Source organism: Pristiophorus japonicus, chromosome 9, assembly GCF_044704955.1.
Source record: "Pristiophorus japonicus isolate sPriJap1 chromosome 9, sPriJap1.hap1, whole genome shotgun sequence".
Taxonomy (NCBI): Eukaryota; Metazoa; Chordata; class Chondrichthyes; family Pristiophoridae; genus Pristiophorus; species Pristiophorus japonicus.
In genome coordinates this window covers 113,538,033-113,610,121 of record NC_091985.1, presented here as the reverse complement: position 1 = coordinate 113,610,121, position 72,089 = coordinate 113,538,033, and the positions used below count along the sequence as shown (strand labels likewise).

The 72,089-nt window shown below is 46.9% G+C and overlaps 5 non-coding genes across 5 annotated transcripts; all 5 read left to right on the top strand.

Moving 5' to 3' along the window:
• The first annotated feature begins 15,639 nt into the window (after positions 1-15,639).
• On the top strand, positions 15,640-15,830 carry LOC139274501 (U2 spliceosomal RNA). The gene has a single exon (XR_011595553.1). It is a non-coding gene; the product is annotated as a U2 spliceosomal RNA (small nuclear RNA).
• A 468-nt stretch (positions 15,831-16,298) lies between these two features.
• LOC139274212 (U2 spliceosomal RNA) lies at positions 16,299-16,487 on the top strand. The gene has a single exon (XR_011595423.1). It is a non-coding gene; the product is annotated as a U2 spliceosomal RNA (small nuclear RNA).
• A 33,042-nt stretch (positions 16,488-49,529) lies between these two features.
• LOC139274400 (U2 spliceosomal RNA) lies at positions 49,530-49,727 on the top strand. Its single transcript, XR_011595465.1, has one exon. It is a non-coding gene; the product is annotated as a U2 spliceosomal RNA (small nuclear RNA).
• Positions 49,728-58,080: 8,353 nt separating this feature from the next.
• On the top strand, positions 58,081-58,246 carry LOC139274410 (U1 spliceosomal RNA). Its single transcript, XR_011595469.1, has one exon. It is a non-coding gene; the product is annotated as a U1 spliceosomal RNA (small nuclear RNA).
• A 2,535-nt stretch (positions 58,247-60,781) lies between these two features.
• Positions 60,782-60,978, top strand: LOC139274240 (U2 spliceosomal RNA). The gene has a single exon (XR_011595434.1). It is a non-coding gene; the product is annotated as a U2 spliceosomal RNA (small nuclear RNA).
• Positions 60,979-72,089: the final 11,111 nt, after the last annotated feature.

Sequence of the window (72,089 nt, the reverse complement as noted above, 5' to 3'; positions counted from 1 at the left end):
TCCAGCGGGGAGCTTGTTGACAGTGAGGTAGAGCATGGCAGCGAGGAAGATTGAGAAGAGGGTTGGAGCAATGACACAGCCCTGTTTGACCCTGGTCCGGACGTGGAATGGGTCTGTAGTGGATCCGCTGGTAAGGATCACGGCCTGCATGTCGTCGTGGAGGAGGCGAAGGATTTTGACAAACTTTTGGGGGCATGCAAAACGGAGGAGGACGCTCCATAAGTCGCACAGTCGACAGTGTCAAAGGCCTTTGTAAGATCGAAGAAGGCCATGTATAAGGGCTGGCGTTGCTCCCTGCATTTTTCCTGCAGTTGTGTTGCAAAGATCATGTCTGTTGTTCCCCATAGGGGACGAAATCCACACTGTGACTCCGGGAGGAGCTCCTCGGCCACAGTGAGAAGACGGTTGAGGAGAACTCTAGCGACAACCTTCCCAGTGGTTGATACCAGGGAGATTCCCCTGTAGTTGCCGCAGTCGGATTTGTTCCCCTTTTTAAAAATGGACACCATCGCTGCATCTCTGAGATCTCCCGGCATGCTCTCCTCCCTCCAGATGAGAGAGATGAGGCCATGTATCCGCGCCAATAAGCCTCTCCGCCATATTTTAGCGCCTCAGCAGGAATTCCATCCGCACCTGTAGCCTTGTTGTTCTTGAGCTCTTTTGTGGCTTTGCCAACCTCGTGCAGTGTTGGGGTTTCACTGAAGTGGTGGCGGGATGGAGTTGAGAACACTCGAGTCAAAGGCACCCATGCTGATGAAATAGATGGCAGGTGAAGTAAAGATGACAGAAGCGATCTGTCAATGGTGGCAGAGGTAATGAGCTCAGACTGGATGGAGACTCGTGTAAAGACTTTCAGCATTTCTGAATCTCCCTACTGGAAATGCAGTTTAGAGAAGGGAACATTTCTCAATTGGCTGGGAGCTTTGACGTGACATTTGAAGCTGTCAACTCATCAACTGATTCAATGGCCAGTGACCTCCCGCCTCAACTTCACAGACGAGCACTAAGCACAGCGGTGATACTGGTGGGCGACCTGTCCAATTCAAAAAGCGGGAGGAAAAGCATTGTGAAGTGGCTGTAAACAAGCCACTAATGATTTGAATTTGGTCCCCCGCCACTGCCGGTCAGGTCTGCTCAGCGCTGGCAGACCCGACATCGGGAAATGCAGGTGTGCGCGTTTGACAGCGGATTCCCGGCCCGCTGTCAATCATTTTAAAGTTCACAACTAACCCACCACCCATCCTGTCAACTAAACAATGGCAAAATTGCAGCCCATGATTCTATATAGGACAAGTTCCCACATTCAAAAACGGAAAGGAAACCACAAAGGCAGCTGCTGACCTTGCTGAGCAGAAGGCGGCAACATGGCGCACCGGCGGCAGGAGAAGTGACCTGTGGCGAGTAGCAACCTACGAAGGAAAGGAGAGCACGGTCAAGCAGCTGTAAACCCTTTTTCTTCTTTTCTCTTTTACAACTTCCCACCCCAGAGAGGCGAAGCTGCATGTTCCCAGAGGCACTGCAATACCAGGTCGATGTGTGGAGTAGACAGAACAAGCCACTGTTCCATCTCCCAGATCCAAAAAACAGTTTCATTTTTGTTCCCCAGATAAGAACATAAGAAAGAGCAGCAGGAGTAGGCCATTCGACCCTTCGAACCAGCTCCGACATTCAATTAAAATCATGGCTGATCTTTTACCTCAACTCCACTGAATGGTCCTTCCTCCCAGTTAGTGCCGCAAATTACTCTCCTTCCTCACAAGTTTACTGCCCTCCCTTAACCTCTCCTTCCATATAAACACACCTACCCATAATCATGGCCACTCCGTTGACCATGCCATCTCACAAGGTCTCGCTACCACTATCGTTTTGATTACCAATATGGCTATCCTTGTTTCCCTCTCCACTCACTTTCCCGTTCCCCCTCTCATCCGTACTTCCTTCTGTGTCCGTCGCCTGGATAAAGCTCGGACATGTCTATGTGCAGCACCAAAGTTCTGATTGGTTCTCTTGGAGGACAAGACACACCCAGCAGTTTCCCTGGAATGTGTAATTAGATCCTCCCTGTCAATGTAATCAGTGACTTTGCAAAGTTTAATTCGAGCTATTCTGACTGCCTGCTCCAGACAGAACAGAGCTCACTACCTTCAGGGATCTGCGGACATGCACTCCAAGGTCCCTTTGTTCCTCAACATTTCTCAGTGTCCTGCCATTTAATGTGTATTCCCTTGACGTGTTAGCCCTCCCCAAATGCATTACCACACACTGCTCTAGATTGAGTTCCATTTGCCACTGTTCTGCCCACCTGACCAGTTCATTGATATCTTCCTGCAGTCTACAGCTTTCTTCTTCATTATCAACCACACAGTCGATTTTAGTATCGTCTGCAAATTTCTTAATCATACCGCCTACATTCAAGTCTAAATCATTGATGTATACTGTTATGTATGCAACATCTTGTAACCAACATTCTACCGCCACCAGAGGGCGCATCCTTTGGAATCCCAAGGGATCACAGCATCCCTTGGGAGCACTGTGCATAAGCAGGTCTTCCATGCTGTGCGGGCACTCTGGAGTCAGTATAAAGAGGCTGAGGTCATACTTACACATGTCTACAGTACTCAGTCACGTTGCTTTATTTGAGACGTAACAACTGCCGCTGAGTAATAGATAACGAAGCATCACGCGAAAATGCAGAGAACTGTTGGTATCCTAGAGAAATTTTCAGAAGGTGACGATTGGGAAGCCTTCGTGGAGCGACTAGACCAATACTTCGTGGCCAACGAGCTGGAAGGGAATGTGAACGCTGCCAAACGAAGGGCGATCCTCCTCACCGCCTGCGGGGCAACAACCTATGGCCTCATGAAGAATCTTCTTGCTCCGGTGAAACCAACAACCAAATCGTATGAACAACTGTGTACGCTGGTCCGGGAGCAGCTAAATCCGAAGGAGAGCGTTCTGATGGCAAGGTATCGATTTTATACATGTCAACGGTCTGAAGGCCAGGAAGTGGCGAGCTACGTCGCCGAACTAAGGCGCCTTTGCAGGACATTGCGAATTCGATGGATTTCTGGAGCAAATGCTAAGAGACTTTTTTGTGCTCGGCATTGGCCATGAGGTTATCCTTCGCAAACTATTTACTGTTGAAACACCGAACCTGAGCAAAGCCATAATGATAGCCCAGGCATTCATGTCCACCAGCAATAAAACCAAACAAATTTCGCAGCATAAAGATGCATCGGCAAGTACTGTACACAAAGTAACGTCGTCTTCAGGCAGGAATGCATATGGCAGAACGTACGTGCCTCCAGCTGCACGACCTCAGATGACCCAGAGTCTGCCATCAAGCAATTAATACCTTGTTGGCGCTGCGGAGGTGATCATCGAGCCCATCAATGCCGCTTCAAACACTATGCGTGCAAAGATTGTGGAACAATGGGACACCTCCAGCGAATGTGCAGACGAGCTGCAAACCACCACGTTGCAGATGAAGACCGATCCATGGCGGATCAAACTGAACTAGAGACTCGAACCAAGGAGGCAGAAGTACGGGGTACACACCTTCACCATGAAATGTCCACCGATCATGTTAAAAGTTGAACTGAACGGAATTCCAGTATCCATGGAATTGGACATGGGTGCAAGTCAGTCTATCATGAGCAAAAAGGCCTTCGAGAGGCTGTGGTGCAACAAGGCACAAAGACCCAAGCTGAGCCCTATTCATACCAAGCTGAGAACTTACACGAAAGAGCTGATCCCTGTAATTGGCAGTGTAGCAGTAAAGGTATCCTATGATGGAGCGGTGCATGAACTCCCACTATGGATTATACGAGGAGGTGGCCCCACACTGATGGCCGCCAAGACGGAGGCCATCAAAAACGCGCCGAGACCACAGAACGTGATGGAGCTGTGGTCGTTCCTGGGACTCCTCAATTATTTTGGTAATTTCCTACCCGGGTTAAGCACCTTGCTAGAACCCCGACACATGTTGCTACACAAGGGAGATGACTGGGTATGGGGGAAATCACAAGAGACTGCTTTTGAGAAAGCCAGAAATCTGTTCTGTTCCAACAAACTGCTTGTTCTGTATGACCCATGTAAAAGTTTAGTGCTAGCTTGCGATGCGTCTTCTTACGGGGTCGGGTGTGTACAACAAGCAAACGAACCGGGAACATTGCAACCGGTCGCTTATGCATCCAGGAGTTTGTCCAAGGCCAAAGGGGCCTACAGCATGATTGAAAAAGAAGCTCTGGCATGCGTTTACGGGGTGAAAAAAATGCACCAGTATGTGTTTGGGCTCAAGTTCGAGTTAGAAACTGACCATAAGCTGCTCATATCGCTATTCTCAGAGAGCAAAGGTATCAATACCAATGCCTCTGCTCGCATCCAAAGATGGGCGCTCACGCTGTCTGCATATATAATATGAAATTCACCACAGGCCAGGCACAGAGAACTGCGCTGATGCTCTCAGTCGGCCACCATTGCCCACCACCGGGGTGGAAATGGCACAGCATACAGACTTGCTTTGGTGATGGTGCATTTGAAAACGAAAACTCACCCGTTACGGCGTGCCAGATCAGGACCTGGACCAGCCAGGACCCTTTACTGTCCCTTGTAAAAAACTGTGTCCTCCATGGGAGCTGGTCCAGCGTCCCAGCGGAGATGCATGAAGAGATCAAGCCGTTCCAGCGGCGCAAAGACGAAATGTTCATACAGGCGGACTGTCTTTTGTGGGGTAATCGTGTGGTTTTGCCGAAGAAAGGCAGGGAAACGTTCATACGCGACCTACACAGTACCCACCCAGGCACAGTAATGATGAAAGCTATAGCCATGTGTGGTGGCCCGGCATCGACTCAGATTTTGAGTCTTGCGTGTGCCATTGCAACACTTGCTCTCAACTGAGCAATGCACCCAGGGAGGCACCGCTAAGTTTGTGGTCATGGCCCTCCAAACCGTGGTCTCGGATCCACGTTGACTTCGCTGGTCCGATTCTAGGCAAAATGTTTTTGGTTGTTGTGGATGCTTATTCAAAATGGAATGAGTGTATAATAATGTCTGTAAGCACGTCCATTGCCACCATCGAAAGCCTACGAGCCATGTTTGCCACGCACGGCCTGCCTGATGTCCTTGTCAGCGACAATGGGCCGTGCTTCACCAGCACTGAATTCAAGGAATTCATGACCCGCAATGGGATCAAGCATGTCACATCTGCCCCGTTCAAGCCCGCATCTAATGGCCAGGCAAAACAGGCAGTCTCAACCATCAAGCAAAGCTTGAAACGCGTGTCGGAAGGCTCCCTGCAGACCCCACTCACTCACCGGAGTTAACCCTGCCGAGCTGCTCATGAAAAGGGCACTAAAAACAAGGCTCTCTCCAGTCCATCCTGATCTCCATGATCATGTCGAGGGCAGGTGGCATCAACAAAGCATGTACCATGTTCGCGCAAATTTGTCACGCGACATTGAAGTCAATGACTCTGTATTTGTACTCAACTATGGACATGGTCTCAAATGGCTTGCTGGCACTGTCATAGCCAAAAAGGGGAGTAGGGTGTTTGAGGTCAAACTTACAAATGAACCAACTTGCAGAAAGCATTTGGACCAAACCAAACTGTGATTCACAGACAGCCACGAGCAACCTGAAGAGGACACCGCCAACTTCGACCCTCCAATACACACACAAGTGGCAACCGACATCACGGTTGACCACGAAGCTGAACTCATCATCCCCAGCAGCCCAGCAAGGCCAGCTGCCGCAGCAACCAGCTCATCTGCACCTGTGTTTGTACCAAAATGATCGACTAGGGAGCGGAAAGCCCCAGATCGTCTTACCATGTAAATAAGTGTAGTATTGACTTTGGCCGGGGGTGGGGGGGTGGGGGGGAGCGATGTTATGTATGGAACACCTTGGAACTAGAATTCTCCCACCACCAGAGGGTGCATCTGTTGGAGTCCCAAGAGATCCCAGCATCCCTTGGGAGCACTGTATAAGCAGGCCTTCCATGCTGTGCGGGCACTCTGGAGTCAGAATAAAGAGACTAAGGTCACACTTACACAAGTCTACAGTACTCAGTCATGTTGCTTCATTTGAGACAGAACATAGACCACAAAAAGCAAGTGACCCAGTACTGAGCCTCATGGAACCCCACTGGAAACAGCCTTCCAGTCACAAAAAACACCTATCAACCCATTACCCGTTGCTTCCTGCCTCTGAGCCAATTTTGAATCCAACTTGCCACTTTGCCCTGGATCCCATGGGCTTTTACTTTTGTGATCAGTCTGCCATGTGGAACCTTATCAAAAGCCTTGCGAAAATCCATATACACTACATCGAACACAGTACCCTCGTCGACCCTCCTTGTTACCTCCTCAAAAAATTCAATCAAGTTAGTCAGACACGATCTGCCCTTAACAAATCCATGCTGACTGTCCTTGATTAATCTGTGTCTTACTAAATGAAGATTTAAACTGTTCCTCAGAATTTTTTCCAATAACATTCCCACCACTGAGGTTAGGCTGACTGGCCTGTAATTACTCAGTCTATCCCTTTCTCCCTTTTTAAATAAAGGTACAACGTTAGCAGTCCTCCAGCACCACAGCTGTAGACAGAGAGGATTGGAAAATGCTTCTTTTGCTTCTCTTAACAGCCTGGGATGAAATTCATCTGGGCCTGAGGATCTATCCACTTTCAAAGCTGCTAAGCCCCTTAATACTTCCTCTCTCACTATGTTTATTTCATCTACTATTTCACACTCCTCCTCCCTGATTGCAATGCCTGCATTACCCCTCTCTTTTGTGAAAACAGACGCAAAGTATTCATTAAGAACCATACCCATTACATACTGCTCAAGGAACCCATCCCTTATGCACTCTATGAACTCTTCCTCAACGCTACCCTGACCAATTTGATTTGTCCAATCAATATGGAGGTTAAAATCACCCATGATTATTGTTGTTCCCTTTTTACAAGTCCCCACTATTTCCTGGTTTATACTCCAACCAACAGAGTTGTTACAGAACCAACCAGGGGGCAGGCTATCTTGGATGTGGTCAGGTGTAATGAGGCAGGATTAATAAACAATCTCCTAGTAAAGGATCTCCTTGGAATGAGTGATCATAGCATGGTTGAATTTCAAATTCAGATGGAGGGTGAGAAAGTTGGATCTCAAACCAGCGGACTATGAAGATATGAGGGCAGAGTTGGCTAAAGTGGACTGGGAAAATAGATTAAAATGTAGGATGGTTGATGAACAGTGGTGTACATTTAAGAAGTTATTTCACAACTCTCAAGAAAAATATATTCCAGTGAGGAGAAAAGGGTGTAAAAGAAAAGGTAGCCATCCGTGGCTAACTAAAGAAATAAAGGACGTTATCCAATTAAAAACAAGGACATACAAAGTGGCCAAAACTAATGGGAGGACAGAAGATTGGAAAGCTTTGAAAAGCCAGCAAAGAATGACTAAAAAAATGATTAAGAAAGGGAAGATAGACTATGAAAGTAAACTAGCACGAAATATAAAAACAGATAGCAAGAGTTTCTATCGGTACATAAAAAGGAAAAGAGTGGCTAAATAAATGTCGGTCCCTTAGAGGGCGAGACCGGGGAATTAGTAATGGGGAACATGGAGATAGCAGAAACTCTGAACAAATATTTTGTATCAGTATTTACGGAGATGACACAAACAATATCCCAACAGTTGATAGTCAAGGGGCTATCGTGGGGTGGGGGGCGAGGAACACAATCACAATCACGAAGGAGGTGGTACTCAGTAAGATAATGGGACTAAAGGCGGATAAATCCACTGGACCTGATGGCTTGCATCCTAGGGGTCTTAAGAGAAGTTGTGGCAGAGATAATGGATGCATTGTTTGTAATTTACCAACATTCCCTGGATTCTGCGGAGGTCCCAGCAGATTGGAAAACTGCAAATGTAACAACCCTATTTAAAAAAGGAGGCAGACAAAAAGCAGGAAACTATAGACCAGTTAGCCTAACATCTGTGGTTGGGAAAATGCTGGAGTCCATTATTAAAGAAGCAGGACATTTGGAACAGCATAATTCGGTCAGGCAGAGTCAGCATGGATTTATGAAGGGGAAGTCATGTTTGAAAAATTTGCTGGAATTCTTTGAAGATATAACAAACAGAGTGGATAAAGGGGAACCAGTGGATGTGGTGTATTTGGACTTCCAAAAGGTATTTGACAAGGTGCCACATAAAAGGTTACTGCACAAGATAAAAGTTCACGGGGTTGTGAGTAATAATTAGCATGGATAGAGGATTGGCTAACTAACAGAAAACAGAGAGTCGGGATAAATGGTTCATTCTCGGGTTGGCAATCAGTAACTAGTAGGGTATCGCAGGGCTCAGTGCTGGGACCCCAACTATTTACAATCTATATTAACGACTTGGAAGAAGGGACCGAGTGTAACGAAGCCAAGTTTGCTGACGATACAAAGATGAGAGGAAAAGCAATGTGTGAGGAGGACACAGAAACTCTGCAAAAGGACATAGACAGGCTCAGTGAGTAGGCAAAAATTTGGCAGATGGAGTATAATCTTGGAAAGTATGAGGTTATGCACTTTGGCAGAAAAAAAATCAAAGAGCAAGTTATTATTTAAACAGAGAAAAATTGCAAAGTGCTGCAGTACAGCGGGACCTGGGGGTACTTGTGCATGAAAGTCTTGCTACAGTTATACAGGGTATTGGTGAGGCCACACCTGGAATACTGCGTACAGTTTTGGTTTTCATATTTACGAAAGCATATACTTGCATTGGAGGCAGTTCAGAGAAGATTCACTAGGTTGATTCTGGAGATGAGGGGGTTGACTTATGAGGAAAGCAGGTTGGGCCTCTACTCATTGGAATTCAGAAGAATCAGGGATGATCTGATCGAAACGTGTAGGATTATGAGGGGGCTCGACAGGGTGGATGCAGAGAGGATCTTTCCACTGATAGGGGAGACTAGAACTAGAGGACATAATCTTAGAATAAAGGGCTGCCCATTTAAAACTGAGATGAGGAGAAATTTCTTCTCTCAGAGGGTTGTAAATCTGTGGAATTCACTGCCTCAGAGAACTGTGGAAGCCGGGACATTGAATAAATTTAAGACAGAGACAGAGATAGACAGCTTCTTAACCGATAAGGGGTTATGGGGAGCGGGCAGGGAAGTGGTCCTGAGTCCATGATTGGATCAGCCATGGTCGTATTAAATGGCGGCGCAGGCTCGAGGAGCCCTATGGCCTACTCATGCTCCTATTTCTTATGTTCTTATCAGAAATGTTATTCCTGGTCTATCGTTCTCCTTTTCCATAACTAACCTAAATCTAACTGAATGATGATTACTAGCACCAAAACGCTCTCCCACTGAAAACCCTTCCTTCTGCCCAGCTTCATTCCCTAAAACTAAGTCCAGAACCACCCCCTCCCTTGTTTGGGCTTGTTACATAGTGGCTAAAAAAGTTCGGATTTCGTCCCCTACGGGGCACAACGGACAAGATGTTTGCAGCGCGACAGCTGCACGAAAGATGAAGGGAACAGCGGCAGCCCTTATACATGGCCTTCTTCGATCTTACAAAGGCCTTTGGCACTGTCAACCGCGAGGGTCTATGGAGCGTCCTCCTCCACTTCGGATGTCCCCAAAAGTACATCACCATCCTCTGCCTGCTCCGTGACGACATGCAGGCCGTAATCCTTACCAACGGATCCATCACAGACCCAATCCACACCCGGACCGGGGTCAAGCAGGGCTGCGTCATTGCCCCAACCCTCTTTTCATTCTTCCTCGCTGCCGTGCTCCACCTCACAGTCGACAAGCTCCCGGCTGGAGTGGAACTAAACTATAGAACATGTTCAATCTTCGCCGTCTCCAGGCCAGTTCCAAGATCACCCCAACCTCTGTCGTCGAGCTACAGTATGCAGACGACGCCTGCGTCTGCGCACACACAGAGGCTGAACTCCAGGACGCAGTTGACGTATTTACTGAGGTGTACGAAAAGCATGGGCCTTACGCTAAACATCAGTAAGACAAAGGACCTCCACCAGCCTGTCCTCGCCGCACAACACTGCCCCCCCAGTCATGAAGATCCACGGCGCGATCCTGGACAACGTGGACCACGTCCCTTATCTCGGGAGCCTCCTATCAACAAGAGCAGGCATTGACGACAAGATCCAACACCGCCTCCAGTGCGCCAATGCAGCCTTTGGCTGTCTGAGGAAAACTGTCACCAAGCTCATGGTCTATAGGCCTGTAGTAGTACCTGCCCTCCTGTATGGCTCAGAAACATGGACCATGTACAGTAGACACCTCAAGTCGCTGGAGAAATACCACCAACGATGTCTTCGCAAGATCCTACAAATCCCCTGGGAGAACAGATGCACCAACGTTAGCGTCCTCGGCCAGGCCAACATCCCCAGCACTGAAGCACTGACCACACTTGATCAGCTCCGCTAGGCAAGCTACAATGTTCGCATGCCAGACACGAGACTCCCAAAGCAAGTGCTCTACTCGGAACTCCTTCACGGCAAACGAGCCAAAGTTGGGCAGCGGAAACGTTATAAGAACATCCTGAAAGCCTCCCTGATAAAGTGCAACATCCCCACTGACACCTGGGAGTCCCTGGCCAAAGACCGCCCTAAGTAGAGGAAGTGCATCCGGGAGGGCGTTGAGCTCCTCAAGTCTCGTCGCCAAGAGCATGCAGAAATCAAGCGCAGGCAGCGGAAAGAGCGTGCGGCAAACCAGTCCCATCCACCCCTTCCCTCAACGCCTATCTGTCCCACCTGTGACAGAAACTGTATTGGACTGTACAGCCACCTAAGAACTCATGTTAAGAGTGGAAGCAAGTCTTCCTCGATTCCAAGGAACTGCCTATGATGATGAAAAAAGTTCTCCCGAATGCATTTTAGGAATTCCGCACCCTCTATACCTTTCACACTAATTTTATCCCAGTTAATATTAGGGGAGTTGAAATCCCCTACGATTACTGCCCTATCTCCCTCTGACTGTTTGGAGAACTGTTCTTCAATTCATTGCATATGGCCTTATTTGACGATCCTTTCAGCATATCATCCCCCCCTCACCGCTGTAATTGTTTCCTTAATCAATACTGCGACCCTGCCGTCCCCCGCCCCTCATTTATTACCCCCTGTCCCTCCCCTCTCTATCCCATCTAAAACCTGTGTAACCAGGAACGTTGAGCTGCTATACCTGTCCTTCTTTCAGCCATGTCTCAGTAATAGCTATAATGTCATACTCCCAAGTGTCTATCTGTGCTCTCAGCTCATCTGCCTTATTCACTATACTCCTTGCATTAAAGTATATACCATTTAGCACTGCCAAACTCCCTTGTTGTCTATTTTCTAGCCCTTGTTTCCTCTGTCTTCAAAATTAACATTCTGCTTTCCGATTTCAGCTTTGCTTCTCTTCCCATTCCGTGGCCTCAAATTTGGCCCAGCCCGTTTTTCGGCGCACTTACCGGAGTTGTGCCGCTTTACTCCGTTCCAAGGTGCGCCGAAAAATGTTGTTGCCACTTTGGCCGCTGTCCGGCCTCTTCCCTGTAGTCGCGCAGCGTGGCCAGTCGAGTCAGGGGTGGAGCCAGCGTTCTGCGCAGAAAACTGTGCCGGGAGATCTGCACATGCGCAGTGGAGTCCGCTGGTGATGTCCGTGCATGCGCAGTAGCTCCTCGCTCCCAGCCTCTCCGTTTTCTTGCTGCAGCCTTTCCGTTAATTTTCTTGCTGCAGCCGCTCTGTGGGCCTCGATGCCGGCCAGTTGAATCGTACCACGCCCCCCCCAGCCGTCTGCTTGCTGCAGCCTCTCTGTTAATTTGCTTGCTGCAGCCGCTCTGTAGGCCCCGATGCCGGCCAGTTGAATCGCTCCTCGCCCTAGCCCAGGCCGAGGGGCCTCCCAGTACGATTTCTAAGCGATCGATTGCACCGGGAGGCCACTCGGCCAGGGCGAGGGGCAGGCCGGAGAACTGATAGAAATCATTGGCAGGCAAGAGCACTATCAGTTCTCCGGCCCGCCCCCAGCCCAGGCCGAGCGGCCTCCCGCACCGGCCGGCCCGCTGCCTTCCCGGGCAGAGATTGAAGGTGAAGGTAGGACTTATTTCAATTTTTTATTTCTTATTGAATTCTTAGAACTTTTTGTTTGCAAGGTTTGGTGGTTTGTATGGTTTGATGGTTTAGGTGCAGGTCCTCTCTGCTTCCCTTCCCGCCCCTATCCCAGGCCGAATGGCTTCCGATGTACCAGAAGAACATAAGAACATAACATAAGAACATAAGAATTAGGAACAGGAGTAGGCCATCTAGCCCCTCGAGCCTGCTCCGCCATTCAAAAGGATCATGGCTGATCTGGCCGTGGACTCAGCTCCACTTACCCGTCCGCACCCCATAACCCTTAATTCCCTTATTGGTGAAAAATCTATCCATCTGTGATTTGAATACATTCAATGAGCTAGCCTCAATTGCTTCCTTGGGCAGAGAATTCCACAGATTCACAACCCTCTGGCAGAAGAAATTCCTTCTCAACTCGGTTTTCAATTGGCTCCCCCGTATTTTGAGGCTGTGCCCCCTAGTTCTAGTCTCCCCGACCAGTGGAAACAACCTCTCTGCCTCTATCTTATCTATCCCTTTCACTTTTTTTAATGTTTCTATAAGATCACCCCTCATCCTTCTGAACTCCAACGAATAAAGACCCAGTCTACTCAATCTATCATCATAAGGTAACTCCCTCATCTCCGGAATCAGCCGAGTGAATCGTCTCTGTACCCCCTCCAAGGCTAGTATATCCTTCCTTAAGTAAAGTGACCAAAACTGCATGCAGTACTCCAGGTGCGGCCTCACCAATACCCTATACAATTGCAGCAGGACCTCCCTGCTTTTGTACTCCATCCCTCTCGCAATGAAGGCCAACATTCCATTCGCCTTCCTGATTACCTGCTGCACCTGCAAACTAACTTTTGGGATTCATGCACAAGGACCCCCAGGTCCCTCTGCACCGCAGCATGTTGTAATTTCTCCCCATTCAAATAATATTCCATTTTCCTGTTTTTTTTCCCCCAAGGTGGATGACCTCACATTTTCCGACATTGTATTCCATCTGCCAAACCTTAGCCCATTCGCTTAACCTATCTAAATCTCTTTGCAGCTCTCTGTGTCCTCTACACAACCCGCTTTCCCACTAATCTTTGTGTCATCTGCATATTTTGTTACACTACACTCTGTCCCCTCTTCCAGGTCATCTATGTATATTGTAAACAGTTGTGGTCCCAGCACCGATCCCTGTGGCACAGCACTAACCACCGATTTCCAACCCGAAAAGGACCCATTTATCCCGACTCTCTGCTTTCTGTTAGCCAGACAATTCTCGATCCATGCTAATACATTTCCTCTGACTCCGCGTACCTTTATCTTCTGCAGTAACCTTTTGTGTGACACCTTATCGAATGCCTTTTGGAAATCTAAATACACCACATCCATCGGTACACCTCTATCCACCATGCTCCTTATATCCTCAAAGAATTCCAGTAAATTAGTTAAACATGATTTCCCCTTCATGAATCCATGCTGCGTCTGCTTGATTGCACTATTCCTATCTAGATGTCCCGCTATTTTTTCCTTAATGATAGCTTCAAGCATTTTCCCCACTACAGATGTTAAACTAACCAGCCTACAGTTACCTGCCTTTTGTCTGCCCCCTTTTTTAAACAGAGACATTACATTAGCTGCTTTCCAATCTGCTGGTACCTCCCCAGAGTCCAGAGAATTTTGGTAGATTATAACGAATGCATCTGCTGTAACTTCCGCCATCTCTTTTAATACCCTGGGATGCAGTTCATCAGGACATGGGGACTTGTCTACCTTGAGTCCCATTAGCCTGTCCAGCACTACCTCCCTAGTGATAGTGATTGTCTCAAGGTCCTCCTTTCCCGTCACCAGCAATTTTTGGCATGGTTTTTGTGTCTTCCACTGTGAAGACCGAAGCAAAATAATTGTTTAAGGTCTCAGTCATTTCCACATTTCCCATTATTAAATCCCCCTTCTCATCTTCTAAGGGACCAACATTTACTTTAGTCACTCTCTTCCATTTCATATATCGGGAAAAGCTTTTAATATCTGTTTTTATGTTTTGCGCAAGTTTACTTTCGTAATCTATCTTTCCTTTCTTTATTGCTTTCTTAGTCATTCTTTGCTGTCGTTTAAAATTTTCCCAATCTTCTAGTTTCCCACTAACCTTGGCCTCCTTATACGCATTGGTTTTTAATTTTATTTCCTTGGTTATTCACGGCTGGTTATCCCTTCTCTTACCGCCCTTCTTTTTCACTGGAATATATTTTTGTTGAGCACTATGAAAGAGCTCCTTAAAAGTCCTCCACTGTTCCTCAATTGTGCCACCGTTTAGTCTGTGTTCCCAGTCTACTTTAGCTAACTCTGCCCTCATCCCACTGTAGTCCCCTTTGTTGAAGCATAGTACGCTCGTTTGAGACACTACTTCCTCAGCCTCAATCTGTATTACAAATTCAACCATACTGTGATCACTCATTCCGAGAGGATCTTTTACTAGGAGATTGTTTATTATTCCTGTCTCATTACACAGGACCAGATCTAAGATAGCTTGCTCCCTTGTAGGTTCTGTAACATACTGTTCTAAGAAACAATCCCGTATGCATTCTATGAATTCCTCTTCCAGGCTACCCCGTGCGATTTGATTTGACCAATCGATATGTAGGTTAAAATCCCCCATGATTACTGCCGTTCCTTTTTCACATGCCTCTATTATTCCCTCGATTATTGTTCGCCCCACCGTGAAGTTATTATTTGGGGGGGCCTATAAACTACGCCCACCAGTGACTTTTTCCCCTTACTATCTCTAATCTCCACCCACAATGATTCAACATTTTGTTCATTAGAGCCAATATCATCTCTCACAACTGCCCTGATATCATCCTTTATTAACAGAGCTACCCCACCTCCTTTCCCTTCTTGTCTATCCTTCCGAATTGTCAGATACCCCTGTATGTTTAATTCCCAGACCTGCGCCGATTTCTTTAACTCTCCCCAAGGATTTTCTGAAGTGGCCACATACGCTGGAGTAACTATTAGCTGGCCAAAGTTGCCTAAATGGGCAGAACTGGCGTAGGTGGCTGGTAGCGCCCTCTTTTGGAAAAAAAACGAACCTAAAAGAATCGTAACTAACTGAGTTACACTGGTGCAAATTGATTGGGGAAATGGGGATTTTGAAATTACGCCAGAAAAACCAAGTTACTCCCAAAAAAAAAACAGAGCAACTCCTGGCCAAAACTGAGCCCCGTGTGTACAGTTATGAAGCCAGATCACCTCACCAGTCGGTTGTTGCATTGTCACTCAAGCAGCTGCTGGAAAACGTTTTGGTTGCATCGCAGCCTCTGACAGTGACGTACGTGTGGATAGGCACAACCCTCTCCATCTGATTGCTGGAATACTGTCACTTTACATATCTATGAAGCAGTTTCACTGAAAAAGGGAAAAAGGCAACTTCTGTAAACTAATCTGTTCCAATTAGAAAATAACAGTGAAAGAGTCAACAGTTATATGTCTTTGGGCACAGTCAGTCTGACTCAATAAAGGGAGGGCAAACGGGAGCTGAGAACAGTTTGGGCCGCCGCGGCATCGCTTCTCGGCCTTTTGGCTAAGATCAAGTGTAGTATCTGTTCTTATCAGTTTAATATCTGATACGTCCCCTATCTGGGGACCATATATTAAATTGATTTTTGGAACAGGGAGATGGAATAGGGGCTTGCTCCGTCCACTCCACGCATCGACCCGGTATTGCAGTGTCTCTGGGAACGGTGCACCTCCCTTTTGGGAGAATTTCAAAATTAAAAGCAGATTCATTCAAAACATCTCCTTTTTTCTTTCTTTTTATGCAGTCGCCGCAAAGGCACGGTGGGGAAGGGCCACAGTTTAAAGCCCTTCTGCCACGCAAAACCCGGGGGCAGGAATCAGTACATAATTTACTTTTTGTGTACATAGAGCACCAAATCTGTAAACACCAATGTCGTGCCATGTACAATGCAAGGTCTGTTGCGAAATGCATGTTTGAAAAGAAAAATGTAAATATACCTTCACCCATTCCGTGTACTGTATCGTAACACATGAAACGTCATTTGTGTCAATGTACCACAATGTATCCTGTTTATTGTACCGAATTGCACTTCAACTGGAAAACAAGGAATGTAATGAACAGAACTGCCGTCAGCACCCAAATATAGTGTATGGGATTGCTGACCGCAGCTAAATGTACTGAAGTGCCTAATGTACTGTACAGATTTTTTTATGAATAAAGTATATTTTGAAAAAAAAATCTGTTCTTATCAGTTTAATATCTGATACGTCCCCTATCTGGGGACCATATATTAAATTGATTTTTGGAACAGGGAGATGGAATAGGGGCTTGCTCCGTCCACTCCACACATCGACCCGGTATTGCAGTGTCTCTGGGAACGGTGCACCTCCCTTTTGGGAGAATTTCAAAATTAAAAGCAGATTCATTCAAAACATCTCCTTTTTTCTTTCTTTTTATGCCACACTCATTTTACTTGCCATTATTGCTTGCTTGCACAGCTCCTCCACTTTATCATTTCTACATCACACACAATTCAACAAAAAAAACAAACACCATTTCCACACACAACTCACTCACCCGACTACACCCAAACACAGCCTGCTGCACATTCGCTCTCAAATTTCAAAGATTTTGCACACATCTCACGCTTGTATCTTGTCACACAGCACACGGCGTGTATACTGTCACACGACACATGACATTTATATAGTCACACATCACATGATGTGTACATTGTCACACATCACACACGTGTATATTATAAAATCACATGGCGCACACTGTCACGACTCAGACATGTGTATACTGTAACACATCACATGGCATGTATATTGCAACACATCACATGGCGTGTATATTGTAACACATCACACGCGTGTATGTTGCAACGCAGCAGATGTGTATATTGTTACACAGCACACAGCGTACACATTGTCACATATCACACACCGTGCACATTTTCACACATCACACGGCGCGCTCATTGTCACACATCACATGTGTGTATATTGTAACACATCACACGCATGTACATTATCACATTTCACACGTCGCGCACATTGTCACACACCATACGCGTGTATATTGTCACACCTCACATGATGTGTATATTGTCACACATCACGTGTGTATATTGTAACATCACACACATTGGCTCACAGACAACATGTATTTGTCACACATCACACATGTATATCATCACACGGCGTGTATATTGTAACACAGCACACGTGTATACTGTAACACATCACACGTGTGTATATTGTAACACATCATACGGCGTGTATATTGTAACACAGCACGTGTGTATATTGTAACACATCACACACGTGTATATTGTAATACAGCACACGTGTGTATATTGTAACACAGCACATAGCGCAAACATTGTCACACATCACACGGCACGCACATTTTCACATATCATACGGTGCGCCCATTGTCACACATCATACGCATGTATATTGTCGCACGTCACGCGTGTATATTGTAACACATCACACGCATGTATATTGTAACACGTCACAAGCATGTATACTGTCACACATGTATATTGTCACACAGCACACGTGTATATTGTAACATCACACGCCGTGTATATTGTAACACAGCACACGTGTATAATATAACATATCACACAGCGTGTATATTGTAACACATCACACGTGAGTGTATATTGTCACACATCACACGTGTATATCGTAACAAATCACACGACGTGTATACTGTAACACAGCACACATGTATAGACTGTAACACATCACACGGCATGTGTATATTGTAACACATCACACGACCTGTGTACATTGTAACACATCACATGCGTAGGTATAGTGTAACACATCACATGTATGTATATTGTAACACATCACACGCGTGTAAATTGTAACACATCACACGTGAATATCGTAACACATAACACGCCGTGCATATTGTAACACAGCACGTGTGTGTATACTGTAACACATCACACAGCATGTATATTATAACAAAACACGTGTATATTGTAACACATCACACATGTATATTGTAACACAGCACACGTGTGTATACTGTAACACATCACACGGTGTGTATATTGTAACACAGCACGTGTGTATATTGTAACACCACACGTGTGTGTATATTGCAACACATCACAGACATGTATATTGTAGCACACCACACATCTGTGTATTTTGTAACACATCACACGTGTATATTGTAACACATCACACGCGTGTACATTCCCACACACCGCGCACATTATCAGACATCACACCGCACACATTGTCACACGTCACACGGTGCGCACATTGTCACACATCAGACCGTGCGTACGGTCACACATCACATAGTGCGCACAATGTCACCCATCACTCAATGCGCACACTGTCACACATCACATCGTGCACATTGTTACACATCACACACCGCGCATGTTGTCGCACATCACATCGCGCACATTGTCACACATCGCACGATGCAGCGCATTTGGAAAGTATTGACATAATAGGTACAAGTCAGAATGGATTTGTGAAAGGGAAAGCATGCTTTACAAATCTTCTGGAATTTTTTGAGGATGTTTCCAGTAGAGTGGACAAGGGAGAACCAGTTGATGTGGTGTATTTGGACTTTCAGAAGGCTTTCGACAAGGTCCCATACAAGAGATTAATGTGCAAAGTTAAAGCACATGGGATTGGGGGTAGTGTGCTGACGTGGATTGAGAACTGTTTGGTAGACAGGAAGCAAAGAGTAGAAGTAAATGTGTATTTTTCAGAATGGCAGGCAGTGACTAGTGGGGTACCGCAAGGTTCTGTGCTGGGGCCCCAACTGTTTACATTGTACATTAATGATTTAGACGAGGGGATTAAGTGTAGTATCTCCAAATTTGCGGATGACACTAAATTGGGTGGCAGTGTGAGCTGCGAGGAGGATGCTATGAGGCTGCAGAGTGACTTGGATAGGTTAGGTGAGTGGGCAAATGCATGGCAGATGAAGTATAATGTGGATAAACGTGAGGTTATCCACTTTGGTGGTAAAAACAGAGAGACAGACTATTATCTGAATGGTGACAGATTAGGAAAAGGGGAGGTGCAGCGAGACCTGGGTGTCATGGTGCATCAGTCATTGAAGGTTGGCATGCAGGTACAGCAGGCGGTTAAGAAAGCAAATGGCATGTTGGCCTTCATAGCAAGGGGATTTGAGTACAGGGGCAGGGAGGTGTTACTACAGTTGCACAAGGCCCTGGTGAGGCCACACCTGGAGTATTGTGTACAGTTTTGGTCTCCTAACTTGAGGAAGGACATTCTTGCTATTGAGGGAGTGCAGCGAAGGTTCACCAGACTGATTCCCGGGATGGCGGGACTGACATATCAAGAAAGACTGGCTCAACTGGGCTTGTATTCACTGGAGTTCAGAAGAATGAGAGGGGATCTCATAGAAACGTTTAAAATGTTGACGGGTTTAGACAGGTTAGATGCAGGAAGAATGTTCCCAATGTTGGGGAAGTCCAGAACCAGGGGTCACAGTCTAAGGATAAGGGGTAAGCCATTTAGGACCGAGATGAGGAGAAACTGCTTCGCCCAGAGAGTGGTGAACCTGTGGAATTCTCTACCACAGAAAGTTGTTGAGGCCAATTCACTAAATATATTCAAAAAGGAGTTGGATGTAGTCCTTACTACTAGGAGGATCAAGGGATATGGCGAGAAAGCAGGAATTGGGTACTGAAGTTGCGTGTTCAGCATGAACTCATTGAATGGCGGTGCAGGCTCGAAGGGCCGAATGGCCCACTCCTGCAACCGTTTTCTATGTTTCTATGTTTGCCAAGGAACAGGACTTGGCCAAAGCTACGGTAAACAAGGAGGTTGTCGGGATACTGGAGTAAATCTGGCCATGGTGAGGCCATCCCTGGCAGCAATGTGGTCGTGTGCTGATGCCCTCTGTCCTGTGCAGCATCAGGTGATTACGGAGAAGGTTGCTGGTGTTGTTGTTGGTGCTGCCGGTGTGCCTGGTGACGCGAGTGTCGGGGCTGATCGTGGTCAGATTCTGAGGAGCAAGGTGAGAGAGTCTAAAATCATCATCATCATCATAGACAGTCCCTCGGAGTCGAGGAAGACTTGCTTCCACTCCTAAAATGAGTTCTTTGGTGGCTGAACAGTCCAACATGAGAGCCACAGACCCTGTCACAGGTGGGACAAATATTCATCAGAGGAAGGGGGGGTTGGTTCTGATTTACCACACGTTCCGGTCCGCTGCTTGTGCCTGACCTCTTCACGCTTGTAGCGTTGAGATTCAAAGAGCTCAATGCCCTCCCGGATGCATTTTCTCCATCTAGGGCGGTCTTCGGTCAGGGTCTCCCAGGTGCCAGTGGTGATGTTGCACTTCGCCAGGGAGGCCTTGAGGGTGTCCTTGTAACGTCTGCGCTGCCCACCTTTGGCTCGTTTGCCATGAAGGAGCTCTGCGTAGAGCAATTGCTTGGGGAGTCTCTCATCTGGCATGCGAACTAAGTGGCCTGCCCAGCTAAGCTAAACGAGTGTGGTTAATGCTTCAATGTTGGGGTTGTTAGCCTGGGCGAGGACACTGATGTTGGTGCGCCTGTTCTCCCAGGGGATTTGCAGCATAAAGTGCACCCATGCTGATGGAATAGATGGCAGGTGAAGTAGAGATGACAGATGCGATCTGTCAATAGTGGCAGAGGTAATGAGGTCAGACTGGATGGAAACTCGTGTAAAGACTTTCAGCATTTCTGAATCTCCCTACTGGAAATGCAGTTTAGAGAAGGGAACATTTCTCAATTGGCTGGGAGCTTTGACGTGACATTTGAAGCTGTCAACTCATCAACTGATTCAATGGCCAGTGACCTCCCGCCTCAGCTTCACAGACGAGCACTAAGCACAGCGGTGATACCGGTGGGCGACCTGTCCAATTCAAAAAGCGGGAGGAAAAGCATTGTGAAGTGGCTGTAAACAAGCCACTAATGATTTGAATTGGGTCCCCCGCCACTGCCGGTCAGGTCTGCTCAGCGCTGGCAGACCCGACATCGGGAAATGCAGGTGTGCGCGTTTTGACAACGGGTTCCCGGCTCGCTGTCAATCATTTTAAAGTTCACAACTAACCCACCACCCATCCTGTCAACTAAACAACGGCAAAATTGCAGCCCATGATTCTATATAGGACAAGTTCCCACGTTCAAATACGGAAAGGAAACCACAAAGGCAGCTGCTGACCTTGCTGAGCAGAAGGCGGCAACATGGCGCACCGGCGGCAGGAGAAGTGACCTGTGGCGAGTAGCAACCTACGAAGGAAAGGAGAGCATGGTCAAGCAGCTGCAAACCCTTTTTCTTCTTTTCTCTTCAACAACTTCCCACCCCAGAGAGGCGAAGTTGCATGTTCCCAGAGGCACTGCAATACCAGGTCGATGTGTCGACAGAGCAAGCCACTGTTCCATCTCCCAGATCCAAAAAACTATTTCATTTTTGTTCCCCAGATAAGAAGATAAGAAATAGCAGCAGGAGTAGGCCAATCGACCCCTCGAGCCAGCTCCGACATTCAATAAGATCATGGCTGATCTTTTTCCTCAGCTCCACTTTCCTGCACTATCCCCATATCCCTCGATTCCCTTAATATCCAAAAATCCATTGATCTCTACCTTGAATATACTCAATGACTGAGCCTCCACAGTCCTCTGGGGTAGACAATTCCGAAGATACACCACCCTCTGAGTGAAGATATTTCTCCTCACGCAATCGTAAATGGTCGACTTCTTATTCGGAGACTGTGAGCCCTGGGTCTAGTCTCCCGAGGCAGGAATAACATCCTCCCTGCATCTACCCTGTCAAGCCCTGTAAGAATTTTGTAAGTTTCAGCCAGATCACCTCTCAGTCTTCTAAACTCTAGAGAAATAGGCCTAGTCTACTCAATCTCTCCTCATAGGGCAATTTTCACCACCGCCACCACCCCCATCCCCCATCCGAGGAATCAGTCTGGCAAACATCCGTTGCCCTCCCTGGAATGTGCTACCACAGGAAGTGGTTGAGGCAAATAGCTTAGATGCTTTCAAAAGAAAAGTAGACGAGTAGGGACTAGAAAGATGTTCTGAAAGGCTGAGATGAAGCAGAATGGGAGGAGACTCGTGTGGAGTAGAAATACCAGCACAGACTAGTTGGGCCGAATGGCCTGTTTCTGTGCTATGTAATTCTATGTAATCAAAACAAAGGGGAGAGCTTGGAAAATAAACACAGAGCGGAAGTATCAGTGGAATCATCTTAAAAAATATTAGGGTGAGATGAAGTAAGCTGGGAGGAGGCTCTTGTGAAGCATAAATGCCCTCAAAGACTTGTTGGGCTGAATGGCCTGTTTCCATGCTGTAAAATTTTCTGTAGATGATTTTTACATACGGCAATAAAAAGCATTGAAAAAATGGAAAGATTTTAACAAAACAGGAAGTACATGTGAAAAGCTACGGCACTGAGAGCTACACCCAAGGAAGAATGGCGGGGTCTTTTATCAAAAGCTGTGCAAGAAATGTATTTTAGAGTTTTAAATAGCACTGCTCAATGGTCCTTCCTGCCAGTTAGTGCCACAAGTTACTCTCTCTCCTCACGAATTTACTGCCCTCCTTTAACTTCTCCTTCCATATAAAACACACCTACCCATAATCATTGCCACTCCGTTGACCATGCCATCTCACGAGGTCTCTCTACCACTATTGTTTTAATTACCGATACGGCTATCCTTGTTTCTCTCTCCTCTCCACTCACATTCCCATTCCCGTTCCCGTTCCCCCTCTCATCCGCACTTCCTTCTGCGTCCGCTACCTGAAAAAAGCTTGGACATGTTTATTTGCAACACCAAAGATCTGATTGGTCCCCTTGGATGACAAGACCTGATTGCTGATTGGTCCTCTTGGAGGACAAGACACACCCAGCTGTTTCTCTGGAATGTGTAATTAGATCCTCCCTACCAATGTAATCAGTGACTTTGCAAAGTTTAATTCGAGCTATTCTGAGTGCCTCCTCCAGACAGAACAGAGCTCACTTGGAACAGACAGGGCTCACCCTCGCGGGTTCAGACTTTCTCCCACCACCCAAATAAGGTCCTGACTAACCCCCACCCCCTACCCTGCCCAAGTTCTTGACCTCCCACCGGGTTCATGATCTGACCCCAACAATTTTTGCACTTTACCGTCGCCCATAAACGGTGTGTTGTGTCATGGACTGTTAACAGGATTATTGGGTATGAAGTCAATAGTGACAGTTTCATGACTTCTGGATTTCGTCCAGTCCAATAATGTCACTTGCCACACACACACCATCTAGATCACGTTCTCGCTCTCATTTCCGCCCCCGCCCGCATTTTAAACCTGGATCACTTTTTTGCCCACTTTTTGCCAAATGTTTACCCACTCACTTAGCAAGTCTATGTCCTTTTGCAGAGTTTCTGTGTCCTCCTCACACATTGCTTTTCCTCCCATCTTTGTATCGTCAGCAAACTTGGCTACGTTACACTCGGTCCCTTCTTCTAAGTGGTTAATATAGATAGTTGGGGTCCCAGCACTGATCCTTGCGGAACCCCACTATTACTGATTGCCAAACCGAGAATGAACCATTTATCCCCACTCTCCATTTTCTGTTAGTTAGCCAATCCTCTATCCATGCTAATATATTACCCCCAACCCTGTGAACTTTTATCTTGTGCAGTAACCTTTCATATGGCACCTTGTCAAATGCCTTCTGCAAATCCAAACACAACACATCCACTGGTTCCCCTTTATCCACCCTGTTCGTTACATCCTCAAAGAATTCCAGGAAATTTGTCAAACATGACTTCCCCTTCATATATCCATGCTGACTCTGTCTGACTGAATTATGCTTTTCCAAATGTCCAACTAGTACTTCTTTAATAATGGACTCAAACATTTTCCCAACCACAGATATTAGGCTAACTGGTCTCTCGTTTCCTGCTTTCTGTCTGCCTCCTTTTTTAAATAGGGGCGTTACATTTGCAGTTTTCCAGTCTGCTGGGACCTCCCCAGAATCCAGGGAATTTTGGTAAATTACAACCAGTGCATCCACTATCCCTGCCGCTACTTTTCTTAAGACTCGAGGATGCAAGCCATCAGGTCCAGGGGATTTATCTGCCTTTAGTCCCATTATCTTACTGAGTACCACCCCCTTAGTGATTGTGCTAAGTCCCTCCCCCCACCACACCCCAATTGCCCCTTGACTATCCACTGTTGGGCTCTTGCTTACTCTTTTTGGTTGTTTGGGTTTTCCTCCGTCTACTATTTGTTATACCTCGGCTGCTGTGGCTTTGTGTGTCGTCCTGGACACTGGTGCCTTGCTCCAATTTTATTCCGGTTATTGGTTTGACGTTCTCCTTTTAGGGTTGGAGTCTTTGTGGTTTGGGGTCGTTGGTTAGGGTTAGGGAGTTATGATTTTAGTTTTGGAGATTGTGGTTAGGGTTGGTGTTGGGGTTAGGATGTTGTGGGTTGTTTATTTAGTTTTATTTTAGCTTTTAGGGGTCCGGTTGGGGTTAGGGTTGTGGGTTAGAGTTCGAATTAGGTTTGGGGTGGCATTGGGTTCGGAAGAGTTACTGTTTTTTTTGGGGGGGGGGGCGGCTGGGTGGTTTTGTTTAAAAATGGTTATGTGGGTTGTTGGTTCCCTGTTGTGTATTCAATTAATTTCTCATGGAGTTCGGGAACATAGCCACTGTAAGTCAATTGTATTTTTTGTATTTACCGTATTAATAATGTTATTATTGATGTTCTGATTTTTTGTATTTATTAATAATATTATAGGTGTTCTATGTTGGGGATATCTGTTGGGGAGTTATTGTTATTGTTAAAGCCTTTTTTAAAAAACCCGCGCCATCCGTCTTTTGGACCCGGAAACTGTTTTCAGGCAGAATGCAGATTCGTCACAGCGTGGCGTGGCCGTGGCTTCCGATTTGATGAAATGAACAATTTGTGAATTTACTGGTTATGTTTTGGTTGTATTGGGTGGGTTTGTTACGGTTATTTGCTGCTGGAGAAAGGGAATGTTGTTTATTTGTCGGGAGCGTGGCGAGCGGTGGCTTGCCGCTGTTTGTTGTGGCCGTCTGTACTGCCGAGATTGCCGATTTAAAACATGAATGTATTTTAATTTTCCGTGGCTGTACCTTGTTGCGGGGTACTGGTTAGGTTGTGTGAGGAGTCTCCTTCATTTTTGTGGCTCTTGCTGAGCGTGTGGGCCGTCCGATCCGTTGTTAGTGTTTGGGGGGCCTAGTGCCGATTCAAAGCCTCGGGCTGGATTTGAGTCGTGGTCGAGGAGGTTGGTTTGAACGGAGATCTTGTTCCCGTGAAGGAATTCGTCCTCGGTTTTTTGGAGCTGGTTTAATTTCAATCGTTGTTATATTATTTCGGGAGGGTTAATTTGTGCACACTGATGTCCTGACTTTTATTTTTCACATTTGAATTTTGTTATTTTTTGTTCTTGAATTATTTAAACGGAAAAATGCTGTGTCGGGCGATCGCGTTGGGGGTGGGTGGGGGAAATTGAAGGAAACACTTTATTAGTAACTTGTTTTTTACATTATCTTAACTTTTGTGTGTCAGTATTGGTTTGGCGGTAATAATTTTCTAGTGGGTTTATGGAGGATTTTGAGCTGCTTACCTTCCACAATGACAATCGAGACAGAGAAGGATTGGAAAGAGGAGAAATGATTTAAAGCTGTTGCTTAGCTCATTAATGAGGTGTTAACGGTTTGCTTTGTCTTGTGTTATGGTTCTTATTTCTTCTTCTGGTGTGTTGTCTCTGTGTGGTCAGTTGTCTTCCCTGTTTGTTAGGTTAAAATGTGGAGAACTGCCTTCTTTTTGTTAGTGTTTGTGTGATGCCTCACCAGGTTGAATGTCTGTAGTTTGGGGATAGGATTTTTTTGTGTTGGGTCTAATGTTTTGATTTCCTGCCCGTTTGTTTCTTTTAAGTCTTGTATCCCCTTTTTTCCTTAATTCCTGTAAATTTTTGTGTTTTGGTTTTACTAAATTTTAAAAAACAATTATTTCAAAAAAATTTGTTTTTTTTGTTTTACTATAGTTTGGGGGTTAGTTCTGTTATAGATTTATGTTTTGTTATGACTGTTTTTGTTTAATCCAGTTTTTTGTTTTATTCCAGGTTGGGTTCCCTGTATAAACAGAAGAAATAGAAGCAGGAATAGGCCATACGTCCCATCGAGCCTGCTCGCCATTTAATATGATCATGGCTGATCCGATCATGGACTCGGGTCCACTTTCATAGAAACATAGAAAATAGGTGCAGGAGTCGGCCATTCGGCCCTTCAAGCCTGCACCACCATTCAATAAGATCATGGCTGATCATTCACCTCAACACCCCTTTCTGACATCGGTAGTGGGTAAAATGATGGAATCAATTATTAAGGATGTCATAGCAGTGCATTTGGAAAGAGGTGACATGATAGGTCCAAGTCAGCATGGATTTGTGAAAGGGAAATCATGCTTGACAAATCTTCTGGAATTTTTTGAGGATGTTTCCAGTAGAGTGGATAAGGGAGAACCAGTTGATGTGGTATATTTGGACTTTCAGAAGGCGTTCGACAAGGTCCCACACAAGAGATTGATGTGCAAAGTTAGAGCACATGGGATTGGGGGTAGTGTACTGACATGGATTGAGAACTGGTTGTCAGACAGGAAGCAAAGAGTAGGAGTAAATGGGTACGTTTCAGAATGGCAGGCAGTGACTAGTGGGGTACCGCAAGGTTCTGTGCTGGGGCCCCAGCTGTTTACACTGTACATTAATGATTTAGATGAGGGGATTAAATGTAGTATCTCCAAATTTGCGGATGACACTAAGTTGGGTGGCAGTGTGAGCTGCGAGGAGGATGCTGTGAGGCTGCAGAGCGACTTGGATAGGTTAGGTGAGTGGGCAAATGCATGGCAGATGAAGTATAATGTGGATAAATGTGAGGTTATCCACTTTGGTGGTAAAAACAGAGAGACAGACTATTATCTGAATGGTGACAGATTAGGAAAAGGGGAGGTGCAAAGAGACCTGGGTGTCATGGTACATCAGTCATTGAAGGTTGGCATGCAGGTGCAGCAGGCGGTTAAGAAAGCAAATGGCATGTTGGCCTTCATAGCAAGGGGATTTGAGTACAGGGGCAGGGAGGTGTTGCTACAGTTGTACAGGGCATTGGTGAGGCCACACCTGGAGTATTGTGTACAGTTTTGGTCTCCTAACCTGAGGAAGGACATTCTTGCTATTGAGGGAGTGCAGCGAAGGTTCACCAGACTGATTCCCGGGATGGCGGGACTGACCTATCAAGAAAGACTGGATCAACTGGGCTTGTATTCACTGGAGTTCAGAAGAATGAGAGGGGACCTCATAGAAACATATAAAATTCTGACGGGGTTAGACAGGTTAGATGCAGGAAGAATGTTCCCAATGTTGGGGAAGTCCAGAACCAGGGGTCACAGTCTAAGGATAAGGGGTAAGCCATTTAGGACCGAGATGCGGAGGAACTTCTTCACCCAGAGAGTGGTGAACCTGTGGAATTCTCTACCACAGAAAGTTGTTGAGGCCAATTCACTAAATATATTCAAAAAGGAGTTAGATGAGGTCCTTACTGCTAGGGGGATCAAGGGGTATGGCGAGAAAGCAGGAATGGGGTACTGAAGTTGAATGTTCAGCCATGAACTCATTGAATGGCGGTGCAGGCTAGAAGGGCCGAATGGCCTACTCCTGCACCTATTTTCTATGTTTCTATGTTTCTATGTTTCTTGCTTTCTCTCCATACCCCTTCAGCCGTAAGGGCCATATCTAACTCTCTTGAATATATCCAATGAACTGGCACCAACAACTCTCTGCGGTAGGGAATTCCACAGGTTCACAACTCTCTGAGTGAAGAAGTTTCTCCTCATCTCAGTCCTAAATGGCTTACCCCTTATCGTTAAGACTGTGTCCTCTGGTTCTGGACTTCCCCAACATCGGGAATATTCTTCCTGCATCTAACCTGTCCAATCCCGTCAGAATTTGATGTTTCTATGAGATCCCCTCTCATCCTTATAAACTCCAGTGAATACAGGCCCAGTCGATCCAGTCTCTCCTCATATATGTTAGTCCTGCCATCCCGGGAATCAGTCTGGTGAACCTTCGCTGCACTCCCTCAATAGCAAGAATGTCCTTCCTCAGATTAGGAGACCAAAACTGAACACAATATTCCAGGTGAGGCCTCACCAAGGCCCTGTACAACTGTAGTAAGACCTCCCTGCTCCTATACTCAAATCCCCTAGTTATGAAGGCCAACATACCATTTGCCGCCTTCACCGACTGATGTACCATGACACCCAGGTCTCGTTGCACCTCCCCTTTTCCTAATCTTCTGAAATTTTTTGAGAATGTATCTAGTAGAGTGGACAAGGGAGAACCAGTGGATGTGGTGTATTTGGACTTTCAAAAGACTTTTGACAAAGTCCCACACAAGAGATTGGTGTGCAAAATTAAAGCACATGGTATTGGGGGTAATGTACTGACGTGGATAGAGAACTGGTTGGCAGACAGGAAGCAGAGACTCGGGATAAACGGGTCCTTTTCAGAGTGACTAGACAATCTGCCTTTGTGTTTTTGCCCCCAAAATGGATAACCTCACATTTAACCACATTATACAGCATCTGCCATGCATTTGCCCATTCACCTAACCTGTCCAAGTCACCCTGCAGCCTCTTAGCGTCCTCCTCACAGCTCCCACCGCCACCCAGTGTCATCTGAAAACTTGGAGATATTACACTCAATTCCTTCATTTAAATCGTGAATGTATATTGTAAATAACTGGGGTCCCAGCACTGAGCCCTGCGGCACCCCACTAGTCACTGCCTGCCATTCTGAAAAGGATCCGTTTATCCCGACTCTCTGCTTCCTGTCTGCCAACCAGTTCTCTATCCACGTCAGTACATTACCCCCAACACCATGTGCTTTAATTTTGCACATCAATCTCTTGTGTGGGACTTTGTCAACAGCCTTATCAAAGTACAAATACACCACATCCACTGATTCTTCCTTGTCCACTCTACTAGTTACATCCTCAAAAAAATTCTAGAAGATTTGTCGAGCATGATTTCCCTTTCATAGATCCATGCTGACTTGGACCGAACTTGTTACTGCTTTCTAAATGCGCTGCTATTTCCTCTTTAATAATTGATTCCAACATTTTCCCCACTACTGGTGTCAGGCTAACCGGTCTATAATTACCCGTTTTCTCTCACTTTTTAAAAAAGTGGTGTTACATTAGCCACCCTCCAGTCCATAGGAACTGATCCAGAGTCGATAGACTGTTGGAAGATGATCACCAATGCATCCACTATTTCTAGGACCACTTCCTTAAGTACTCTGGGATGCAGACTATCAAGCCCCGGGGATTTATCGGCCTTCAATCCCATAAATTTCCCCCAACACAATTTCCCGCCTAATAAGGATTTCCTTCAGTTCCTCCTTCTCACTCGATCCTCGGTCCCCTAGTATTTCCAGAAGGTTATTTGTGTCTTCCTTTGTGAAGACAGAACCAAAGTATTTGTTCAACTGGTCTGCCATTTCTTTGTTCCCCATTATAAATTCACCTGAATCTGACTGCAAGGGACCTACGTTTGTGTTCACATTTTTTCTCTTCACCTATCTATAGAAGCTTTTGCAGTCAGTTTTTATGTTCCCGGCAAGCTTCCTCTCGTACTCTATTTTCCCCCTCCTAATTAAACCCTTTGTCCTCCTCAGCTGAATTCTAAATTTCTCCCAGTCCTCAGGTTTGCTGCTTTTTCTGGCCAATTTATATGCCTCTTCCTTGGATTTAACACTATCCTTAATTTCCCTTGTTGGCCACGGTTGAGCCATCTTCCCCATTTTTTATTTTGACTCCAGACAGGGTTGTACAATTGTTGAAGTTCATCCATCTGATCTTTAAATGTTTGCCATTGCCTATCCACTGTCAACCCTTTAAATATCATTTGCCAGTCTATTCTAGCTAATTCACGTCTCATACCATCAAAGTTACCTTTCCTTAAGTTCAAGACCCTAGTCTCTGAATTAACTGTCACTCTCCATCTTAATAAAGAATTCTACCATATTATGGTCACTTTTCCCCCCAAGGGGCCTCGCACAACAAGATTGCTAATTTATCCCGACTCTCTGTTTTCTGTTAGCCAATCCTCTATCCATGCTAATGTATTACCCCCCCAACCCTGTGAACTTTTATCTTGTGCAGTAACCTTTTATGGTCCACATCTCTGAGCCATACAGGAGGGCGGGGTATCACTACAGCCCTGTAGACAATAAGCTTGGTGCCAGATTTAAGGGCCTGATCTTTGAACATTTTCTTCCTCAGGCGGCCGAAGGCTGCGCTGGAGCACAGGAGGTGGTGTTGAACCTCGTCGTCGATGTCTGCCCTTGCTGATAATAGGAAAGTGGTCCACTTTGTCAGAGGCTAAACTCCAAGTCATAGTCAACATTTTCACCGAGGCGTACGAAACCATCGGCCTAACACTAAACATCCGTAAGACAAAGGTCCTCCACCAACCTGACCCCGCCATGCAGCACTGCCCCCCAGTCTTGTATTCTATGTCTCGGCTAATAAAAGAAAGTATTCCCTATGCCGCCTTAACCACCTTGTTTATCTGGTCTGCTACCTTCAGGGATCTGTGGACATGCACTCCAAGGTCCCTTTATTCCTCGACATTTCTCAGTGTCCTACCATTTAATGTGTATTCCCTTGCCTTGTTAGCCCTCCCCAAATGCATTACCTCACACTTCTCCAGATTAAGTTCCATTTGCCACTGTTCTGCCCAGCTGACCAGTTCATTGATATCTTCCTGCAGTCTCCAGCTTTCTTCTTCAGTATCAACCACACAGCCGATTTTAGTATCGTCTGCAAACTTCTTAATCATACCACCTACATTCAAGTCTAAATCATTGATATATACCACAAAAAGCAAGGGACCCAGTACTTAGCCCCACAGAACCCCACTGGAAACAGCCTTCCAGTCACAAAAAACATCCATCAACCATTACCCTTTGCTTCCTTCCTCTGAGCCAATTTTGGATCCAACTTGCCACTTTGCCCTGGATCCCATGGGCTTTTACTTTTGTGACCAGTCTGCCATGTGGAACCTTATCAAAAGCCTTGCGAAAATCCATATACACTACATCAAACGCACTACCCTCATCGACCCTCCTTGTTACCTCCTCAAAAAATTCAATCGTTAGTCAGACATGACCTGCCCTGAACAAATCCATGCTGATTGTCCTTGATTAATCCGTATCTTTCTAAATGAAGATTTATCCTGTCCCTCAGAACACTTTCCAATAATTTTCCCACCACTGAGGTTAGGCTGACTGGCCTGTAATTACTTAATCTATCTCTTTCTCCCTTTTTTAAACAAAGGTACAACGTTAGCAGTCCTCCAGTGCTCTGGCACCACACCTGTAGACAGAGGGGATTGGAAAATGATGGTCAGAGCCTCTGCTATTTCCTCTTTTGCTTCGCTTAACAGCCTGGGATGAAATTCATCCGGGCCTGAAGATTTATCCACTTTCAAAGCTGCGAAGCCCTTTAATACTTCCTCTCTCACTGTTTATTTCATCTACTATTTCACACTGCTCCTCCCTGATTGCAATGCCTGCATCAGCGCTCTCTTTTGTGAAAACAGACGCAACGTATTCATGAAGAACCATACCCACCCGCCTCCACACACACATTACTTTTATCCTCTTGCTCTTAATGTATTTACAAAACATCTTTGGGTTTTCCTTGATTTTACTTGCCAACATTTTTTCATGCTCTTTGCTTTCCGAATTTCCTTTTTAATTGCACTCCTGCACTTTCTATACGCCTCTCGAGTTTCTGCAGTATTGAGCCCTCGGTATCTTGTCTTAAGCCTCCCTTTTTTTCTTTATCCTACTCTGTATGTCCCTTGACATCCAGAGGGCTCGCGATTTGTTAGTCCTACCCGTTTTCTTTAAGGAAACATACTTGTTCTGAGCCCTCAGGATCTCCTATTGAATGCCTCCCATTGCTCTGACACTGATTTACCTTCAAGTAGCTGTTTCTGGTCCACTTTCTCAGCTTAGCAAAATTGGCTTTTCCCGAATTGAGAATTTTTATTCCCGGTCTATCTTTGTCCTTTTCCATAACTACCCTAAATCCAACTGAATTATGATAACTAGCACCAAACTGCTCTCCCACTGATACCCCTTCCACCTGCCCAGCTTCATTCCCTAAAACAAAGTCCAGAACTGCCTCCTCCCTTGTTGGGCTTGTTACATACTGGCTCAAAAAGTTCTGAATGCATTTTAGGAATTCCTTTCACCTTTCACACACATTTTATCCCAGTTAATATTAGGGTAGTTGAAATCCCCTACTATTACTGCCCTGTCTCTCTCTCTCTCTCTCTCTCATTGTTTGGGGGTCTATAGTACACTCCCAGCAGTGTGATTGCTCCTTTTTTGTTCTCCAGTTCAACCCATATGGCCTCATTTGATGATCCTTCCAGTAGTATCATCCCTCCTCACAGCTGTAATTGTTTCTTTAATCAATACTGCGACCCCCCCCTGCCCCCTCCCCCCCGGCCCCCCATCCCCCAAAGGAGAGCATGGTCAAACAGATACACCGCTTTGGGTACTGTTGAGGGGGATGACTCATCAGGGGAGAGCAGCAGCAGCCAAGTTCATTGCACCGTGGCTGGCTCTGCTGCACAGGAGGGCAGGAAAAAGAGTGGGAGAGCGATAGTGATAGGGGATTCAATTGTAAGGGGAAAAGATAGGCGTTTCTGCGGCCGCAACCGAGACTCCAGGATGGTATGTTGCCTCCCTGGTGCAAGGGTCAAGGATGTCTCGGAGCGGGTGCGGGACATTCTGAAAAGGGAAGGTGAACAGCCAGTTGTCGTGGTGCATACAGGTACCAACGATATAGGTAAGAAATGGGATGAGGTCCTAAGAGACGAATTTAGGGAGCTAGGAGTTAAATGAAAAAGTAGGACCTCCAAAATAGTAATCTCAGGATTGCTACCAGTACCACGTGCTAGTCAAGAGTAGGAATCGCAGGATAGCTCAGATGAATACGTGGATTGAACAGAAGTGGTGCAGAAGGGAGGGATTCAAATTCCTGGGGCATTGGAATCGGTTCTGGGGGAGGTGGAACCAGTACAAACTGGACGGTCTGCACCTGGGCAGGACCGGAACCAATGTTCGAGGAGGAGTGTTTGCTAGTGCTGTTGGGGAGGAGTTAAACCAATATGGCAGGGGGATGGGAACCTATGCAGGGAGACAGAGGGAAATAAAATGGAGTCAGAAGCAAAAGATAGAAAGGAGAATAGTAAAAGTGGAGGGCAGAGAAACCCAAGGCAAAAAACTAAAAGGACCACATTACAGCAAAATTCTAAAGGGGTAAAGTGTGCTAAAAAGACAAGCCTGAAGGCTCTGTGCCTCAATGCGAGGAGTATTCGGAATAAGGTGGACAAATTAACTGTGCAGATAGCAGTTAACGGATACGATGTGATTGGCATCACGGAGCCATGGCTCCAGGGTGACCAAGGCTGGGAACTCAACATCCAAGGGTATTCAGCATGTAGGAACGATGGACAGAAAGGAAAAGGAGGCGGGATGGTGTTGCTGGTTAAAGAGGAAATTAATGCAAGAGTAAGGAGGGACATTAGTCTGGATGATGTGGAATCGGTATGGGTGGAGATGCGGAATTCCAAAGGGCAGAAAACGATAGTGGGAGTTGTGTACAGACCACCAAACAGTGGTAGTGAGGTTGGGGACAGCATCAAACAAGAAATAAGGGATGTGTGCAATAAAGGTACTACAGCAGTTCTCATGGGCAACTTTAATCTACATATTGATTGGGCGAACCAAACTGGTAGCAAGGCGGTAGAGGAGGATTTCCTGGCGTGTATTAGGGATGGTTTTCTAGACCAATACGTCGAGGAACCAACTAGAGAGCTGGCCATCCTAGGCTGGGTGATGTCTAGGGACTAATTAGCAATCTTGTTGTGCGAGGCCCCTTGGGGAGGAGTGACCATAATATGGTAGAATTCTTTATTAAGATGGAGAGTGACACAGTTAATTCGGAAACTAGGGTCCTGAACTTAAGGAAAGGTAACTTCGATGGTTTGAGGCGTCAATTGGCTAGAATAGACTGGCAAAGGATACTTAAAGGGTTGATGGTGGATAAGCAATGGCAAACATTTAAAGATCATATGGATGAACTTCAGCAATTGTACATCCCTGTCTGGAGTAAAAAGAAAACGGGCAAGGTGGCTCAACCATGGCTAACAAGGGAAATTAAGGATCGTGTTAAAGCCAAGGAAGAGGCATATCATTTGGTTAGAAAAAGCAACAAACCTGAGGTGTGGGAGAAATTCAGAATTCAGCAGAAGAGGACAAGGGATTTAATTAAGGCGGCGAAAATAGAGTACGAGAGGAAGCTTGCCGGGAATATAAAAACTGACTGCAAAAGTTTCTATAAATATGTGAAGAGAAACATTAGTGAAGACAAACGTAGGTCCCTTGCAGTCGGATTCAGGTGAATTTATAATGGGGAACAAAGAAATGGCAGACCAATTGAACAAATACTTCGGTTCTGTCTTCACGAAGGAAGACACAAATAACCTTCCGATTGTACTAGGGGACAGTAGGTCTAGTGAGAAGGAGCAACTGAAGGATATCCTTACTAGGCGGGAAATTGTGTTAGGGAAATTGATGGGATTGAATGCCAATAAACCCCCGGGGCCTGATAGTCTGCATCCTAGAGTACTTAAGGAAGTGGCCCTACAAATGGTGGATGCAATGGTCATCATTTTCCAACTGTCTATCAACTCTGGATCAGTTCCTATGGACTGGAGGGTAGCTAATGTAACACCACTTTTTAAAAAAGGAGGGGGGAGAGAAAACGGGTAATTATACACCGGTTAGCCTGACATCGGTAGTGCGGAAAATGTTGCAATCAATTATTAAAGATGTAATAGCAGCGCATTTGGAAAGCAGTGACAGGATCGGACCAAGTCAGCATGGATTTATGAAAGGGAAATCATGCTTGACGAATCTTCTGGAATTTTTTGAGGATGTAACGAGCAGAGTGGACAAGGGAGAACCAGTGGATGTGGTGTATTTGGACTTTCAAAAAGCTTTTGACAAGGTCCCGCACAAGAGATTAGTGTGCAAAATCAAAGCGCATGGTATTGGGGGTAATGTACTGACGTGGATAGAGAACTGGTTGGCAAACAGGAAGCAGAGAGTCAGGATAAACGGGTCCTTTTCAGAACGGCAGGCAGTGACTAGTGGAGTGCCGCAGGGCTCAGTGCTGGGACCCCAGCTCTTTGCAATAAACATTAACGATTTAGATGAAGGAATTGAGTGTAATATCTCCAGGTTTGCGGATGACACTAAACTGGGTGGCGGTGTGAGTTGTGAGGTGGACGCTCAGAGGCTGCAGGGTGAATTGGACAGGTTAGGTGAGTGGGCAAATGCATGGCAGATGCAGTATGATGTGGATAAATGTGAGGTTATCCATTTTGGGGGCAAAAACACGAAGGCAGAATATCATCAGGATGGCGGCAGATTAGTAAAAGGGGAGGTGCAACGAGACCTGGGTGTCATGGTTCATCAGTCACTGAAAGTGGGCATGCAGGTACAGCAGGCGGTGAAGAAGGTAAATGGTATGTTTGCCTTCGTAGCTAGGGGATTTGAGTATAGGAGCAGGGAAGTTTTACTGCAGTTGTACAGGGCCTTAGTGAGGCCTCACCTGGAATATTGTGTACAGTTTTGGTCTCCTAATCTGAAGAAGGACGTTCTTGCTATTGAGGGAGTGCAGCGAAGGTTCACCAGACTGATTCCTGGGATGGCAGGACTGACATATGAATAGAGACTGGATCGACTGGACCTTTATTCACTGGAGTTTAGAAGGATGAGAGGGGAGCTCATAGAAACATATAAAATTCTGACGGGAGTGGACAGGTTAGATGCAGTAAGAATGTTCCCGATGTTGGGAAAGTCCAGAACCAGGGGATATAGGATAAAGGGTAAGCCATTTAGGACTGAGATGAGGAGAAACCTCTTCACTCAGAGTTGTTAACCTGTGGAATTCCCTACCGCAGAGAGTTGTTGATGCCAGTTCATTGGATATATTCAAGAGGGAGTTAAATATGGCCTTTACGGCTAAGGGGATCAAGGGGTACTGAGGGAATGATCAGCCATGATCTTATTAAATGGTGGTGCAGGCTCGAATGGCCGACTCCTGCACCGATTTTCTGATCGACAGATCAAAACCTGGACGAGCCAGGACCCCTTATTGTCCCTAGTCAAAAACTGTGTGCTTCATGGGAGTTGGTCCAGTGTCCCTGCAGAAATGCAGCAAGGGATAAAGCCGTTCCAACGGCGCAACGATGAAATGTCTATACAGGCAGACTGCCTTCTGTGGGGAAATCGTGTAGTGGTTCCCAAGATGGGCAGAGATACCTTCATCAGTGACCTCCAGAGTACCCACCCAGGCATCGTAATGATGAAAGTGATAGCCAGATCCCAAGTGTGGTGGTCTGGTATTGATGCAGACTTCGAGTCCCGTGTTCACAGATGTAATACATGCTCGCAGTTAAGCAATGCACCCAGGGAGGTGCCGCTAAGTTCATGGTCTTGGCCGTGGTCTAGGGTACATGTCAATTATGCAGGCCCATTCTTGGGTAAAACGTTCCTTGTCGTTGTTGATGCGTACTCCAAATGGATTGAATGTAATATAATGTCGGCGAGCACATCCGCTGCCACTACTGAAAGCCTGCGGGCAATGTTTGCCACACATGGCCTACCCGAAGTCCTAGTGAGCGACAACGGGCCATGTTTTACCAGTGCTGAGTTAAAAGAATTTATGACCGGCAACGGGATCAAACATGTCACATCTGCACCATTTAAACCAGTGCCCAATGGTCACGCAGTGAGAGCAGTGCAAACCATCAAGCAGGGCTTGAAGAGGGTAACGGAAGGCTCACTGCAGACTCGCCTATCCCGAGTCCTGCTGAGGTACCGCACGAGACCCCACTCGCTCACTGGAATCCTGCCTGCTGAACTGCTCATGAAAAGAGCACTTAAGACAAGGCTCTCGTTAGTTCACCCTGATCGACATGAACAGGTAGAGAGAGCAGGCGGCTTCAACAAAGTATACACCATGATAGCGCCAATGTGTCACGCGAAATTGAAATCACTGAACCTGTATTTGTATTGAATTATGGACCAAGTCCCAAGTGACTTCCCGGCACTGTTGTGGTTAAAGAGGGGAGCAGGGTGCTTCGGGTCAAACTTTCAAATGGACTCATTCACTGGAAACCCTTGGACCAAATCAAACTCAGATTCACGGACTATCCCGAGCAACCCACTTTGGACCCTACATTCTTTGGCCCCCCCAACATACACACCAGTGGCAACCGGCACCGCGAGGGCCCAACAAGTGATTCTTCAATACCAGCTTTCAAACCGAGACGATGAACCAGGGCAAGAAGAGCCCCAGATCGACTCACATTGTAAATAGTTACACTATTGACGTTGTGGGGGGGGGGGGGAAGTCTTGTTATATATGTATACTTGCATATACTCTGAACAGCCACCAGAGGGCTCATCCCCTGGAGTCCCAATGGATCCCATAATCCCTTGGGTGCAAAGGTATTTCAGGAGGCCTCACAGTTTGGAGAGGCACGATGGAGACCTGCAATAAAATGTTACGGTCACACTTTAAGCTCACAGTGTTCAGTTTGACTCTTCCTCCATACATAACATGAGGGTTTCAGCAGCAGAAGAGCTGAGGCAGGGGCAGAGGTGGGCAATGTTACGGAGGTGGAAACAGGCGGTTTTAGTTACCATGCGGATATGTGGCTGGAAACTCATTTAGGGTCAAATATGACCCCTAGGTTGCAGACAGTCTTGTTCACCCTCATATTGATGCTAGGGAGAGGGATGGAGTCAGTGGTTATAGAAACATAGTAAATAGGTGCAGGAGTAGGCCATTCGGCCCTTCGAACCTGCACCTCCATTCAATGAGTTCATGGCTGAACATGCAACTTCAGTACCCCATTCCTGCTTTCTCGCCATACCCCTTGATCCCCCTAGTAGTAAGGACTACATCTAACTCCTTTTTGAATATATTTAGTGAATTGGCCTCAACAACTTTCTGTGGTAGAGAATTCCACAGGTTCACCATTCTCTGGATGAAGAAGTTTCTCCTCATCTCGGTCCTAAATGGCTTACCCCTTAGCCTTAGACTGTGACCCCTGGTTCTGGACTTCCCCAACATTGGGAACATTCTTCCTGCATCGAACCTGTCTAAACCCGTCAGAATTTTAAACATTTCTATGAGATCCCCTCTCATTCTTCTGAACTCCAGTGAATACAAGCCCAGTTGATCCAGTCTTTCTTGATATGTCAGTCCCGCCATCCCGGGAATCAGTCTGGTGAACTTTTGCTGCACTCCCTCAATAGCAAGAATGTCCTTCCTCAAGTTAGGAGACCAAAACTGTACACAATACTCCAGGTGTGGCCTCACCAAGGCCCTGTACAACTGTAGTAACACCTCCCTGCCCCTGTACTCAAATCACCTCGCTATGAAGGTCAACATGCCATTTGCTTTCTTAACCGCCTGCTGTACCTGCATGCCAACCTTCAATGACTGATGCACCATGACACCCAGGTCTCGCTGCACCTCCCCTTTTCCTAATCTGTCACCATTCAGATAATAGTCTGTCTCTCTATTTTTACCACCAAAGTGGATAACCTCACGTTTATCCACATTATACTTCATCTGCCATGCATTTGCCCACTCACCTAATCTATCCAAGTCACTCTGCAGCCTCATAGCATCCTCCTCGCAGCTCAAACTACCACCCAACTTAGTGTCAGCTGCAAATTTAGAGGTACTACATTTAATCCCCTCGTCTAAATCATTAATGTACAATGTAAACAGCTGGGGCCCCCAGCACAGAAACTTGCGGTACCCCACTAGTCACTGCCTGCCATTCTGAAAAGTACCCATTTACTCCTACTCTTTGCTTTCTGTCTGCCAACCAGTTCTCAATCCACGTCAGCACACTACCCCAATCCTATGTGCTTTAACTTTGCACATTAATCTCTTGTGTTGGACCTTGTCGAAAGCCTTCTGAAAGTCCAAATACACCACATCAACTGGTTCTTCCTTGTCCACTCTACTGGAAACATCCTCAAAATATTCCAGAAGATTTGTCAAGCATGATTTCCCTTTCACAAATCCATGCTGACTTGGACCTATCAGGTCACCTCTTTCCAAATGCGCTGCTATGACATCCTTAATAATTGATTCCATCATTTTACCCACTACCTGTGTCAGGCTGACCGGTCTATAATCCCCTGTTTTCTCTCTCCTTTTTTAAAAAGTGGGGTTACATTGGATCCATAGGAACTGATCCAGAGTCTATGGAATGTTGGAAAATGGCTGTCAATGCATCCGCTATTTCCAAGGCCACCTCCTTAAGTACTCTGGGATGCAGTCCATCAGGCCCTGGGAATTTATCGGCCTTCAATCCCATCAATTTCCCCAACACAATTTCCCGACTAATAAGGATTTCCCTCAGTTCCTCCTTCTTACGAGACCCTCTGACCCCTTTTTATATCCGGAAGGTTGTTTGTGTCCTTAGTGAATACCGAACCAAAGTACTTGTTCAATTGGTCTGCCATTTCTTTGTTCCCCGTTATGACTTCCACTGATTCTGACTGCATGGGACCTACGTTTGTCTTTACTAACCTTTTTCTTTTTACATATCTATAGAAGCTTTTGCAGTCCGTCTTAATGTTCCCTGCAAGCTTCCTCTCGTACTCTATTTTCCCTGCCCTAATCAAACACTTTGTCCTCCTCTGCTGAGTTCTAAATTTCTCCCAGTCCCTGGGTTCGCTGCTATTTCTGGCAATTTGTATGCCACTTCCTTGGCTTTAATACTATCCCTGATTTCCCTTGATAGCCATGGATGAGCCACCTTCCCTTTTTTGTTTTTACGCCAGACGGGGATGTACAATTGTTGTAGTTCATCCATGCGGTCTCTAAATGTCTGCCATTGCCCATCCACAGTCAACCCCTTAAGTATCATTCGCCAATCTATCCTAGCCAATTCACGCCTCATACCTTCAAAGTTACCCTTCTTTAAGTTCTAGACCATGGTCTCTGAATTAACTGTTTCATTCTCCATCCTAATGTAGAATTCCACCATATTATGGTCACTCTTCCCCAAGGAGCCTCACACAACGAGATTGCTAATTAATCCTCTCTTATTTCACAACACCCAGTCTAAGATGGCCTCCCCCCTAGTTGGTTCCTCGACATAATTGGTCTAGAAACCATCCCTTATGCACTCCAGGAAATCCTCCTCCACCGTATTGCTTCCAGTTTGGTTAGCCTAATCTATATGCATATTAAAGTCACCCATGATAACTGCTGCACCTTTATTGCATGCACTCCTAATTTCCTGTTTGATGCCCTACCCAACATCACTACTACTGTTTGGAGGTCTGTACATAACTCCCACTAACGTTTTTTGCCCTTTGGTGTTCTGCAGCTCTGCCCATATAGATTCCACATCATCCAAGCTAATGTCCTTCCTAACTATTGCATTAATCTCCTCTTTAACCAGCAATGCTACCCCACCTCCTTTTCCTTTTATTCTATCCTTCCTGAACGTTGAATACCCTTGGATGTTGAGTTGCAGCCCTGATCATCCTGGAGCCACGTCTCTGTAATCCTAATCACATCATATCTGTTAACATCTATTTGCACAGTTAATTCATCCACCTTATTACAGATACTCCTTGCATGAAGACACAAAGCCTTCAGGCTTGTTTTTTTAACACCCGTTGTCCTTTTAGAATTATGATGTAGTGTGGCCCTTTTTGTTTCTTGCCTTTGTTTACTCGGCCTTCCACTATTGCTTTTTACCTTTCTACCATCTGTTTCTGACTCCATATTACTTCGCCCTGTCTCGCTGCATAGGTTCCCACCCCCCCTGCCATATTAGTTTAAACACTCCCGAACTGCATTAGCAAATGTTACCCCCAGGACATCAGTTCCAGTCCTGCCCAAGTGCAGACCGTCCCTTTTGTACAGGTCCCACTTCCCCCAGAACTGGTTCCAATGTCCCAGGAATTTGAATGCCTCCCTCTTGCACCACTGCTCAAGCCACGTATTTATTCTAACTATCCTGCTCCCTCTACTCTGATTAGCACATGGCACTGGTAGCAATACAGAGATTACTACCTTTTGAGGTCCTCCTTTTTAATTTAACTCCTATTATGGAACGCAGTTTGTGGTGAGGACGAAAGATAATGGCTTCGGTGTTCCCAATATTTAACTGGAGAAAATAATAAATTCCTCGTCGCGAACTATTCTCCAGTCCAGGCAACATCCTCATAAATCTCCTCTCTACCCTCTCTCGTGCAATCACATCTTTCTTGTAATGTGCGCAGTTTTCTATCTGTGGCCGAACTAGTGTTTTATACAGTTCAAGCTTAACCTCCCTGCTCTTGTATTCTTGTCATCATCATAGGCAGTCCCTCGAAATTAAGGAAGACTTGCTTCCACTGTAAAAGTGAGTTCTTCGGTGACTGAACAGTCCAATATGGGAATTACAGTCTCTGTCATATCTGGGACAGACAGTCGTTGTAGGAAAGGGTGAGTGGGACTGGTTTGCCGCATGCTCATTCCGCTGCCTGCGCTTATTTTCTGCATGCTCTTGGCGACGAGAATCAAGGTGCTCAGCGTCCTCCCGGATGCTCTTCCTCCACTTTGGGCGGTCTTTGGACAGGGACTCCCAGATGTCGGTGGGGATGCCGTATTTTATCAAGGAGGCTCTGAGGGCGTCCTTGAAACGTTCCCTCTTCCCACCTGGGGATCGCTTGCCGTGTAGGAGTTCCGAGTAGAGCACTTGCTTTGGCAATCTTGTGTCAGGCATGCGAACAATGTGGCCTGCGCAACAGAGCTGGTCGACTGTGGTCAGTGCTTCGATGCTGGGGATGTTGGTCTGATCGACGACACTAACGTTGGTGTGTCAGTCCTCCCAGGGGATTTGTAGGATCTTGCGGAGACAACGCTGGTGATATTTTCCCAGCGATTTGAGGTATCTACTGGATATGGTCCACGTCTCTGAGCCATACAGGAGGGCGGGTATTACTACAGCCCTGTAGACCATAAGCTTGGTGCCAGATTTGGGGGCCCGATCCTCGAACACTCTCTTCCTCAGCCGGCCGAAGTGCTGCGCTGACACACACGAGGTGGTGTTGAACCTTGTTGTCGATGTCTGCCCTTGCTGATAATAGACTACCGAGGTATGGAAAGTGGTCCACTTTGTCAGAGGCTACACTCCAAGTCATAGTCAACATCTTCACCGAGGTATACGAAAGCATGGGCCTTACACTAAACATCTGGAGACAAAGGTCCTCCACCAACCTGACCCCGCCACACAACACTGCCCCCATTCTTGTATTCTATGCCTCGGCTAATAAAAGCAAGTATTCCATATGCCTTCTTAACCACCTCATTTATTTGGCCGACTACCTTCAGGGATCTGTGGAGCCTTTGTTCCTCTGCATTTATCAGTGTCCTACCATTTAATGTGTATTCCCTTGCCATGTTAGCCCTCCCCAAATGCATTACCTCACACTTTTCCAGATTGAGTTCTGTTTGTCACTGTTCTGCCCACCTGACCAGTTCACTGATATCTTCCTGCAGTCTACAGCTTTCTTCTTCATTATCAACCACACAGCCGATTTTAGTATCGTCTGCAAACTTCTTAATCATACCACCTACATTCAAGTCTAAATCATTGATGTATACTGTTATGTATGCAACACCTTGTAACCAGCATTCTACCTCCACCAGAGGGCACATCTGTTGGGAGTCCCAAGGGATCCCAGCATCCCTTGGGAGCACTGTATATAAGCAGGCCTTCCATGCTGTTCTCTGGAGTCAGAATAACGACACTGAGGTCACACTTACACAAGTCTACAGTACTCAGTCACGTTGCTTTATTTGAGACGTAACAACTGGCGACGAGTAATAGATAACGAACCATCATGCGAAAATGCAGAATTCTCCACCACAGAAAGTAGTTGAGGCCAATTCACTAAATATATTCAAAAGGGAGTTAGATGAAGTCCTTACTACTCGGGGGATCAAGGGTTATGGCGAGAAAGCAGGAAGGGGGTACTGAAGTTTCATGTTCAGCCATGAACTCATTGAATGGCGGTGCAGGCTATAAGGGCTGAATGGCCTGCTCCTGCACCTATTTTCTATGTTTCTATGTTTCTAACTGTTGATATCCTGGGGAAATTCTGAGAAGGCTACGATTGGGAAGCCTTCGTGGAGCGACTAGACCAATACTTCGTGGCCAACGAGCTGGAAGGGAATGTGAACGCTGCCAAACGAAGGGCGATCCTCCTCACCGTCTGCGGGGCAACAACCTATGGCCTCATGAAGAATCTTCTTGCTCCGGTGAAACCAACAACCAAATCGTATGAAGAATTGTGTATGCTGGTCCGGGGGCAGCTAAATCCGAAGGAGAGCATTCTGATGGCAAGGTATCGATTTTATACATGTCAACGGTCTGAAGGCCAGGATGTGGCGAGCTACATCGCTGAACTAAGGCGCGTTGCAGGACATTGCGAATTCAATGGATTCTTGGAGCAAATGCTAAGAGACTTTTTTGTGCTCGGCATTGGCCATGAGGTTATCCGTCGCAAACTATTGACTGTTGAAACACCGAACCTGAGCAAAGCCACAACGAGAGCCCAGGCATTCATGTCCAGCAGCAATAAAACCAAACAAATTTCGCAGCATAAAGATGCATCGGCAAGTACTGTACACAAAGTAACGTCGTTTTCAGGCAGGAATGCATATGGCAAAACGTGCACGTCTGCAGCTGCACGACCTCAAATGACCCAGAGTCCGCCACCAAGCGTGAATGCGAGGCAGTTAACTCCTTGTTGGCGCTGCGGAGGTGATCATCGAGCCCATCAATGCCGCTTCAAACACAGTGCGTGCAAAGGCTGTGGAACAATGGGACGCCTCCAGCGAATGAGCAGACGAGCTGCAAACCCTGCAAATCACCACATTGCAGAGAAAGACCGATCCATGGCGGATCAAATTGAACTAGAGACTCGAACCAAGGAGGCAGAAGTGTACGGGGTACACACCTTCACCATGAAATGTCCACTGATCATATTAAAAGTTGAACTGAACGGATTTCCAGTATCCATGGAATTGGACATGGGTGCGAGTCAGTCTATCATGAGCAAAAAGGCCTTCGAGAGGTTATGGTGCAACAAGGCACAAAGACCCAAGCTGAGCCCTATTCATACCAAGCTGAGAACTTACATGAAAGAACTGATCCCTGTAATTGGCAGTGTAGCAGTAACGGTCTCCTATGATGGAGCGGTACATGAACTCCCACTATGGATTATACTAGGAGATGGCCCCACACTGATGGCCGCCAAGATGGAGGCCATCAAAACGCGCCGAGACCACAGAACGTGATGGAGCTGCGGTCGTTCCTGGGACTCCTCAATTATTTTGGTAATTTCCTACCCAGATTAAGCACCTTGCTAGAACCCCTACACATGTTGCTACGCAAGGGAGATGACTGGGTATGGGGAAATCACAAGAGACTGCTTTTGAGAAAGCCAGAAATCTGTTCTGTTCCAACAAACTGCTTGTTCTGTATGACCCATGTAAACGTTTAGTGCGAGTTTGCAATGCGTCTTCGTACAGGGTCGGGTGTGTACAACAAGCAAACGAACCGGGAACATTGCAACCAGTCGCTTATGCATCCAGGAGTTTGTCCAAGGCCAAAGGGGCCTACAGCATGATTGAAAAAGCTCTGGCATGCGTTTACGGGGTGAAAAAAATGCACCAGTATCTGTTTGGGCTCAAGTTCGAGTTAGAAACTGACCATAAGCCGCTCATATCACTATTCTCAGAGAGCAAAGGTATCAAAACCAATGCCTTTGCTCGCATCCAAAGATGGGCGCTCACGCTGTCTGCATATAACGATGTAATTTGCCACAGGCCAGGCACAGAGAACTGCGTTGATGCTCTCAGTCGGCTACCATTGTCCACCACCGGGCTGGAAATGGCACAGCCTGCAGACTTGCTCTTGGTGATGGATGCATTTGAAAATGAAAAGTCACCTGTTACGGCGTGCCAGATCAGGACCTGGACCAGCCAGGACCCTTTACTGTCCCTTATAAAAAAAACTGTGTCCTTCATGGGAGCTGGTCCAGCGGCCCAGCGGAGATGCATGAAGAGATCAAGCCGTTCCAGCGGCGCAAACACGAAATGTCCATACAGGCGGACTGTCTTTTGTGGGATAATCGCTTGGTTTTGCCGAAGAAAGGCAGGGAAACCTTCATACACGACCTACACAGTACCCACCCAGGCATAGTAATGATGAAAGCTATAGCCAGATCCCATGTGCGGTGGCGCGGCATCGACTCAGATTTGGAGTCTTGCGTGTGCCAATGCAACACTTGCTCTCAACTGAGCAATGCACCCAGGGAGGCACCACTAAGTTTGTGGTCATGGCCCTCCAAACCGTGGTCTTGGATCCACGTTGACTTCGCTGGCCCGTTTCTAGGCAAAATGTTTTTGGTTATTGTGGATGCTTATTCAAAATGGATTGAGTGTGTAATAATGTCTGTAAGCATGTCCACTGTCCCCATCGAAAGCCTACGAGCCATGTTTGCCACGCACGGCCTGCCTGATGTCCTTGTCAGCGACAATGGGCCATGCTTCACCAGCGCTGAATTCAAGGAATTCATGACCCGCAATGGGATCAAATAGGTCACATCTGCCCCATTCAAGCCCGCATCTAACGGCCAGTCCAAACCATCAAGCAAAGCTTGAAATGCATAACGGAAGGCTCCCTGCAGACCCGCCTGTCCCGAGTCCTGCTCAGATACCGCACAAGACCCCACTTGCTCACTGGGGTTTCCCCTGCCGAGCTGCTCATGAAAAGGGTACTCAAAACAAGGCTCTCTCTTGTCCATCCTGATCTCCATGATCATGTCGAGGACAGGCGGCATCAACAAAGCATGTACCATGATCGCGTAAATTTATCACGCGATATTGAAGTCAATGACCCTGTATTTGTACTCAACTATGGACATGGTTCCAAATGGCTTCCTGGCATAACCAAAAAGGGGAGTAGGATGTTTGAGGTCAAACTTGCAAATTGACTAACTTGCAGAAAGCATTTGGACCAAACCAAACTGCGATTCACAGACAGCCACGAGCAACCTGAAGAGGACACCACCAACTTCGATCCTCCAATACACACACAAGTGGCAAACAACATCACGGTTGACCATGAAGCTGAACTCATCATCCCCAGCAGCCCAGCAAGTTCAGCTGAGCAGCAGCCCAGCGAAGGCCCAACCAACTCATCTGCACCTGTGTTTGTACCAAGACGATCGACTAGGGAGTAGAAAGCCCCAGATCGTCTCACCATGTAAATAAGTGTACTATTGACTTTTGGGAGTGATGTTATGTATGCAGCACCTTGTAACCAACATTCTACCGCCACCAGAGGGTGCATCTGTTGGAGTCCCAAGGGATCCCAGCATCCCTTGGGAGCACTGTAAAGCAGGCCTTCCATGCTGTGCAGACACTCTGGAGTCAGAATAAAGACACGAAGGTCGCACTTACACAAGTCGACAGTACTCAGTCATGTTGCTTTATTTGAGAGATAACATAAAGCACAAAAAGCAAGGGACCCAGTACTGAGCCCCACGGAACCCCACTGGAAACAGCCTTCCAGTCACAAAAAACACCCATCAACGCATTAACCCGTTGCTTCCTGCCTCTGAGCCAATTTTGAATCCAACTTGCCATTTTGTCCTGGATCCCATGGGCTTTTACTTTCGTGATCAGTCTGCCATGTGGAACCTTATCAAAAGCCTTGCGAAAACCCATATACACTACATCGAATGCATTACCCTCATCGTACCTCCTCAAAAAATTCAATCAAGTTAGTCAGGCATGACCTGCCCTTAAGAACTCCATGCTGACTGTCCTTGATTAATCTGTGTCTTTCTAAATGAAGATTTATCCTGTCACCCAGAAGTTTTTCCAATAATTTTCCCACCACTGAAGTTAGGCTGACTGGCCTGTAATTACTCAGTCTATCCCTTTCTCCTTTTTAAACAAAGGTACAACGTTAGCAGTCCTCCAGCACCACACCTGTAGACAGAGAGGATTGGAAAATGCTGCTTTTGCTTCTCTTAACAGCCAGGGATGAAATTCATCCGGGCCTGGGGATCTATCCACTTTCAAAACTGCTAAGCCGCTTCATACTTCCTCTCTCACTATGTTTATTTCATCTCCTATTTCACACTCCTCCTCTCTGATTGCAATGCCTGCATTACCCCTCTCTTTTGTGAAAACAAATGCAAAGTATTCATTAAGAACCATACCCATTACATACTGTTCAAGGAACCCGTCCCTTATGCACTCAATGAACTCTTCCTCAACGCTACCCTGACCAATTTGATTTGTCCAATCAATATGGAGGTTAAAATCACCCATGATTATTGCTGCTCCCTTTTTACAAGCCCCCACTATTTCCTGGTTTATACTCCAACCAACAGAGTTGCTACGGAACCAACTAGGGGCAGGCTATCTTGATGTGGTCCTGTGTAATGAGATAGGATTAATAAACAATTTCCGAGTAAAGGATCCCCTTGGAATGAGTGATCATAGCATGGTTGAATTTCAAATTCAGATGGAGGGTGAGAAAGTTGGATCTCAAACCAGCGGACTAAGCTTAAATGATGGAGACTCTGAAGGTATGAGGGCAGAGTTGGCTAAAGTGGATTGGGAAAATAGATTGAAGTGTAGGATGGTTGATGAATAGTGGTGTACATTAAAGGAGACTCTCAGGAAAAATATATTCCAGTGAGGAGAAAATGGTGTAAAAGAAAAGATAGCCATCCGTGGCTAACTGAAGAAATAAAGGACGGTATCCAATTAAAAACAAGGACATACGAAGTGGCCAAAACTAGTGGGAGGACAGAAGATTGGGAAGCTTTTAAAAGCCAGAAAAGAATGACTAAAAAAATGATTAAGAAAGGGAAGATACACGATGAAAGTAAACTAGCACGAAATATAAAAACAGATAGCAAGAGTTTCTATAGGTATATAAAAAAGGAAAAGAGTGGCTAAATAAATGTCGGTCCCTTAGAGGGCGAGACCGGGGAATTAGTAATGGGCAACATGGAGATAGCAGAAACTCTGAACAAATATTTTGCATCAGTATTTACGGTGGAGAACACAAACAATATCCCAACAGTTGATAGTCAAGGGGCTATGGGGTGTGGCGGGGGAGGAACTTAACACAATCACAATCACTAAGGAGGTGGTACTCAGTAAGATAATGGGACTAAAGGCGGATAAATCCACTGGACCTGATGGCTTGCATCCTCGGGTCTTAAGAGAAGTTGTGGCAGAGATAATGTATGCACTATTTGTAATTTACCAACATTCCCTGGATTCTGCAGAGGTCCCAGCAGATTGGAAAATTGCAAAGGTAACACCCCTATTTAAAAAAGGAGGCAGACAAAAAGCAGGAAACTAAAGACCAGTTAGCCTAACATCTGTGTTTGGGAAAATGTTGGAGTCCATTATTAAAGAAGCAGGACATTTGGAACAGCATAACTCGGTCAGGCAGAGTCAGCTTGGATTTATGAAGGGGAAGTCATGTTTGAAAAATTTGCTGCAATTCTTTGAGGATGTAACAAACAGGCTGGATAAAGGGGAACCAGTGGATGTGGTGCATTTGGACTTCCAGAGGGCATTTGACAAGGTGCCATATAAAAGGTTATTGCACAAGATAAAAGTTCACAGGGTTGGGAGTAATATATTAGCATGGATAGATGACTGGCTAACTAACAGAAAACAGAGAGTCGGGATAAATGGTTCATTCTCGGATTGACAATCAGTAACTAGTGGTGTGCCGCAGGGCTCAGTGCTGGGACCCCAACTATTTACAATCTATATTAACGACTTGGAAGAAGGGACCGAGTGTAACGTAGCCAAGTTTGCTGATGATACAAAGACGAGAGGAAAAGCAATGTCTGAGGAGGACATAAAAAATCTGCAAAAGGACATAGACAGGCTAAGTGAGTGGGCAAAAATTTGGCAGATGGAGTATAATGTTGGAAAGTGTGAGGTCATGCACTTTGGCAGAAAAAAATCCAAGAGCAAGTTATTATTTAAACAGAAAAATTGGAAAATGCTGCAGTACAGCGGGACCTGGGGGTACTTGTGCATGAAACACAAAAGGTTAGTGTGCAGGTACAGCAAGTGATCAGGAAGGCCACTGGAATCTTGGAATCTTGGCCTTTATTGCAAAGGGGTTGGAGTATAAAAGGCGCTTCTCGGCCTTTTGGCTAAGATCATGCGTGGCTGACCTGACAGGGGAGTGACCACCATGACCCCAAGGTGGTTCTCCCTGGATCAGGAAGGTATATGCTTGCTTTTTTGGAAATAGGAGGTGGGTGGGGTGGCTTGACCCATCCACCTCCACGGAGGTGTGTGGGGGACTTGACCCATCCACCTCCATGGCACGAAACTGGTATTGCAGTACTTCCAGGAACGGTGCAGTGGCTCTAGGACTTTTGGCTAAGAGCATTGGCGCAGAGTGATCCTTGAATGGGCCCAAGGTGACCTCTGGCGTTTGTGATTTGACAAAGAATTGGAACGATTGGCTACGAATTTTAAAAAAAAGCAGGCAAGTCTTGCTACAGTTATACAGAGCATTAGTGAGGCCACACCTGGAATACTGCGTACAGTTTTGGTTTCCATATTTACGAAAGGATATACTTGCACTGGAGGCAGTTCAGAGAAGATTCACTTGGTTGATTCCGGAGATGAGGGGGTTGACTTATGAGGAAAGGTTGAGGAGGTTCGGCCTCTACTCATTGGAATTCACAAGAATGAGAGGTGATCTTATCGAAACGTATAAGATTATGAGGGGGCTTGACAGGGTGGATGCAGAGAGGATCTTTCCACTGATAGGGGAGACTAGAACTAGAGAACATAATCTTAGAATAAGAGGCCACCCATTTAAAACTGAGATGAGGAGAAATTTCTTCTCTCATAGGGTTGTAAATCTGTGGAATTCACTGCCTCAGAGAACTGTGGAAGCCGGGACATTGAATAAATTTAAGACAGAGACAGAGATAGACAGCTTCTTAACCGATAATGGGTTATGGGGAGCGGGCAGGGAAGTGGTCCTGAGTCCATGATTGGATCAGCCATGGTCGTATTAAATGGCGGCGCAGGCTCAAGCAGCCGTATGGCCTACTCATGCTCCTATTTCTTATGTTCTTATCAGAAATGTTATTCCTGGTCTATCTTTCTCCTTTTCCATAACTACCCTAAATCTAACTCAATTATGATTACGAGCACCAAAATGCTCTCCCACTGAAAACCCTTCCTCCTGCCCAGCTTCATTCCCTAAAACTAAGTCCAGAACCACCCCCTCCCTTGTTTGGGCTTGTTACATAGTGGCTAAATAAGTCTGGATTTCATCCCCTACGGGGCACAACGGACAAGATTTTTGCAGTGCGACAGCTGCAGGAAAGATGCAGGGGACAGCGGCAGCCCTTATACATGGCCTTCTTCGATCTTACAAAGGCCTTTGACACTGTCAGCCACGAGGGTCTATGGAGCGTCCTCCTCCGTTTCAGATGCCCCAAAAGTACATCACCATCCTCTGCCTGCTCCATGATGACATGTAGGCCGTGAAACTTACCAACGGATCCATCACAGACCCAATCCACACCCGGACCGGGGTCAAGTAGGGCTGTGTCATTGCCCCAACTCTCTTCTCAATCTTCCTCGCTGTCATGCTCCACCTCACAGTCAACAAGCACCCCGCTGGAGTGGAACTAAACTACAGAACCAGTGGGAAAATGTTGAACCGTCGCCGTCTCCAGGCCAGTTCCAAGACCACCCCAACCTCTGTTGTCGAGCTACAGTACGCAGACAACGCCTGCGTCCGCGCACACACAGAGGCTGAACTCCAGGACGCAGTCAACGTATTTACTGAGGCGTTCGAAAGCATAGGCCTTACGCTAAACATCAGTAAGATAAAGGTCCTCCACCAGCCTGTCCTCGCCGCACAGCACTGCCCCCCAGTCACCAAGATCCACGGCGCGGCCCTGGACAACGTGGATCATTTCTCTTATCTCAGGAGCCTCCTATCAACAAGAGCAGGCATTGACGACGAGATCCAACACCGCCTCCAGTGCACCAGTGCAGCCTTTGGCTGCCTGAGCAAGTGTGTTTGAAGACCAGGCCCTCAAAACGGTCACCAAGCTCATGCTCGATAGGGATGTTGTAATACCTGCCCTCCTCTATGGCTCAGAAACATGGACCACCTCAAGTCGCTGGAGAAATACCACCAACGATGTCTCCCAAGATCCTACAAATCCCCTGGGAGGACAGACGCACCATCGTTAGCATCCTCGACCAGGGCAACATTCCCAGCATTGAAGCACTGACCACGCTTGATCAGCTCCGCTGGGCAGGCCAGAGACGAGACTCTCAAAGCAGTGCTCTACTCAGAACTCCTTCAAGGCAAACGAGCCAAAGTTGGGCAACAGAAACGTTATAAGGACACCCTGAAAGCCTCCCTGATAAAGTGCAACATCCCCACTGACACCTGGGAATCCCTGGCCAAAGACCGCCCTAAGTAGAGGAAGTGCATCCGGGAGGGCGCCGAGCTCCTCGATTCTCTTCACCAAGAGCATGCAGAAATCAAGCGCAGCCAGCGGAAAGAGCATGCGGCAAACCAGTCCACCCACCCCTTCCCTCAACGACTATCTGTCCCACCTGTGACAGAGACTGTATTGTACTGACAGCCACCTAAGAATTCATGTTAAGAGTGGAAGCAAGTCTTCCTCGATTCCAAGGGACTCCCTATGATGATGAAAAAAGTTCTCCTGAATGCATTTTTAGGAATTCCGCACCCTCTATACCTTTCACACCAATTTTATCCCAGTTAATATTAGGGTAGTTGAAATCCCCTACGATTACTGCCCTATCTCCTTCTGACTGTTTGGGGGTCTATAGTACACTCCCAGCAGTGTGATCGCTCCTTTTTTGTTCTTAAATTCATCGCATATGGCCTTATTTGATGATCCTTCCAGCATATCATCCCCCCCTCACAGCTGTAATTGTTTCTTTAAATCAATACTGCGACCCCGTTGCACCCACCCTATTTGTTCCCGCCCCGCCCCTCTCTATCCCATCAAAAACCCCTGTCACCAGGAACGTTGAGCTGCCATACCTGTCCTTCTTTCAGCCATGTCTCAGTAATAGCTATAATGTCATACTCCCAAGTGTCTATCTGTGCTCTCAGCTCATCTGCCTTATTCACTGTACTCCTTGCATTGAAGTATATACCATTTAGCACTGCCAAACTTCCTTGTTGTCGATTTTCCAGCCCTTGTTTCCTGTCTTCCAAATTAACATTCTACTTTTCTGCTTTCCGATTTCAGCTTTGCTTCTCTCCCCATTCCGTGGCCTCAATTTTGGCCCAGCCCGTTTTTCGGCGCATTTACCGGAGTTGCGCCGCTTTTCTCCGTTCCGAGGTGCGCTGAAAAATGGTGTTGCCACTTTGGCCGCTGTCCGGCCTCTTCCCTGTAGTCGCGCAGCGTGGCCAGTCGAGTCAGGGGTGGAGCCAGCGTTCTGCGCAGAAAACTGTGCCGGGAGATCTGCACATGCGCAGTGGAGTCCGCTGGTGATGTCCGCGCATGCGCATTGCTCCTCGCTCCCAGCCTCGCCTGCTTGCTGCAGCCTTTCCGTTAATTTTCTTGCTGCAGCCGCTCTGTCGGCCTCGATGCCGGCCAGTTGAATCGCTCCCGCCCCTAGCCCAGGCCGAGTGGCCTCCCGTCACAGAGGAAACGCACTATCACAGTGCAGATGTACAACCCCCACATCCCGGTCATTGATGTGCTGACATCCCTCCCCAGATATGTCGATGGGGCAGGAAACAGCATCGACCTGAAAGACCTCCACGGGATTTGGACCAGCAAGCACCAGGTCCAGGTCACCTTGAAAGTAGACGCCAGCGGAACCATCCTGCACCCACAATCCAGCTTCACCATCAGAGGAAGTCGGGGCTACATGGTGTACGCCGGCCAACCTAACATATACCGGACCTGCGGGAAGGCAAGCCACGTGGCGGCAAGCTGCGAAACAGTCATCTGCCGCAACTGCAAGAACGAAGGCCACCAGACAAAGGACCAAGTGCTGCAACCTCTGTGCGCAGGGGGCAAAGAACATTATACGAGAGGAGGAGGAAGCTGAGAAACACAACTCTCCAGAGGAGACCAACACCACCCCCCCGACCAACACGCTGTGCATGGACACTGAACAAGTCGGTGAGGAAGAGAAGCCTGCTATGGCGAGCTGCGAGACACCAGCACCCAGCAATGAAGCTCTCCCCCAGCGCACCGAGTCCATGAACGAGGAGGCAGCAAAAGGTGGAGATGGATGGCAAACCGTCAAGAAAAAGACCCGCAAGTGTAAGGAAAAGAGGCAAGCAACGACCCCTGTTGAAACGAAAGGGAAGAGGCGGCTAACGTCCATAACAGACAGCAGCGACAACAGCTCGTCTGATTACGAAGGGCGAGACAAAGCCCCTCACTACCTCCACCAGGACAAGAGGCAAAATGCAAATGCACAGCCCCAGGCGACCGGGAGCAGTGACGCGACCATTGCAACCCCGCTCCGGGAACCCGGGAGCAGCGAAGTGCCCAGCGCACACGAGCTCCTGAATACCGGGAGTGAAGAAGCAACCAGCACAGCCCAGCTCCGGGACAACGGGAGCAGCGAAGTGCCCAGCACAACCCACCTCCAGAATACTGGGAGCGACGCAGCGACCAAAGCACCCCAGCTCCAGAACGTTGTGAGTGATGAAAAAAGGGAACCACCAACACCAGGTGAGGACAGCGCAGAGGATATATCGGACTTTCTGTCAATACTGCAGCAGTCCCCTGCTCGAAGCACCCTCACGGCAGAGGACGACTCGTATCCCAGCCCAGGTGCAGTAGACTTTTATTAGTGTTGATTTATACATGCAGGAACAGGATTTTGGTCAGGTCTGCAACATTAATGACCGTTCTATTGAACTGTTACTACTAACTTTAAAATGAATTTAAAACTTAGATCTATTAACGTGCGTAGCGTAAAATCCAAGGTCAAAGCAGACCTGCTGTTCTTGCAGGAGTGCGACCTGCCGCACCTCAGCAGTTACCGTCCATCTGGTCAGGAGGCAACGACTGCCGATCCTCCGGCCTGGGCATTCTGCTGCGGGGAGGCCACTTCACCATCACCGAATTTAAGGAGGTGGTTGGTGGCCGCCTCCTCGTAGCATATGTAATGTACAAAAATTCCCCTTTCAGACTAATTAATGTTTATGTCCCAGCTCTCAAGAACGAGTGGTTGGCCCTCTTCCAACAGCTCCCACTGCTGCTGGCAACATCCAGGTCGGTCATTCTGGGCGGTGAATTCAACTGCATCATCGATGAGGCTGGACGATCCAGCAGAGCTGACAGCAAACTGGACGCCACGTCCAGACTCCTGATGTACGTGGTAAAAGATGCCAAGCTGTGCGACATTTTCAGCAACCCTGCAGACGGAGCACCGCGCAGATACACCTGGTCGAGACCAGACGGGTCCGTCCGTTCCAGAATAGACTTCCTGTTTGTGTCCCACATGCTCAAGGTCAGATTCACCGACATCACGCCGGTGTTCTTCTCTGACCACTGCCTCCTACTGGCCGACTGGCAACCCACAGGAAGACCAGAAAGTTGGTAGAGGGAAATGGAAGCTGAACGTGAAATGATTGACTCTAGAAAACGTTGAGGAACTCAAGAGGGATTACAAAGGTTGGAGAACCGTAAAACCCCTCTGCGATTCCCCGATGCACTGGTGGGAAACAATCAAGAGGTTCTTCATCCTCAAAGGTGTTCAGGAGGCGAGAGGGAGACAGAGGGAATTGTCCCAACTCCAGAAGAGTATGAAAAACCTGCTCCTGCTGCAGTCGATGGGGGTTGATGTCGCGGAGGAACTCGAAGAGGTGAAGGGCCAGCAAGCCTCACTCTTTGCCTCAGAGTCCTCCAAAATCATCTTCTGCTCCAGAGTCCGCTCCGTCGAGCAGGATGAGACGTGTTCGCGTTTCTTCTTCCAAAGGTACACAGGGGGAGCTCTTTGATCACCAGCCTAAAGGAAGAAGATGGTTCTGTGACGTCTTCGCAGCCTGACATGCTGAGGATCAGCAAATCCTTCTATGCCAGGCTGTATGATGTCAAACCCACAGACCGCGCGGCCTCCCAGTCTTTCCTGTCGTCTACCTCGGAGATCTTAGACGACAGCGAGTGGGAGAGTCTGGACCACCCGCTAACTCTGGACGAGCTGACAAAGGCCGTCCGGTCCTTCGAGACAAGTAAAACTCCCTGAAGCGATGGCTCACCGGTCGAGTTGTATTTGGCTGTGTGGGACTGGATGGGCCCAGACCTGCTGGAAGTGTACTGGGGTATGCTTCTGGCCGGCAGCATGTCAGAATCGATGAGGAAAGGCATCATCCCCTCATCTACAAGCAGAAGGGGGAGAGGGAGGAAATCAAAAACTGGCGGCCCATTTTGCTGCTCAATGTGGATTACAAGATCCTGTCAAAGGTCATTGCCAACAGGGTCAATGCTGCTCTTGAGCTGTTGATTCACCCGGACCAGACCTGCGCTGTCCCCGGCAGGAAGATCTCTGATAGCCTGGCGCTACTCAGGGATACGATCGCCTACGTGTGGGACAGGAGGGTGGTCACCTGCTTAATCAGCTTAGACCAGGAGAAGGCCTTTGACAGGATATCGCACACATACCTGATGGACGTGCTCTCCAAAATGTGGCTTGGGGAGGGTATCCGCAATTGGATCCAACTGCTCTACACAGACATCAGTAGTGCAGTTCTAATCAACGGGTGGGAAACTGAAAGCTTTCCGATCAGGTCTGGAGTCAGGCAAGGTTGTCCTCTCTCCTCTGTCTTGTTTGTGTGTTGTATCGAGCCCTTTGCCGAGTCCATCAGGAAGAATGCGGGCATTAGAGGGGTGACGATCCCAGGCAGCGGAGGCACTCGGGTCAAGACCTCCCTGTACATGGACGACGTGGCCATCTTTTGCTCGGATCCGCAGTCGGTCCACGGATTGCTCACAATCTAAAACCAGTTTGAACTGGCCTCGGGGGCAAAGGTTATCGCAGCAAAAGCGAGGCCATGTTCTTTGGCAACTGGGCCGACCGATCCTTTATTCCCTTCACTGTTAAGCCAGATTACCTGAAGATGTTGGGAATATGGTTCGGAGCGGACTGGGCGGGCGCCAAAAACTGGGAAGAGCATTTCGCCAAAGTCAAACAGAAACTGGGATTATGGGAGCACCGCTCCCTCTCCATTGCAAGAAAGAACCTGGTCATCAGGAGTGAGGTGCTCTCAGTATTGTTGTATGTGGCGCAGGTCTTGCCCATCTCACGCTCCTGTGCCACGGCAGTCAACCGGGCCGTCTTTCACTTTGTCTGGAGGTCCAACATGGACCGTGTCTGCAGAGACACGATGTATAAATCCCTGGACAGTGGAGGAAAGGATGTTCCGAACGTGGCCTTCATCCTGATGGCCACCTTTGTGTGCGGCTGCATCAAGCGGTGCACAGACCCTCGGTACGCAAACACCAAGTATCACCTGCCCCCGGTGTTGCGAAGAATGGGTCTGGCCACGCTCCCCACCAGTTGGACCATGCCTGTCCACCTGTCCTTCGTGGAAAAGTTTTTCAGAAAAAACCCCTTTGACAACAAGGCCATAAAGCAGTGGTCGGCACGTAAGGTCCTGAATGCCCTACGGAAGGAGAAGAGGGTGGACCCTGTCGGGTGGTTCCCCGAGCAGATTGTCGAACTCGTTTGGCAGAACGTCTCATCGCCAGAGCTTTCACACAAGCACCAAGACGTAGCTTGGTTGGTGGTGAGGAGGGCCCTACCCGTCAGATCCTTCATGCACAGCCGGGGTTTCAGAGACACGGCACTCTGCCCCCGAGTCGGCTGTGGTGCGGACGAGACTGTCATCTATTTCCTTCAGGATTACCCCTTTGCAAGGCAGGTCTGGAAGGAGATGCAGTGGTTGCTGTCGAGGTTCATCCCAAGCAGCTCCGTAACACTGGACTCTGTGCTCTACGGGCTGTTCCCAGGGACACACACCGAGACAGACATCATCTGCTGCTGGAGGGCCATCAACTCGGTGAAAGATGCACTTTGGTCTTACCAAAACTTGCTGGTCTTCCAGAGCAAGGCGTTGTCCACGTCTGCGTGTTGCAGACTGGCGCAATGCAAGATCCAGGAGTTCGTGCTGAGGGACGCACTAAAAATCGGTGCAGTCGCCGCAAAGGCACGATGGAGAAGAGCCACAGTTTAAAGCCCTTCCGCCACGGTAAACCCAGGGGCTTGAATCAGTATAAAACTCCCCTCGGGCTGTACTTGTAAACTTTTTGTAAACATAGAGCACCATGTACTGAAAACACCTGTGTTGTGCCATGTATAATGAAAGTCTCTGCACTGTTTAGTAACTTGTAAAGAAATGTAAATGTATTCCCATCCGTTCCGTGTACTGCTTTCATCTGCATAGTGCTACATGTAACGTGATTCTTGATCAGTATTGAAATGTATCCTGGAATGTAATGTAAACCTGATCTCATCTGCTCCATGTAATACCCTTATTTGCACAGTACTACATGCAACCTGATTTACAGATTGTACTGAACTGTACCTTGAAATGAAATGCACGCTAGTGCATTGTATGGAACTGCTGTCGGCATCCAAATGAATTGTATGGAATTGCTGACCGCAAGGTACTGAACTATTTTCCAACGTATTGTGAAAATTTTAGATGAATAAAGTATATTTTTGAAATGAAAAAAAGATTCTCCCAGGACGAGGCTAGCCCATTGCACTTGGGGTGTGCTGTCGCCTGCGATGTCCCCAAATGCGGGATACTCGACTTCAAAATTTGTGGTAGTGGGGGACTGCGTTCGCGCTCTCCCCTGGCTTTACAATTAAAATCAGAATTTCAATTTGTAAACTAAACATTTGCTCATCAATCTCACATTCTGCTTCAATTACAGCTCTAATTTATTTCCAACAGAGGGAGCTACAAAATTGCCCTTCATCTCCTACATCTTTTTCTTCTACAGTCCCCCGGAGCCCACCATCACTTCTTTCCACACTGATATCACTTCCAAGGTCACACATCACACCAATGCGGGATCACCTGCACCACCTTTAAAACTCACCAGTCAGTCTATTCAAATGGCCCGATAAGGCATACCAACGCTCACATTCATTTCATCTCCACACACACATTTATATTCATCTCTGCAGCTACCAAATTCCACATTTTACACAAAAAAATCAACAAGTATTCACACTTGCAACTCACACCACAACCAAAAACATTTACAAAGCAGCATTTACCTCATGAGTACTTTGATGGCTGCAAATCGCTATGCAGTCGTCAAAGGCACCATATAAATGCACCTCTTTCCATTTCCACAACATTTTCAATCTTATTAACTTCCAATAGGACCTCATCATCATCATCATCATAGGCAGTCCCTCGGAATCGAGGAAAACTTGCTTCCACTCCTGAAGTGAGTTCTTTGGTGGCTGAACAGTCCAATACGAGAGCCACAGACTCTGTCACAGGTGGGACAGATAGTCGTTGAGGGAAGGGATGGGTGGGACTGGCCTTCTGGCTCGGGCCAAGCACCAACTGGAGAGAAGAGGAAATCTGCATGTCGACCGACCAAGGGGCGGACCAGAATGTCCACCAAGCTGCCAAACTGGCGACACAAAAGATTGAAGGTCTCGGCAGAAACACAAGCCGAAAGGACGAAGCTGAAAACCGGATGGTGGCAAACCGAGCGGCGAACCAGGGAGTTCAAAACACCATTCGAGTGACTGCTAAGAAGGTGGAAGGACAGACGCCAATTGACCGGTCCCTCTTCATCAAGAAAATCCTGTTTGAATCGTGCGGCATGAAAATTGCAGATGTCTTCGCCTTGCAGGACATTCCGGAGAGAGGTTACTTTGATGTAACCTTCAGAAACATCACCCAATGCCTAAAATTCCTGAAGGCATTGAAGGAGATGGCTGAACCACTGCGGCCAATGGTGACTGCAGAACCCTTTCATCACAGAGGAAGTGCACTATCACAGTGCATATGTACAACCCCCACATCCTAGTCATTGATATGCTGACATTCCTCGGCAAGTATGTCGATGGGGCAGGCAACAGTGTGGACGTGAACGACTGGTATGGGATTTGGACCAGCAAGCGCCACATCCACGTCATTTTGAAAGCGGACGCCAATGAAACCATCCTGCACCCCTCCTCCAGCTTTGCCATCGGAGGAAGTCGGGGCTACTTGGTGTATGTCGGACAACCCAATGTGTGTCGGACCTGCGGGAAAGCAGGCCACGTGGCGACAAGCTGCAAAGCAGTCATCTGCCGCAACTGCAAGAAGGAGGGACACCAGACAAAGGACTGCAAAGAGAGCCACTGCTGCAATCACCAGTTGGACCATGCCTGTCCACCTGTCCTTCGTGGAAACGTTTTTCAGAAAAAAAACCTTTGACCACAAGGCCATAAAGCAGTGGTTGGCACGTAAGGTCCTGGACATCCTACCGAAGGAGGAGAGGGTGGATTCTATTGGGTGCTTCCCCGAGCAGACTGTCAAACTCGTTTGGGAGAACGTCTCATTGCCAGAGCTTTCACCCAAGTACCAAGACTTAGCTTGGTTGGCGGTGAGGCGGGCCCAACCCGTCAGATCCTTCAAGCACAGCCGGCATCTCAGCAGCATGGCACGCTGCCCCCGAATCAGCTGTGGGGCGGATGAGACTGTCACCCACCTCCTTCAGGATTGTGCCTTTGCAAGACAGGTCTGGAAAGAGATGCAGTGGTTGCTGTCGAGGTTCATCCCAACCAGCTCCCTAACACAGAACTCTGTGCTCTACGGACTGTTCCCAGGGACACACGCCGAGACAGACATCACCTGCTGCTGGAGGGCCATCAACTCGGTGAAAGACGCACTTTGGTCTTTCCGAAACTTGCTGGTCTTCCAGAGCAAGGAGATGTCCACGGCTGTGTGTTGCAGACTGGCGCAATGCAAGATCCAGGAGTACGTGTTGAGGGACGCACTAAAGATTGGTGCAGTTGCCGCAAAGGCACGGTGGGGAAGAGCCACAGTTTAAGGCCCTACTGCCACAGTAAACCCAGGGGCTGGAATCGGTATTAAATTCCTCTCAGGCTGTACTTGTAAACCTGTTTGTATACATAGAGCACCATGATCTGAAAACACCTGCGTTGTGCCATGTATAATGCAAGTTCAACACTGTTTAGTAATGTATCTTGGAAAGAAATGTAACTGTATTCTCATCCGTTTCATGTACCGTATAGTGCCACATGTAACTTAATTTGATGACTGTATCACAATGTATCCTGGATTGTACTGAATTGCACCTTGAAATATAAAGCATGCAAATGTATTGAATGGAACTGCCGTCAGCATCCAAATGTACTGAACTGTTTTCCAATGCATCGTGCAAATTTTTAGACGAAAAAATGTTGAAACAAAAAAAAAATCTGTTCTTATCAGTTTAATATCTGGGGACCATATATTAAATTGATTTTTGGAACAGGGAGATGGAATAGGGGCTTGCTCCGTCCACTCCACGCATCGACCCGGTATTGCAGTGTCTCTGGGAACGGTGCACCTCCCTTTTGGGAGAATTTCAAAATTAAAAGCAGATTCATTAAAAACATCTCGTTTTTTCTTCCTTTTATGCCACACTCATTTTACTTGCCATTATTGCTTGCACATCTCAATTTTTAACTCACTTTATCATTTCTATATCAGACAATTTAACAAAAAAAACAAACACCATTTCCAAACACAACGCACTCATAGCTACACCCAAACACAGCCTGCTGCACATTCGCTCTCAAATTTGGAAAAACACAACATGCTTATTACATGCATGACAAAGCTCTGCTGCCACTCTCATCTGACAAATAGCAACACAGCCCAAATACCAACACACTTCCCCCCACACACCAACAATTACTTTGCACATTCTCTCGCAAAACCCGCTCTCGCTGCTCCCAACCAGTCTTTCAGCTCCAGCTTTTGCCTTAGCAAACTTTAAACCAGCCACATGTGTGCTGCTCTGAAAAATACAAGGACCAGTAAAACAATGGGCTTAAAGCTGACACAGTTTATAGAACTCGTCAGAAACCTGCAAAACCATAAGATGATTGACACTGTTCAAATGCTTCAAAGGTCAAATGCTCAACAATGAAAATTAGCCATCACTGCTCCCACCTAAAAACTTATGCATCCAGCTTGCAAACAAGGAAACTGGAAAACAACAAAAGGGATAAGGAACTTCAAGCAATTTAAGCTGCAGCCAGCCAGCACAAAGGGAGGCAGGGTAGAAGGAAATAAAACAACAATTAACCCAAAACTAGGCCAAACTGCAAGGCAACACCAATGTGGTCGGGTGTTGATGCCCTCTGTCCTGTGCAGTATCCTGTGCTGATTGCGGAGAAGGTTGCTGGTGTTGTTGTTGGTGCTGCCGGTGTGCTTGGTGACGCGAGTGTCGGGGCTGATCGTGGTCGGATTCTGAGGAGCAAGGTGAGAGAGCATAAAGCACACCCATGCTGATGTAATAGATGGCAGGTGAAGTAGAGATGACAGAAGCGATCTGTCAATGGTGGCAGAGGTAATGAGCTCAGACTGGATGGAGACTCATGTAAAGACTTTCAGCATTTCTGAATCTCCCTACTGGAAATGCAGTTTAGAGAAGGGAACATTTCTCAATTGGCTGGGAGCTTTGACGTGACATTTGAAGCTGTCAACTCATCAACTGATTCAATGGCCAGTGACCTCCCGCCTCAGCTTCACAGACGAGCACTAAGCACAGCGGTGATACCGGTGGGCGACCTGTCCAATTCAAAAAGCGGGAGGAAAAGCATTGTGAAGTGGCTGTAAACAAGCCACTAATGATTTGAATTGGGTCCCCCGCCACTGCCAGTCAGGTCTGCTCAGCGCTGGCAGACCCGACATCGGGAAATGCAAGTGTGCGCGTTTTGACAGCGGATTCCCGGCTTGCTGTCAATCATTTTAAAGTTCATAACTAAACCACCACCCATCCTGTCCACTAAACAATGGCAAAATTGCAGCCCATGATTCTATATAGGACAAGTTCCCACATTCAAAAACGGAAAGGAAACCACAAAGGCAGCTGCTGACCTTGCCGAGTAGAATGCGGCGACATGGCGCACCGGCGGCAGGAGAAGTGACCTGTGGCGAGTAGCAACCTACGAAGGAAAGGAGAGCACGGTCAAGCAGCTGTAAACCCTTTTTCTTCTTTTCTCTTTTACAATTTCCCACCCCAGAGAGGCGAAGCTGCATGTTCCCAGAGGCACTGCAATACCAGGTCGATGTGTGGAGTAGACAGAGCAAGCCACTGTTCCATCTCCCAGATCCAAAAAACAGTTTCATTTTTGTTCCCCAGATAAGAAGATAAGAAATAGCAGGAGTAGGCCATTCGACCCCTCGAACCAGCTCCGACATTCAATAAGATCATGGCTGATCTTTTACCTCAACTCCACTTTCCTGCACTATCCCCATATCCCTCGCTTCCCTTAATATCCAAAAATCCATTGATCTCTACCTTGAATATACTCAATGACTGAGCCTCCACAGCCCTCTGGGGTAGACAATTCCGAAGATACACCACCCTCTGAGTGAAGATATTTCTCCTCACGCAATCGTAAATGGTCGACCCCTTATTCGGAGACTGTGAGCCCTGGGTCTAGACTCCCGAGGCAGGGAAAACATCCCCCCTGCATCTACCCTGTCAAGCCCTGTAAGAATTTTGTAATGTTCAGCGAGATCACCTCTCATTCTTCTAAACTTTAGAGAAATAGGTCTAGTCTACTCAATCTCTCCTCATAGGACAATTTTCACCACCGCCACTCCCCCCCGCCCCACCCCCATCCCCCATCCGAGGAATCAGTCTGGCAAACATCCGTTGCCCTCCCTGGAACGTGCTACCAAAGGAAGTGGTTGAGGCAAATACCTTAGATGCTTTCAAAAGAAAAGTAGATGAGAAGGGAATAGAAAGATGTTCTGAAAGGCTGAGATGAGGCAGAATGGGAGGAGACTCGTGTGGGGTAGAAACACCAGCACAGACTAGTTGGGCCAAATGGCCCGTTTCTGTGCTATGTAATTCTATGTAATCAAAACAAAGGGGAGAGCTTGGAAAATAAACACAAAGCAGAAGTATCAGTAGAATCATCTTAAAAAATGAGATGAAGTAAGCTGGGAGGAGGCTCGTGTGAAGCATAAATGCCGTCAAAGACTTGTTGGGCTGAATGGCCTGTTTCCGTGCTGTAAAATTTTCTGTAGATGATTTTTACATACAGCAATAGAAAGAAGCATTGAAAAAAATGAAAGATTTTAACAAAACAGGAAGTACATGTGAAAAGCTACAGCACTGAGAGGTGCACCCAAGGAAGAATGGAGGGGTCTTTTATCAAAAGCTGTGCAAGAAATGTATTCGTGTTTTAAATAGCACTGCTGAATGGTCCTTCCTGCCAGTTAGTGCCACAAGTTACTCTCTCTCCTCACGAATTTACTGCCCTCCCTTAACTTCTCCTTCCATATAAAACACACCTACCCATAATCATTGCCACTCCGTTGACCATGCCATCTCACGAGGTCTCTCTACCACTATCGTTTTAATTACCGATATGGCTTTACTTGTTTCTCTCTCCACTCACATTCCCGTTCCCCCTCTCATCCGCACTTCCTTCTGCGTCCGCCACCTGAAAAAAGCTCGGACATGTCTATTTGCAACACCAAAGATCTGATTGGTCCCCTTGGATGACAAGACCTAATTGCTGATTGATCCTCTTAGAGAACAAAACACACCCAGCTGTTTCTCTGGAATGTGTAATTAGATCCTTCCTGCCAATGTAATCAGTGACTTTGCAAAGTTTAATTAGAGCTATTCTGAGTGCCTACTCCAGACAGAACAGCGCTCACTTGGAACAGACAGGGCTCACCCTCGCGGGTTAAGATTTTCTCCCACCACCCAAATAAGGTTCTGACTAACCCCGCCCCCTGCCCAAGTTCCTGACCTCCTACCCTCCCACCCAGGTTTCCACCGGGTTCATGATCTGCCCCCAACAATTTTTGGTCCTTACCCTCGCCCATAAACGGTGTATTGTGTGCGTGGGTCACGGATTGTTCACAGGATTATTGGGTGTGAAGACATGAGTGACAGTTTCATGACTTCTAGATTTCGTCCAGTCCAATAATGTCACTTGCCACACACGCACATCTGAATCACGTTCTCGCTCTCATTTCCGCCCCCGCCCGCATTTTAAACCTGGATCACTCTTTTGCCCACTCACTTCGCCTGTCTATGTCCGTTTGCAGATTTTCTGTGTCCTCCTCACACATTGCTTTTCCTCCCATCTTTGTATCATCAGCAAACCTGGCTACGTTACACTCAGTCCCTTCTTCTAAGTCGTTAATATAGATTGTAAATAGTTGGGGTCCCAGCACTGATCCCTGCGGAACCCCACTAGTTACTGATTGCCAACCTGAGAATGAACCATTTATTCCGACTCTCTGTTTTCTGTTAGTTAGCCAATCCTCTATCCATGCCAATATATGACCCAACCCCGTCAACTTTTATCTTGTGCAGTAACCTTTTATATGGCACCTTGCCGAATGCCTTCTGGAAATCCAAACACAACACATTCACTGGTTCCCCTTTATCCACCCTGTTCGTTACATCCTCAAAGAATTCCAGCAAATTTGTCAAACATGACTTCCCCTTCATAAATCCATGCTGACTCTGCCTGACCGAATTATGATTTTCCAAATGTCCGACTACTACTTCTTTAATAATAGACTACAACATTTTCCCAACCACAGATATTAGGCTAACTGGTCTATAGTTTCCTGCTTTCTATCTGCCTCCTTTTTTAAATAGGGGCGTTACATTTGCAGTTTTCCAGTCTGCTGGGACCTCCCCAGAATCCAGGGAATTTTGGTAAATTACAACCAGTGCATCCACTATCCCTGCCATTACTTCTCATAAGACCCTAGGATGCAAGCCATCAAGTCCCATTATCTCAGTGATTGTGATTGTGTTAAGTTCCATCCCCTAAACCCCATAGCTCCCTGACTGTCCACTGTTGGGCTCTTGCTTACTCTTTTTGGTTGTTTGGGTTTTCCTCATTCTACTATTTGTTATACCTCGGCTGCTGTGGCTTTGTGTGTCGTCCTGGACACTGGTGCCTTGCTCCAATTTTATTCCAGTTATTGGTTTGACGTTCTCCTTTTTGGGTTAGGGTCTTTTTAGTTTGGGGTCGTTGGTTAGAGTTAGGGAGTTATGATTTTAGTTTTGGGGATTGTGGTTAGGGTTGATGTTGGGGTTAGGGTGTTGTGGGTTGGTTATTCAGTATTATTTTAGCTTTTAGGGGTCCGGTTGGGGTTAGGGTTGTGGGTTAGAGTTCGGTTTGGGGTGGGGTGGTATTGGGTTCGGAAGAGTTATTGTTTTTGGGGGGGGCGGTTTTGTTTAAAAATGGTTATGTGGGTTGTTGGTTCCCTGTTAATTGTATTTTTTAGATGTACTAATAATATTATTGATGTTCTGATTTTTTGTATTTATTAATATTCTAGGTGTTCTACGTTGGGGTATCCGTTGGGGAGTTATTGTTATTGTTAAAGCCTTTTAAAAAGCCTGTCGAATCCGTCTTTTGGACCCGGAAACTGTTTTCAGGCAGAATGCAGATTCGTCACAGCGTGGTGTGGCCGTGGCTTCCGATTTGATGAAATGAACAATTTGTGAATTTACTGGTTATGTTTTGTTGTGTTGGGTGGGTTTATTACGGTTATTTGCTGCTGGAGAAAGGAAATGTTGTTTATTTATCGGGATTGTGGCGAGAGGTGGCTTGCCGCTGTTTGTTGTGGCCGTCTGTGCTGCCGAGATTGTCGATTTTAAAAAATCAATGTATTTTAATTTTCCGGGCTGTACCTTGTTGCGGGGTACTGGTTTGGTTGTGTGGGAAGTCTCCTTCATTTTTGTGGCTTTTGGTGAGCGTCTGGGCCGTCCGATTCGTTGTTAGTCTTTTTGGGGCCTGGTGCCGATTCAAAGCCTCGGGCTGGATTTGAGTTGTGGCCGAGGGGGTTGGTTTGAACGGAGATCTTGTTCCCGTGAAGGAATTCATCTTCAGTTTTTTGAGCTGGTTTAACTTAAATCGTTGTTATATTATTTTGGGAGGGTTAATTTGTGCACACTGATGTCCTGATTTTTATTTTTGACATTTCAATTTTGTTATTTTTTGTTCTTGAATTATTTAAACAGAAAAGTTGTTATTTTTTGGTGAGAATTATTTTAATGATTGATTCGTTTGTAGGGTGGGGAGTGGGACTGTTCTTTTAATCGTTGAGGGTACCCGTGGGTTGATTAGGATCCGTGCTGTGTCGGGGGACCGCGTTGGGTCTGGGTGGGGGAAATTTAAGAAGACACTTCTTTATAACTTGTTTTTTTAGATTATCTTTTTAAATTTTGTGTGCCAGTATTGGTTTGGCGGTAATAATTATCTAGTGGGTGAGGAGGGGTTTATGGAGGATTTTGAGATGCCTACCTTCCACTAGATCAGTCGAGACGAGAATTTTCGGAAAGAGAAGAAATGATTTAAACCTGTTGCTTCGCTCATTAATGAGGTGTTAACGGTTTGCTTTGTCTTGTGTTATGGTTCTTATTTCTTCTTCTGGTGTGTTGTCTCTGTGTGGTCAGTTGTCTTCCCTGTTTGTTAGGTAGAAATGTGGAGATCTGCCCTCTTTTTGTTCGTGTTTGTGTGTAATGTGTGATGCCTCACCTGGTTGAATGTCCATGGTTTTGGGTTGGGATTTTTTTGTGCGGGGTGAAATGTTTTGATTTCCTGCCCATTTGTTTCTTTCTTTTAAGTCTTGTATCCCCTTTTTTCCTTACTTCCTGTAAATTTTTGTCTTTTGGTTTTACTAAATTTTTGAAAAATTTGTTCAAAAACATGTTTTTTATTTTGTTTTGTTATAGTTTGGGGGTTAGTTCTGTTATGTTTTTGTTATTATCTCTTTGTTCAATCCAGTTTTTTGTTTTATTCCAGGTTTGGTTCCCTGGATATACACAAGAACACAAGAAATAGGAGCAGGAGTAGGCCATATGAGGCCATAGGAGTAGTCCATAATACGATAATGGCTGAACCGATCATGGACTCAAGTCCACTTTCCTGCCCGCTCCCCATAACCCCTTATTCCCTTATCGTTTAAGAAACTGTCTATTTCTGTCTTAAATTTATTCAATGTCCCAGCTTCCACAACTCTCTGATGCAGCAAATTCCACAGATTTATAACCCTCTGTCTCCCCATCTCAGTTTTAAATAGGCGGCCCCTTATTCGAAGATTATGCCCTCTAGTTCTAGTCTACCCAATCAGTGGAAACATCCTCTCTGCATCCACCTTGTCAAGCCCCCTCATCATTTTATACGTTTCGATAAGATCACCTCTCATTCTTCTGAATTCCAATGAATAGAGGCACATCCTACTCAACCTTTCCTCATAAGTCAACCCCCTCATCTCTGGAATCAACCTAGTGAACCTTCTCCGAACTGCCTCCAAAGCAAGTATAACCTTTCGTAAATATGGAAATCAAAACTGCACGCAGTATTGCAGGTGTGGCCTCACCAATACCTTGTATAGCTGTTGCAAGACTTCGCTGCTTTTATACTCCATCCCCTTTGCAATAAAGCCAAGATTCCATTGGCCTTCCTAATCACTTGCTGTATCTGCATACTATCCTTTTGTGTTTCATGCACAAGTACCCCCAGATCCCGCTGTGCTGCAACACTTTGCAATCTTTCTCCATTTAAATAATAATTTGCTCTTTGATTTCTTTCTGCCAATGTGCATAACCTCACACTTTCCAACATTATACTCCATCTGCCAAATTTTTACCCACTCATTGAGCCTGTCTATGTCCTTTTGCAGATTTATTGTATCCTCCTCACACATTGCTTTTCCTCCCATCTTTGTATCGTCAGCAAACATGGCTACGTTACACTCCGTCCCTTCTTCCAAGTCGTTAATATAGATGGTAAATAGTTGGGGTCCCTGGGGTCCCAGCACTGATCCCTGCAGCATCCCACTAGTTACTGATTGCCAACCAAATAAACCATTTATCCCGACTGTGTTTTCTGTGAGTTAGCCAATCCTCTACCCATGCTAATGTCGTGAGCTTTTATCTTGTGCAGTAACCTTTTCTGGTCCACGTCTCTGAGCCATACAGGAGGGCGGGGTATCACTATAGCATAAGATATCTTATCACATAAGATTGGTACCAGATTTGAGGGCCTGATCTTCGAATACTCCCTTCCTCAGGTGGTCGAAGGCTGCGCTGGCACACAGGAGGTGGTGTTAACATAGAAAATAGGTGCAGGAGCAGGCCATTCAGCCCTTCGAGCCTGCACTGCCATTCAATAAGATCATGGCTGATCATTCAACCTCAGTACCCCTTTCCTGCTTTCTCTCTATACCCTTTGATCCTTTTGGCCATAAGGGCCATATCTAACTCCCTTTTGAATATATCTAACGAACTGGCGTCAACAACTTTCTTCAGTAAAGAATTCCACAGGTTAACCACTCTCTGAGTGAAGAAGTTTCTCCTCATCTCGGTCCTAAATGGCTTACCCCTTTCTTAAACTGTGACCCTGGTTCTGGAACTCCCCAGCAACGGGAACATTCTTCCTGTCTCTAACCTGTCCATTCCCGTCAGAATTTTATTTGTTTCTGTGAGATACCCTCTCATTCTTCTAAACTCAAGCCCAGTTGGTCCAGTCTCTCCTCATATGTCAGTCCTGCCCCTGCAGTACAGACTCACACGAGGCACATACTGAAGTCAAGGTCACTCAGGACCTGCACCTTTAATACACAGCTCTCGAATGCCACACTTGCTTGAGACCAGTCCTTACATACCTGTCTGGGACAGGTATCCAGTGTCTCCTGCAAGTGCACCCCTGGTGGTAAGGTAAGCTTGTGGTTACAGGTCATGTATAGCATGGATAAGATACAGTTATGTACAGTAGTGTGAGATACATGACATCACCCTCTCCCAAGATCTTATTGTCTTTATAGGTTCAGTCTCTCAGGTGGTCTACGCTCTCGCGTGGAGCGTCTTAGTTGTGGTTCAGTTGTTTGCCTTGGAGCCTGTTTTTCTTTCGATGTGATTGCTGGTATCTCGCCTGGGCTGTCTGTTTCGTTCAGTATGACTGTTGGTGTCTCGCCTGGGCTGTCTGTTGGGATTGCCGTTTCCTCAGGTTGTTCCCTCTGTGTGTCCACCAGGTGTGGTGCGAGTTCCACATTGTAGTCTGCTTCTGGTTCAGCAGTGTTGTTGGTAAATCTACTTTTGACTTGGTCTACATGCCTCCAGCAGGTTTGGCCATTGTCCATTTGTATCACCAGTAGCCTGTTTCCTTCCTTGCCTGTTACTGTCCCTGCAAGCCATTTGGGACCCCTGCCATAGTTTAGCACAAACACTTTGTCCCCTATCTCATTCCACCTCCCCCTCGAATTTCGGTCATGGTACTCAGTTAGCTTACGGCGTTTTGCCTCAACGATTTCATGCATGTCTGGGAGGATTAATGAGAGCCTTGTCTTTAAGGTCCGTTTCATCAATAGTTGCGCGAGGGGGGATCTCAGTCAATGAATGTGGACGAGATCTGTATGCCAGCAGCAGTCACGACAGGCGGCCCTGCAGCGTGGGACCTTGGATTTTGAGCATGCCTTGTTTAATGATCTGCACTGCTCGCTCCGCCTGGCCGTTGGAGGCCGGCTTGAACGGTGCCGTCCTAACGTGATTTATGCTGTAGTCACTCATGAAATCTTGGAATTCTGCGCTGGTGAAGCACGGACCATTATCACTGACCAATATGTCAGGAATGCCGTGCGTTGCGAACATGGTTCCAAGGCTCTCCACAGTGGTGGAGGTGGTGCTCGAGTTTAAAATGGTGCATTCGATCCACTTTGAAAATGCATCTACAACTACGAGGAACATTTTGCCCATGAATGGGCCCGCGTAGCCTACGTGCACCCGCAACCACGGTTTGGTGGGCCAGGGGCTCAGGGGGGCCTCCCTGGGGGCATTACTGAGTTGGGCACAAATGGTGCACGGTCGGACGCAGAGCTCCAAGTCCGCATCAATGCCAGGCCACCAGACGTGGGATCTGGCTATGGCCTTCATGAGAACAATCCCCGGGTGCTCGCGGTGGAGCTCCCGGACAAATGCCTCTCTGCCTCGCAGAGGCATAACTACTCGGCTGCCCCACATCAGGCAGTCTGCTTGTAGTGACAGCTCATGCATGCGCCTATGGAAAGGTTTGATCTCCTCGGGGCAGGCATCGCGAGCCTCTGCCCAGTCACCGGTTAAGACACATCTTTTTACTAGGGATAACATGGGGTCGCTGGTCGTCCAGGCTCTGATTTGGCGAGCCGTCATGGGCGAATCTGTGGACTCAACGGCACTGATTGCCATGACTATCTCACAGTCCTGTTAGTCAGACCCTTCCGTGGTCGCCAAGGGTAGCCTGCTAAGCGCGTCGGCACAGTTGTCTGTGTCTGGTCTGTGCCTTATGGTGTAACCGTAAGACGCCAGCATGAGTGCCCACCGTTGAAATCGCGCCGAGGCATTGGCGTTTATTGCCTTGCTCTAGGATAGTGGGGACGTGAGGGGCTTGTGGTCAGTTTCTAACGCGAACTTGGCCCCGAAAAGGTATTGGTGCATCTTTTTGACACCGTACACGCACGCGAGCGCCTCCTTCTCCACCATTCCGTACCCCCGCTCCGCCCGCGAAAGTGACCTGGAGGCATAAGCTATGGGTTGTAATTTACCCGCACTATTGACATGTTGTAAAACGCACCCGACCCCGTACGCTGACGCATCACATGTAAGAACTAGCTTGTTACCTGGATCAAAGAAAGCCAAAACAGTGTTGGAACACAGAAAGTTGCGTGCCTTGTTGAAGGCGCGTTCCCCCAAAACCAATCGCACCCCTTTCTGAGTAGCACGTGGAGAGGCTCCAGCAGTGAGCTTAAGTTCTGCATAAAGTTCCCAAAGTAATTGAGCAGCCCGAGAAAAGCGCGCAGTTCCGAGACATTCCGGGGCCTGGCTGCCAGGCGAAGTGCTTCGGTTTTGGACTCTGTTGGGCGGATTCCATCAGCCGCAATCCTTCTGCCCAAAAATTCAACCTCGGGCGCGAGAAACAGGCACTTGGATTTCTTAACTCTTAGGCCTATCCGATCCAACCGCTTTAGTACTTCCTCCAAATTGCGGAGATGGGAGTCAGTGTCCCTGCCCGTGATAAGTATGTCGTCTTGAAATACAACCGTCCCCGGGATGGACTCGAGCAGACTCTCCATGTTGCGCTGGAATATAGCAGCCGCCGACCTGATGCCGAATGGGCATCGATTGTACATGAAAAGGCCTCGATGTGTGTTGATGGTGATGAGTAGCTTGGACTCGTCGGTCAATTCTTGCGTCATATACGCAGATGTGAGGTCTAGTTTTGAGAAAAGTTTTCCTCCAGCCAATGTGGCAAATAAGTCCTCCGCTCTGGGCAGCGGGTATTGGTCCTGTAGGGAGATTCTGTTTGTGGTAGATTTGTAGTCCCCACAGATTCGTACGGATCCATCAGGCTTCATGACTGGGACGATGGGACTTGCCCAGTCGCTAAATTCCACGGGTGAGATAATGCCTTCCCGCAGAAGCCTATCCA